The sequence below is a fragment of the Loxodonta africana genome, chromosome 6, assembly GCF_030014295.1.
Source record: "Loxodonta africana isolate mLoxAfr1 chromosome 6, mLoxAfr1.hap2, whole genome shotgun sequence".
In the NCBI taxonomy this organism is placed as follows: domain Eukaryota; kingdom Metazoa; phylum Chordata; class Mammalia; order Proboscidea; family Elephantidae; genus Loxodonta; species Loxodonta africana.
The window spans coordinates 30234603-30306691 of NC_087347.1; the positions used below are offsets into that span (position 1 = coordinate 30234603).

A 72089-nucleotide genomic window follows, 5' to 3' on the forward strand; every position below is an offset into this window, starting at 1 on the left:
GTCTGTTTCTTTATGTGACTTGATATTGACTGATGTCTCTGAGCCATCTGTAAGTTATTGTATTAGTTTATGCTTGCTTACTGTGTTGTAGCTTCTTGCTTTGTTTTGTTTTGATATGCCCAAATAGGTTGCTTGAGTGAGATAGCTTATTTTCACCTTTGGAGCTCTGATATCCTGTCCCCAGATGGCTAGAGCTGTTATTAGGTATATCAGTCCAGGAGTCCATTCACTTTTCTTGTATGAATTCAGCTCAGGTGTGAGGTAGCTGATCATCAAGTGTGTAGTACAGGCTCTGTCCTACAGTCTGAGAGGGGCAGGGGTGATTGGTGTATACACCGGTATCTGATTGCAGCAAGGAGTCACGCTCTGAACAAGGCAGGGGGCTGAGAACTGATCCCCGAGTGTCTCTGAGGAAAGCGTGTCTCTGTTCCCTACAGCGCGCAGGTGGGTGGGTTCTGCAGATGGACCATGGGCACCTAATGTTTTTGGTTGTTAGGACTGGGAGGTAACAGTTATCCTTGGACCCCTTTCACAGGTGGCTGGGTGACCTGAGTCGAGCTACCAGTCCTTAGGCCCCTGATGTGGGTTGGTGAGGACCCTGTTTAATAGGCAATGTCAACATCAAACACCCACCTGTCCACCGCACAGGTGAAACGGTTGGAGTCTGCCAACAAGAGCCTATTCTCCTGAAATAGGCCCACACAGGTCCATGCAGAAGGAAGAGGTGCTCAAAGTCTACGGAGCATTTATGCCTGGACAGGAGCTGCTTCTCTCCTGAGCTCCCCCAGTTAGTGTAGCTGGCAAATTATCTTTTCCCCCAAATGCAAATTTTTTCCTTCTCCAAGGCCGGGAGGATGGCTCTAGGTGCTTAACAGGGCCTATCTCAGGCTCAGGGAATTCAGTTGTTGAAGGTGGCTTCCGGGTGGGGGTTAGGGGGCCTGGTAAAATATACGCAAGTACTTAGCTTTTGCCAAGAGCGCCATTCTTCTCTGGTTCGGGAGGTGTGAGTAGGCTGGGTGGCTAGCTGCTGCTCTGAGGAAACTGCGGCCGAACACTAGTACCAGCCCATCGCCACCACTCCAGGAATGGTGCCTGGGGGCTCCTCATTATTCAGGTCCGGTAACTCCTCTCTGCTTCTGAATGGTCTCTTCCTGCCCCTGCTCCTCAGTTCGGTTTCTAAGCTTGCCTTTGATGCTCAGGGGTCCTAGCTTGTCTTAAATATACTTGTTTCATTTGTATTTTCGGGTCTTTGTTGTCAAGAGGGCTCGCTGGAAGCATCCGTCTATTCCGCCACCTTGGCTCCACCTCGATCATGATATTTTTGACCTCCTTGTCCAAAGGGCAGGACCCATTGCCCAGCTATGGTGCAGCAGGGTAGGTTGAGCTGAAGGGGAGGGAGTGGCACATAGTAGGGCTGACAGGGCAAGCCAGGAATCAATGCTGGCCAGGTTCTGGTAGGCTGTGCCTGTGCTGCATGGGGGTGTGATGTTCAATGGATGGTGCAGGTAGGCAGGAAGCGGGGGGAGGTTGTGATGTGTGGAGCTAATACGGGTATGGGAAAGAGGAGAGAGAGGAGAGACAGGTGCCAAAAACAAACAAAAAGAGTGTTAAGGAGCTTGCCACTGAAGTGGAGAGATGAGAAACTAAGAAATGGATTAAAAAGGAAAAGGAAAAAGAAAAGAAAAAGAGATACAGAAAAAAATAACTAGGTAAAAATTTGGAAAAAAAGAGAAAGAAAAGAAAAGCCCCCAGGGTTTCTACCACGCAACTGTGAAGACCAGGAAAGTAGCTCCCAAGCTGTGGAGGATAGCCTGGCTAGAGCGGGTATAGATGTCACACAGCACCAGGTTTTCAGGAGACAGGAAAAGAAGGTAAGTATAGAGAGATGAGAACTGAGAAATGAAGAAACACGGAAAGGAAAAAACAGAGAAAAAAGGAAAAAGAAATGTCCCCAGGGATCCAACTGATGCGGCTGTGCACATTGGGGAAATGGTTCCTAATCCATGCAGTGCAGCCCGGCTAGAAAAGCTCCCAAGCATCAAAAGAAAAAGAAAACAAACAAACCAAACAAAACAGAAGAAAGCAAAACAAAGCAAAAAAAAAAAAGAAAGAAAGAAAAAAGCCCTGAGGATCCCACCAGCTTGGTGTCACAGGCTGGGGGAGTGGTTCACCAGTTGAGCGGTACTTCACAGCCTTACAAGCAGCAGCAAAGATGGCACATGGAGCCAGGTGTTTGAGAGAAAGTAGGGGGCGGTGGTGGGAGTCATGGAAGAAAGAAATGGAAAAAAGCAACATGAGCAACAGACAAATGGCATTCAGGGAGCTGGCCTGTGGGGTGGGTGAATCCAAGTGGCCCAGAACCACAGCAATTGGCTCCCAGGCAAGACACTTCAGCTGGTGGGAATTTGAGGAGGCCAACGGTGGGGGGAAGAAGGGTGGGAGTTAGGAAAGGGTATTTATTTTATTTTATATATATATATATAGCTGGTTACTGGGTGCTCTGCCTCCTGCTGGGAACTTCATGAAGCTGCTTTCCTGTACTCTCTGTCTGCCAATTTCCAGTGTGGGTGGGGTGAATCCAAGCAGCAGGGATGCTGAACTTCCCGGCCAGCTGAGCCACCGCTGCCAGCCAGGAAGCGTGGAGGTAGAACAGCAGGTAGAGGATGGGGGCTGGGAAAGTGTGAATCGCTGGTTACCAGGTGCTCTGTCTCCTGATGGGAGCTCCATGAAGCTGCTTTCTTGTGTTCCCTTCCGCCAATCTCTGACAGGAGTCCAAGATGGCAAATCCATGCTGTATTAGCTGATAGGTGACCTCCTCACGTATCTTTCCTCACTCTCTGTTCTCTGTCAGTTTCTTATTCTATTTGGTGCTTGGCTGAGTTCTTTAACTCTTCATATGACACTTTTGGCTCCAGGGTTGATTTTTGTCTCTGTTTTACTTAGTTTTTTGGGTCTTTGCTGTGGAGTGACAGTGTGGTGCTTCTGTCTATGGTAACACATTGGCCAGAAGCTCACAGATGTAAAATTTTGCTGAAGATACTTCGAAAATGGTTGTATCAGTACATGAACTGGGAACTGCCAGAAATTCAAGCCAGGTTCAGAAGATGTGGAATGAGGGATATTACTGCTGTTGTCAGATGGATGTTGGCTAAAAGCAGAGAATACCAGAAAGATGTTTACCTATGTAAAAGCATTTGGCTGTGTGGATCATAACAAATTATGCGAAACATTGTGAAGAATGGAGATTCCAGAACACTTAAAATGCTCTTGAGGAACCTGTACTTAGACCAAGAGGCAGTTGTTCAAACAGAACAAGGGGGTACTGGGTGATTTAAAATCAGGAAATGTGTGTGTTAGGGTTGTATCCTTTCACCATACTCATTCAATCTGTATGGTGAGCAAATAATCCAAGAAGATGGACTTTGAAGAAGAATGTGGCACCAGGATTGGTGGAAGACTCAACAACCAGATATGCAGATAACACAACCTTGATTGCTGAAAGTGAAGAGGACTTGAAGCACTTATTGATGAAGATCAAAGACCACATTAGCAAATGAAGGCCCTGAAAACTTGACTCCATCCACATCATAACGTTCAACTCTACTTTGAAGATGCAACTCTTCCCAGTCGTATTTTGCGAGGCTCATCTTGCAGGACTATATCAGACAATGTTCTGCTGCTATTCATAAGGGTTTCACTAGCCAATTTTTTCAGAAGTAGACTGCCAGGTCCTTCTTCCTAGTCGGTCTTAGTCTGGAAACTCAGCTGAAACCTGTCCATCAAGGGTGACCCTGCTGGTATTTGAAATTCTGGTGGCAAAACTGCCAGTATCACAGCAACACACAAACACCACAGTATGACAAACTGACAGACACATGGTGGGCAAAGGTTTGGTTTTTGGTTTTCTAAGGACCAGAGTTTCAGAGCTGGGAGAAGGTAAGTCTTCTTGGATGAACCCATCTCTTGTATCCCTGATCCTAATCAGTTTCTAAGTTCCGTCAACCACTCCTATGAAATCTGTTCATTTTTCTACTTCCACCACATACTAGAATACAGCGCTCACTGCAGTTGCCTCCAAGCTGGCTTCTCTATTTCAAAATTCTTCCTATACCATTTTAAATGCTGATTAAAAATAAGAGCACCATTTTCACTACTACTTTTACTTCCAGTAGCCATCACTATCTTGCCATTTCTAACTAGCCTGGAGTTTGAAGGTTTTCCATATTCACACCCCCTTCTAGGGCTCAGTAATATTTTTTCCCCTTGCCTTTCCCCCAACCACACTAGTCAATGCATCTACTTATGTTGGTTCCTGTCTTAGTCATCTGGTGCTGCCATAACAAAAATACCACAAGTGGATGGCTTTAACAAAGAAAAATTTACGTTTTCACAGTCTAGTAGGTTATGAGTCCAAATTCAGGGGGTTGGTTCCAGGGGACAGCTTTCTCTCTCTATCAGCTCTGCAGGAAGGTCCTTGTCCTCGATCTTCCCCTGGCCGAGGACTTCTCAGGTACAGGTACCCCGTGTCCAAAGGACATGCTCTGCTCCCGGTGCTGCTTTCTCAGTGCTATGAGGTCCCCAACTCTCTGCTTGCTTCCCTTTCCTTTTATCTCTTGAGAGTTAAAAGGTGGTGCAGGCCACACCCCAAGGAAACTCCCTTTACCTTGGCTTAGGGAGGTGACCTGAGTAAAGGTGGTGTTACAATCCCACCCTAATCCTCTCAACATAAAAGTACAATCACAAAATGGAGGACAACCACACAATACATACAACTTAACTGAGTTGATACAAACATTTTTGGGGGCACATAATTCAATCCACGACAGTTCCTTCACTGTTAAGGACTGAATTATGTCAGCCAAAATTTTGTGTTGGAATCCTGTCCCCACCACCTGTGGATGTAATCCCATTTGAGAATAGGGTTTTCTTTGTTATGTTAATGAGGTCATACAAATGTAGGGTGTGTCTAAACCAAGGAACCCTGTGGTGCAGTGGTTAAGTGCTTGGCTGCTAACCAAAAGGTCAGTGGTTTGAACCCACCAGTTGCTCTGCAGGAGAAAGATTTGGCAGACTGCTTCCCTAAATATTACAGCCTTGGAAACCCTATGGGCAGTTCTACTCTGTTCTGTAGGGTCACTATGAGTCACAATCAACCCAATGGCAACAGGTTTATGAGTGTCTAAACCTGCTACTCACATTTGAGGTGTAAAAACAACAGATTAGGCACAGAAAAGCAAGTACGAATGGGGAAAAGACAGATGCCACAGGGAGGTCTCCAAAAAACGTTGAGATGAGTGTTAGAGAAGCTGAGACAAGGATTTCCCCCCAGAGCAGACTCAGAGAGCCTTTTCCTAGGGCAAGAATCCTGAATTCGAACTTCTAGCTTTCTAAACTGTGAAAAAAATAAATTTCTGTTCATTAAAGCCACCTACTGTTACAGCAGTACTAGGAAACTAAGACATTCATCTTCTTCACTCTCCTTCACCTCTTTCAAGTCTGGCTCCAGACTGAGTCACTCACCCACGTCCCCTTCTGTGATTACCCCAGCCCACACATGACTCTTCTCTAACCCCAACCTTGTTGCAGGAGTGTGGTGAGATTTAAATAAGTTTGCAAGTGTAAAATGCCTAGTACGTGAGTGACACTTCATAAAAACTAGTTTCCGTAGCATTTGTCCCATACTCTCTTTGTGTTTAGCTCTGTAGCATTTCATTTCATCTTATTTTGATCATAGATGGTTTCATAAGCATTCATGCATTGCCCCAGGTAGATTAGAAACTGTTTGGGATCAGGAACTGTCTTACACACTTAGCTTGCTAAGGGGAGGAGTCCAGGGCTAGTCATGTAGCAGATACTCAGTACATACTTGTGAAGCAAATAACAGAGGAGAAGGAAAATACTATTTAGAAATTTGATATGAACAACTGGTAAAAGGGGAAGGCTTGATTCTCTTCCCCACGTTTTATACACTTTATTGTGTTGTTCTATTTGATCTGAGAAGCAGGTTCTGAATATCTCATCTTCCTTTTAGATTTAACAAGAGCAAAGGTAAAATATATTACTTTATTAACAGAATTAAGCAAAGAGGAAAAACTTTGTACTTTTCTCTAAAGTTAAGCTTTGTCCTCCCTCTGACTTTACCCCATACCAAAGATTATTGACAAATGTGAAACTGCAAAGCAATAACCTCGATTAATAATTAGCTCTAGGTTTTTTGGTCATCCTGGAAAAACAGGACACTCAGACTCCAGAGCTCAGAGACAACAGTCAATATCAAGTCACATAAAGAAACAGGCCATGATCACCTCAACAGGCTCTCAAAACAAAGAATCCAGGGGTTTTTTAGATGAAAGTGCATTCCTGGAATTACCAGAGGCAGAATACAAAAGTTTAATACACAGAACCCTTCAAGACATCAGGAAGGAAATGAGGCAATACACAGAACAAGCCAAGGAACACACAGATAAAGCAACTGAACAAATCAGAAAGATTATTCAGGAACATAATGAAAAGTTTAATAAGCTGGAAAAATCCATAGACAGACAGCAATCAGACTCCGGAGTTCATGTTTAGAAAAACTGGTTTTAAGGTTTGAAGGGAACACTCCAAATGATTCTTAAATTCATCCATTGCCTTTTCCCATCTCCACTGCTACTACTTCAGTCTAAGAGGCCATCACCTTGTATGTGTGGTTCTAAAAAACGCACCCGATCCTCTGGCTTCTGCTCTTGCTGCCTTTCAATCTATTCTCTGCTCAGCTGCCAGAAAGACCTTTTAAACACTCAAGTAAAATCATGCCATTCTCTGCTTAAAACCCTCCGGTGGCTCCCCATTGGTAAAACATGAAACGTGAACTTTTCACGTGGTCTAAGGACCTGCATAAGGAGCCCTGGTGGTGCAGTAGTGTCTTAGCTATCTAGTGCTGCTATAACAGAAATACGACAAGTGGATGGCTTTAACAAACAGATATTTTCTCACAGTTTAGGAGTCTAGAAGCCTGAATTCAGGGTACCAGCTCCAGGGGAAGGCTTTCTTTTTCTGTCAGCTCTGGGGGAAGATCCTTGTCATCAATTTTCCCCTGGTCTAGGAATTTCTCAGCACAGGGACCCCAGGTCCAAGGGACAAGCTCTGCTTCTGGCTCTGTTTCTTGGTAGTAGGAGGTCCCTCTCCTCTCTGCTTCTCTCTTTTACATCTCAAAAGAGATTGACTCAAGATGTAACCTAATCCTATAGATTGAATTCTGACTCCTTAACATAACTGCCTCTACCCCTGACTCATTAACATCATAGTGGTTAGGATTTACAACATACTGGATAAATACATCAGATCACAAAGTGGAGGACAGCTACACAACACTGGGAATCATGGCCTAGCCAAGTTGACATACATTTTTGGGGGACACAATTTAATCGATAACAAGTGGTTAAAGTGCTCAGCTGCTAACCAAAAGGTCGGTGTTTTCCACCCACCACGCGCTCCTCGGGAGAAAGATGTGGCAGTCTGCTTCCATAAAGATTATGGCCTTGGAAACCCTAAGGGGCAGTTCTGCGCTGTCCTATATGTTCATTATGAGTTAGAATCGATTCAATGGCAATGGGAAAGGACCTGCATGATCAGCCCCTTCCCACCTGTCCATACCCATGAGGCAGCACCACCTCCCTTGTGCCTGTATGCCTGTCATGCTGGCTGCCTGGGCATTCCTGAGAGCACCAATACTTTCCCGTTTGAGGCCTTTCTAAATGCTGTCTACCTTGGGTGGCTCCACTCCCACCCCTTCACGTGGCTCCCTCTTTCATACCCACCAGGTCTCAGGTCCAGTGTCACCTCCTCCTAGGTCTTCCTTCCCAACCTAAAGAAGTCTCCGTGCTTGCCTCTCATTCTTCTTTATCACAACAGCCTGTTTCCTATAAAAGGCTTACCAACATTTTTAATTATTTGTTCTTTTACTTATTTACTTTCTTTCACCTCTACTAGACTATAAGTTCTGAGTTAGCAGGGTATCTAAGGGTCATAGTCTTGGGGCTTCCTCCTATCTCTGTCATACCAGTGACCTCTGGTCTTTTTTTTTTTATGAATTTAAATTTTGTTCTACATTTTTTTCCTGCTCTGTCTGGGACCCTCTATTATGATCCCTGTCAGAGCTGTTGGTGGTAGCTGGGCGCCATCTAGTTCTTCTGGGCTCAGGTGGAAGTTGTGGTTCATGTGGTCCATTAGTCCTCTGGACTAATATTTTCCTTGTGTCTTTGGTTTTCTTCATTCTCCTTTGCTCTGGATGGGATGGGACCAATGGATGTATCTTAGATGGCCTCATGCAAGTCTTTAAGACTCCAGATGCTACTCACCAAAGTAGGATGTAGAAAATTTCCTTTATGAACTATGTTATGCCAATTGACCTAGATGTCCCCTACAAATATGGTCCCCAGCCCTTAGCCCCAGTAACTCACTCAGTCCTTCAAGGTACTGCCAACCTTTTGACTAGTAGCAGAGCACTTAACCATCTGTGTCACCCAGGGACTCTGTCATGGTAATACACAGATGCATTATTATTAACTCCAGACTATTTGAAACCCTAACCTCTAGACATTTGTCAGTTCAGCTTACTGAACTGGGAAGGTTTGTGAATAGGAGCTTAAACACCGATCTCTATCTCCATGTGTCCCCACTTCTTCACCTGCTCCCAGGTGGCCACTGGTATAAACCTGATTCTGTGCTTTGTCTAATCCCATCCAGATACTCATAGAACTTAACGGACTTGGTGGGTGGAAGAGTCAGGAAACTTTGAAGCCTCTGCCCTTATGTTCATTGCAAGGAAACGAGTATCATAAATGGATGAAGTATGGCTGGAATAAGCTCATAAATGGCAATGACACCAAGCCCCAGCATCTGGACACAACGAGGAGTTGTAAGGGCTATGGTAAACAAAGAGCTCAGATCTCCTTGAAACAGGCAGTTACTGTTCCCACCAAGCCCACTGTTCAGCTAACTGCTTTCATAGAGAAATGCAGGCCCTTTTAGTATGGGTTGTCTAAAATGTCATGTGAAATTTCCTGATTTTTAATTGCTGCAATTAGTACAAATTTAAATAGATTACCATGTGGACTATTTTCCACCTCTGTCTTTCAAAGCTTCCAGATTAGGGTTCCCTACTCCGGTGGGTTAAGAACAATCAGGGATTGGCTTTTTGCACTTTTACCCACATTGACACAACTCTCTCTGAACTACTGGGGCTGGGAGGATGAAGTATCATAATTTACAATTTAGTTTATTCCTATAAAGTTAATTTCAAATTCACTACAAGTGAACTATGCCTTGCCTCAGTCCTGCTGTGCTTTCAGCTCTTCTCTAATTTGTGTATCTGTCTCACCAGGCCCATACCTGACTCTCCCAATTGTTATGCCATCATTACATGCATGCGGCCAACTAGGAAATAAAATGTTGACCATTTTACCACTGAGAGTTACCATTAGCCCTCTCAGAGAGACAGTCTCACCACTGTAAAGATCGAAAAGAATCTGGTTAAGATGGGTGTCAAGTGATTGGAACCATGATGGAGCACCTTAAAACTCCCAGGCTCCAGCAGTTGCTGTGAACTCACTCCGAGCAAGGTCAGGCTGCAGCCTCTTCCTTCGTGGTCTCGTGAGCTTGAGCAGCATGTCTCTTGTCATTGCCTAACCTACCTGGTCCTGAAAGGCTCTCACACTGAGGCAGGTGAGCGCCTGTTGGTCAACTCTCCCGTGAGCAGAATAAGAGGAAATTCGGGAGCAGGTGACTATCTACAGAGGAAATACTTCCTGATGGTGTGGGAAACTGGTTACAAGGAGCTTGAGCTCCTCCTTATTGTGAGCACTGTAAGAGCTGATCGTCACTATCTGACGTGTTGTTTATTGTCCTACCCTCTCTCGTTCTCCTTTCCCACTCCCACTAAATAAAAATTCATTGCCCTGCAGTCAATTCCGATTCATAGCAACCCTACAGGACAGAGTACAACCGCCCCACAGGGTTTCCGAGGCTGTAACCTTTATGAGGCAGGCTGCCACATCTTTCTCCTGCAGAGCAACTGGTGGGTTTGAACCACTGACATTTTGGTTAGCAGTCGAGCATTTAACCTCTGTGCCATTAGAACAGTACCTGACACATGGCAGTTACTCAGTAATTATTGGCTAAATGTTGTAAACTGCTAAGAGTCTTATCAACATGAGCTGCCTCAGGAGCGACCTTACTTTAAGGTAAAGCAGGACCAAGATGCCTCACTGACATTCCTTTAGTGCTGGAGTCTGTGAGTTTAGACTCTGAGAATCCAACAGGATCCTGTCAGCCTGAGAAAGCAGCTGCTTTGTTAGAGGGCGTGTGTGGTGAGGATAAAGTTACCAGGCAGATGGGGTGGAGGATGGGTGCGAAGCTGAGTGAGCAGCAAGAGGATCTCAAAAGACGAAGGAAGTCCCTGCTGATGGCTGTGACTAAGGGAGAATGTGGAAGGATCATCGCGGTGACTTTTTCCCTCCCCCCGCCCCCGGACAAAGGGGGCAGTGATGCAGAGCACCAGGAAGAGCAATTCAGCCAAAGGGGTGGCCAGTGCAGCACAGGTGGTTCCCCTGAGGAGAGACTGGACAACCAGAAGCAGAGCTAAAACTGGGAGACAAAGCACCTCCGAGCAGCAGAGCTAGTGCTGTGCCTCTGGCCTTCTGGGATTAGAAGCCTTTCAAACCCTTACTCTCCTTATTTTTAAACAAAGATCTCCAGAAGAGACCCCGTATTTCTCCTAATCACAGGCTCCACGTGAATTGTGAAGAAGAGCTTTCTGACTGTGAACCGTGACCCTGTATCTTGCAATTTCCTTGGAGCTGGAGAATGGCTCCATGTCATCTCTTCAGGAGACAGAACTGGCTCACAGCCCACAGTCACTTCACTGGATGATGTTTGAATCCCTTTCTCAGATCACTCAGCAGCCACAGAGGCTGTGGTATTGCCAGGCCCACACTGGGTGACATCCAGCAGACCTCAGAATCCATAGGTCCAGAGCAGGTCACAAATCACATTAAATTATATCTTCGATAAAGTCATCTTTGAAAGGAGTTTAAAGTCCCCCCCCCCGCCATCCAAGAAAAAAAGCTTGGAATTTTCTGGAATAAGATACCCCTCAGAACTTTTCCTCCTAAAAACTACTTTGTCTTTAGGATCAAAGCACCAGAAATTACACTTTTTTGCAACAATACTTTGAATTTTCCTATTTAAATTCGTTTTTTTTTTTTAGGAGGTGATGGTGTTATAATTTTTTCATTTGGCTGTAACTACACTGCTGGTCTAGGCAGCAGAGGTAAGTGGATCCTTTAAATCTATCTAGCAAATGAAAAGTGGAAGAGATGTCTTCTCTTCTTTAACGAGTGTAAACTGGAATCTCACTTTATTTTGCTTACCTTTGCGTGTTATCAGGAGGGACCAATCTCTGGAGAATGACATCATGCTTGGTAAAGTAGAGGGTCAGTAAAAAAGAGGAAGACCCTCAAAGAGATGGATTGACATTGCAGCTGTAACAATGGGCTCAAACATACCTGTTATTGTGAGGATGGTGCAGAATGGGGCAACATTCTGTTATGTTATACGTAAACTCGACTGCAACTAATAACAAGCTAGAATCTATCAGCAAGAAAGAGAGAAGGGGAAGAGTTTCTAAAAAGAGGTCACACAGGGACAAGGGGATGAAGGGAGAAGGAAGAAGTATAGCTTGTGAGGAAGAACTGCACCCTTGTTGGGGGTTGGGACTGAGTGGAGGAAGTGGTCTCTGATCCCACACTAAACAGCCTGATTTCCAATTCCCTTTGTGAATCTTAGGCAGTGAGCCCAACAAAAGAATGGTGGTATTTGTTTTGAAATTATTTTAATACTTGACAGAGAAGATGCAGCACTCAGTTTAGCAACCGACTTAGAGACAGCATCCTGCCTGGACTGTTAAGAACACTGCACCTGTCACAGCCCCTGGATCCACCAAGTTTTTAGGTGAAGACTCACCGAGCCAGTCCAGGTGCAATTTTACTCAGGTGGGTTGAGCAAGATGAACAATAGGGATGAGAATCTGAATAATAAATGACTGTTATTTGGCACCAAAACCGGAGAGAAATTTCACCCATCCACCGCAGGCTCCTACAGAAGGAATGAACTGGGCCCCGAACCCACATCTACAGATGCATTCTTGCGGGAAGCATGCACCCTTCAAGGAAAGATCGTCTTTGGACTCATCAATTGTTATCGGCCCAGGTAAAGATTCCGACTGATAAAGGTCGCTTCTTCCCTTCATTCCTGGGTGGGGAGAGGGAGATGAAGTGGAGGTCGGCATGAGTTTATTTTACAAATCGTTTATTATCTTAGCTCTGTGGACAACCGCAATCGCAGCCCCCACTCCCATCCCCGGGCTCACACCGACAGGATGAATGCGTCTGGAAGTCGGATTTCTTCCCCCTCAGCTAAGCCTGCCCGTCTTCTCCTTCCCCGCCAGATGCACACAGCAGCTGGGCCCCTGCAGCGCCCGATGTCCGCAGCGCGGGCGCAGCAAGGCCTCCAGAACCGCAGCTTCTCTTTTCCTAGACGCACTGGGGATTGAAATTTAATAACCGCGAGAGCCACAGCAACGAGGATTGAATTTTCTAAACAGCACGCCCCCACTTTTTTTGTTTTCATCCACCCCGCCCCGCCCAGTGGCGTTGAAATTAAACAAAAACGAACCAGAAGCCTCACCCACACGTGCCCGGGGACCGCAGCTGACGCACCTCGCAAAGCGGTCAGGGAGCGGCTGTCGGGAAGCAATGCGGTCCTGAGAAGATCCCGTGCCGCGGCCGCGGAGGGCGGGGCGGGGCCTCGGCGGGGCGGGGCCTCGGCGGGGCGGGGCCTCGGCGGGGCGGGGCCTCGGCGGGGCGGGGCCTCGGCGGTCCCGTGGGCGCGGATCCTGAGTCCTTTCCGCTGAGACCTATGGACCCTCGTGACTGCTCCGGCTTTGCTCCAGCATCTCAGACGCTCCGCAGCAATGGCCTCTGTGACCAAACTCAAGAGCTGCTTGGCTGACGGCATACTGCGTGACCAAGTGGCCATCGTCAGCGGCGGCGGCACGGGCATCGGAAAAGCCATAGCGGCCGAGCTGCTGCATCTGGGTGAGCAGGCCCCCACCCCCCGCCCCCCGCCCCCCCCCGCCCCCCCCGCGAATCCACCCGGCGCTCCTTGGAAACCCTATGGGGCAGTTCTACTCTGTCCTGTACGGTAGCTATGAGTCAGAATCGACTTGACGGCAACGGGTTTGGCTTTTTCGGTTTTGGTATATTTAAAATTAATCCATCATTCTACATATCCCCTAACTTAAGTGATTAGGAAACGTGGAAAGAGGTCAGTTAACAGGCTCTAATCATATAATCTTCTCACATCTTGTATCATAACCAAAAAACTAAAACAAAAACCTGTTTCGGTCCAGTCAATTCCAACTCATAGCGACCCTACAGGGCAGAGTAGAACTGCCCCATAGGGTTTCCAGGGAGTGGCTTGTGGATTCGAACTATGGACCTTTTGGTTGGCAGCCAAATGCTTAACCACTGCCCACCAGGGCCCCCTTACATGTATTGATTTTTTGCCTTAACTTGAGTGAGAGGAGGACTTTTTAAGCACATAAACAAGGAAAGAAACCGCAAAGGGGAAAATAGATAAATTTACCTACATGGAGATGTAAATCCTCAATGAATTAAAAATAAATATTAAAGTTTAAAGGCAGATGAAAAAAATATTTACAACATATAAAAGTCTTATTATATAAAAAGCTGTCCCAAATAAATAAAGACCCAACATCCAGATAGAAAATAGGCTAATGATATGAACAATTCGTTCAAAAGAACTACAAACAGGCAGTAAATATGTGAGAAAATAATTTTATTGATAGTAAAATGCAAAATGAAACAATAATAAGATACCTTTTTTTAAACAAAATTTTAAAATGGAAAAATGAAAGTGCCACTATGGGGTCGCTATGAGCTGGAATCGACTCGATGGCACTGGGGTTTTTTTGGGGGGGAGGGGGTTCACTTTGCAGGATCCTTGATGGGTTTTCATGTATTTGGACTGTCTTGTTTGGTAAATTTGCATCAACATTAGGGCACAGCAGCAGTTTTTTGTTTTGTTTTGTTTTGTTTTTGGCATTAGCAAAGGCTGAAGCATTAAGACAGTGGTCTTGTAATTTTCTGGAAGCCAGGGATCCAAGATTTTGATGAAAGCAATGGAGCTTCCCAGAGAAATATTACATATACACTTTCTTTAAAAAAAAACATACTTAATTTTGTTGTGTTGGAAATAGACTTCTTTCAGTGAGAGATTTTTTACTTTGACTTATTCACATGCTCTGATCAGTACTCAGCTGAAATTTGGGGATACCCTCTGCAGATCTCTGTAGTTCTCTCCTTGCTATGTACTGCGTAATCTAGCTGTCTCAACCTCTGTAGACTCCCAACTTTGTCTCTTCCACCCAGGGACACTGCTGGGCCCTAACTGGGTTTCCCCTCCATGTGCTGTAGCCTATATACTCTCTCTAGGCAGTAAGCTGGGACAGTCACAGAACTCACATTGTTTCTACTCTCTCAGGAATCACCATCCTGTGCTACCTGATGTCCAGTGCCTGAAAACTGTTGCTTCGTGGATTTTGTTCAGTCTCTTAGTTGTTTTGGACTGGAGGGTAAATCCAGTTCCTGTTATTCCATCTTGTCCAGCAACAGAAACCCTAATCCATCTTTTTTATAGGAACACATGAAATATTTTCTAAACATGACTGTTCTTGGAAAACAGATAACTAATGAAAGCATATTTATTGTTTTCCCCTCAGGGTGTAATGTGGTCATTGCATCTCGTAAATTTCATGTATTAAAATCTGCTGCAGAAGAACTGAAGGCCAGCCTGCCTCCTACCAGCCAGAATCAAGTTACTCCCATACAGTGCAACATCCGTAAAGAAGAGGAGGTAGTGCAAATATGTCTATACATTTATTCATCCATTTTAATGTACAGGAGTGGTTCCCAAACCTGACTGTGGTTCAGATTCTCTCATGGTAGATGTCTAAGATGAGGTTCACTAGAAGCAGAGCCTGTAAAAGATGTTTTTTTTTTTTCTTTCTTTTTTTAATTTTATGGTGCTTTAGGTGGAAGTTTACAGCTCAAGTTATTTTCTCATTCAAAAATTTATACACCTATTGTTTTGTGATGTTGGTTGCAATCCCCACAATGTGTCATCACTCTCCCCATTTCCCTTTTCACCCTGGGTTTGTTCCTGGAATTGAGTAAGGTTCTTGCTTCTCACAGGTCAAGAATGAGCAGGTAAGGCATGAAGAGTTTTCCACACGAGCAAAACTTTATTGAAGAGGCTTGCATGTGGAGACGAGGAGGGCCTAAGCAATGCATACCCCTGTCTCACAGAACAAAGGACTTTCATGGGCTTTTAAAAATTCTTGAGCAGGGAAAAAGATTCATGTTTATTCAGTGGCAAAGGCGGGGTTTTCAGGCAAGTAGCCTGTTTTGGGCGGGGATAGGTTAACTAAGGTGTGCGTGCAGCTACTCTCTAAGATGGCTCCTGTCCTGGAGGCCTCTGGGTTTCACAGCAGGACTTATTATGGGTGTCGTGACTGCGCAGTCTCTTGCTCCCTGAGTTTGATTCCCCGGCTGCAGTGCAGCCCCTCACTATCCCTGGTGGAAGGTCACACCGTGGTCACAGGTGGATGTTCTGTGCATATCCCTGGCGCTGGTTTTATCTAGCTGCTTCTGAAAGACAACTTGAAAGAAGTTTGTGGGTTGTTTTCTGATACTCTGCCCCATTGTTCTGGAGAATGGCTTTGTTTTTGCACCCTGGCCGATTTACTATTACTTTGTTTGCAGATTTGGGGGCTCCTCTGTTCCCTGTTTTAGGTTCCCTGTGTGCATTCATCCAGTTTTCCTGTTCCTTCCTGCCTTCTTGTCTTTGCTTTTGGGCAGGTGTTGCCCATTTAGTCTCATATACTTGTTTGACCTAGGAAGCAAATTCTTCATGTGTATTATTGTTTGTTTTATAGACTGTCTAATCTTTGGCTGAAAAATGGGCTTTGGGAGTGGCTTCAGTTCTGAGTTAGCAGGGTGTTCAGGGCCACAGTCTTGAGGGTTCCTCTAGTCTCTGTCAGAGCAGTAAGTCTGGTCTTTTTTTGTGAATTTCAATTTTGTTTTACACTTTTCTCCTGGTCTGTCCGGAATCCTCAATTATGATCCCTGTCAGAGCTGTTGGTGGTGGTAGCTGGGCACCATCTAGTTCTTCTGGGCTCAGGCTGGTGGAATCTGTGGTTCATTAGTACTTTGGACTAATAGTTTTCTTGTGTCTTTGGTTTTCTTCATTCTCCTTTACATCAGATGGGGTAGGATCAATATATGTCTTAGATGGTCTCCTGAAAGCATTTAAGACCCGAGATGCCACTTACCAAACTAGGATGTAGAACATTTGCTTTATGAGCTATGTTATGGCAATTGACCTAGATGTCCCTTGCAACTATGGTCCCCAGCCCACAGCCCCAGTAACTCAGTCCCTCAAGGTGTTTGGATGCATCTAGGAAACTTTTATGACTTTGCCTTGGTCAAACTGTGCTAACTTCCTCTGTATCATATGTAGTCTTTCCCGTCAACAAAGTTGATACTTGTCTCCTGTTCACTAGTAGTAGTAACTACTATCTAGTTAGTAATTTCCTCTCCCTGACCATATTGGAAACCATCAAAGAATGTTTTTTTCAGTGTGCAAACCTTTCTTGAGTTTTTATAATAGTGGTCTCATACAATATTTGTCCTTTCGTGTTTGACTGACTTCACTCAGCATTATGCCCTCCAGATTCATACCTGTTGTGACATGTTTTGCAGATTCATCATTGTTCTTTATTGTTGCTAGTATTCTATTCTGTGTATGACCCATAATTTATCCATTCATTCGTTGATGGGCACTTATGTTGTCTCTATCTTTTTGCTATTGTGAATAATGCTGTAGTGAACGTGGGTGTGCACATGTCTATTTGTGTGACAGCTCTTATTTCTCTAGGATATATTCTCAGAAGTGGGGTTGCTGAATCATATGGTATTTCCATTTGTAGCTCTTTAAGGAGGCAACATATTGTTTTCCATTAGTGGTTGTACCATTTTACATTCCCACAGCAGTGTATAAGAGTTCCAGTCTCCCTGCAATTTCTCCAACATTTATTATTTTCTGGTTTTTTGATTAGTGCCAGCATTGTTGGGGTGAGATGGTATTTCACTGTAGTTTTGATTTGCATTTATATAATGTCTAATGATTGCAAGCATTTCCTCATGTGTCTGTTAGCTGACTGAATGCCTTGTTTGGTGAAGTGTCTGTTCATATCCTTAGCTCATTTTTTAATTGAGTTATTGGTCTTTTTGTTGTTGAGGTGTTGAAGTATTTTGTAGATTTTAAAGATTAGGCCCTTGTTGGCTATATCATAGGCAAAAAATTTTTTCCAGTCTGTGGGTTCTCTTTTTACTCTTTCGGTGAAATCTTTTGATAAACATAACTGTTTAATTTTTAGGAGCTCCCAGTTATCCTGTTTCTCTTCTGGTGTTTGTGCATTGTTAGTTATGGTTTATATCTACTTATGCCATGCATTAGGGCCCCTAGCATTGTCCCTGTTTTTTCTTTCATGATCTTCATTATTTTATGTTTAAATTTAGGGCTTTGATTTATTTTGAGTTTTTGTTTATGTATAGTGTGAGGTATGGATCCTGTGTCATTTTTTTACAGATGGACAGCCAGTTATGCCAGCACAGTTTGTGAGACTGTCTTTTCCCCATTTAATGGACTTTGGCCCTTTGTAAAATATTAGCTGCCTGTAGATGGATTCTGGGTTCTCAATTCTCTTCCATTGGTCTATGTGTCTGTTGTACCAGTATCAGACTGTTTTGACTACTGTGAAGGAAGTTCTTGTACAAATGATTTAATGTGATTGAATTACCCCTGGAGAAGGGGCAGGAGGGAAGCAGGATAGGGAAGCTAAGCAAGAATGCTCACCTAGACACTAACTTTTTTCACCTTAAGTCATTTGTTTTTGCTGTATATATTTTTTAAGTTTTTGTAGTTTATTAATCCTCTGATGAAAAATCCACACGATCATTGCAGGTCAAGTCACTGCAGAATCTTTACTCCTTCTTTTTTGCTAGTGTCAGCATTGGCCTTTGCAGTTCCCCTTACTTTCTTCATTCTGTTCTTGCATTCCATACGCTGTTTTCTTGAGGTCTTTTTCTTCTCATGCAAACTGTGTCTTGCAAATCTGTGTTCGGCTTCATTTTTCTTTGCATAATCCAAGTAACCGTAAATCATGCCGAAGCCAGTAGTCTTGCCACCACCAAAATGGGTTCTGAATACAAACACAAAGCTTACATCTGATGTGGTCTTGTGCATTTTGGCTAGTTGTTCCCAAATTTCTGTTTTAGGTACTGTTACCTTCCCAGGGTGAAGGACTTCACTGACCATTTGATTTCTGCTGGAGTGTTCAGTTGGTCATGAAGTTCCTGATTCAGATAGTTACTTTGTCATTCATGATGGTGGTCACTCCTCAGCCAGCCAGGGAGGAGTAGAGCTGTATGTTTTTTAATACTACTGTTTTTAGTTTCTGTCGAGTTGATTCCAACTCATGGAAACCCCGTGTGTCCGGAGTAAAACTACTTCATAGGGTTTTCAAGGCTCTGACCTTTTGGAAGCATATCACCTGCCTGTCTTGCGAGGTGCCTGTGTGTGGGTTTGAACTGCCAACCTTTCAACTAGTAGTCAAGCTCTTAACTGTTTGTGCCATCCAAGGATTTCCCTTTAAGTCATTTCTTAATGTTCATTTTAACCTGATTTCATCACTGTACATTATCCGGAGCTGGTAGCTCACAAATTGATACAACTGATGCTTGTCCCACTTACGGGTGGATCCAGGCCCTTGGATAGATCTTGTCCTCAAAATTGCAAATTTAGCTTTCTGATCTCTGTGTATTGCATCAAAAAAAACTCATTACTGTTGAGAGGCAATTCCAACTCCTAGTGACCCCATAGGACAAAGTAGAACTGCCCCGTAGGGTTACCAAGGAGCAGCAAGTGAATTTGAACTGCTGACCTTTTGGTTAGCAGCTGTAGCGCTTAAGCATTGTGCCACCGTAAATTATTCATTGATGTAGAATTTTCTAGGTTTATTCATTGCTGAATTCATGTCCATTTGTTGTGGTCCTTGGAATTGCTACTCACACTGAGAGATTGCAAGCTTTGTTACTCCCCTAGAGCAAGTAATCAGTCCAAGTAGGAGGTTAGGTTATTGAGCAACTTACTTTTAATGTTTTTCTTTAGGTGAATAATTTGATCAAATCAACCTTAGATCTTCATGGTAAGATCAATTTCTTGGTAAACAATGGAGGAGGCCAGTTCCTGTCTTTTGCTGAACACATCAGTGCAAAAGGGTGGCATGCTGTGATTGAAACCAACTTGACGGGCACCTTCTATATGTGCAAAGCAGGTAAGTATGATCTACAACCTGGAAAATCAAGGTGACTTTATTTAGAGATCTCAGAGTACCCTGAAAGAGAAATCGTTAGGGACCCAGAATCCCCCCAGCATTAATATTTACTGCCCTGAGTTTCTCACATGTATAGGAATGTAAGTTGGCACAATGTTTTGGCAATATTTGGCAAACTATTGGTATCCTCTGATCTTATCATCTTATTTTTAGGAATTTATCGTAAGACAATTATTAAGGATTTGTATAGGCAGTCCCTGGGTTACAAACGGAAATCCCGGTGGTGTAGTGGTTAAGAGCTACGGCTGCTAACCAAGAGGTCGGCAGTTCAGATCCACCACGCGCGGCTTGGAAACTCTATGGGGCAGTTCTACCCTGTCCTACAGGGTCACTATGAGTCGGAATCGATTCAACGGCAACGGGTTTGGTTTGGTATGGGTTACAAACAAGATCTGTTCCGTGTGCTTACAAATTTGTAGGTAAGTCAGAATGGGTGCGTACAGTTCTTATTTAGCTTTGCTTTAGTGCAAGAAAAGGCTCAAAGCCTTTTCAATGATTTCAAAGCTGCGTGTGCAGCAGGCGAAGCTGATTGCGATGAAGAATTCATTGCCAGTTGGAGTTGGTTCAGTTGTTTGAAAATGAGGGCAAATTTAGGTAACATTAAAGGGCAAGTAGGAGTTGTGTACAAAGATCTAGCTACAAAGTTTTTATAAAATTAGAGAAAACTTCCCCACTGATTTTGTTTTTAAGAAGTGAATCTATTCATCTATTGTAAGGACCAATTTATTAATTTAATCAGACTTTCAGGGAGAATGCCAGAGACAGAGTCCCCACACTTTCTAACAACTTTTAGCTTGTATGCATGGCCTTTGGATTCAAGGTTATGTTTCAAAGGCAGTAATGTTAAACTCCTGAAGCTGGGTTTCAAGGATTCCCTTATAAACTATCTAAGACATTTTTAGGGTGGCAAGATGTAAAACAAGTATAACTCTGTCCCAAAGAGTCTAACCCTAACTCTAACACATATTAGGCTTATAGTCTTCATACCTTTAAATCAAAGGTCTTGCTAACATTCCTAGCCTTCGTCTTCATCTAACTAGCAGTATAAAGCTCTGTGTTAGTTGTGATACAGGATCGGCTACTCCGTAAAAAAAGTGTGCTTAAATAAGACCAAACTTTATTTCTCTCTTGCATAAAAAGTTCTGGTAGGTAGTCTAGGGAAAGTACATAGATCGGTCAATCGATAGATAGATAGATACAGATATAAAACCAAACCCAGTGACCGTCGAGTTGGTTCTGGTTCGTGGCGACTCCATGTGTGTGAGAGTAGAACCTTGTTTTCAACGGCTGATTTTTCAGAAGCAGGTCACCAGCCCTTTCTTCTAAGTACCTTTGGGTAGACTCAAACCACCACCTTTTCAGTTGGCAGCCAAGGGCTTAACCATTTGTACCACCCAGAGACTTGCACTTAGGGATTGTATAGCAGTTCCATGATCATTAGGGACAGAGGATCATTCTTATGGCCCTACTGTTCTTGACATGTGGAATGGTTGACCCTCACACACATTATGCTAAGTGAAAGAAGCTAGACAAAAAAGACCACGTACTGTATGATTCCATGTATGAAATGTTCAGAAAAGACAAATCCATACAAATAAAAAGTAGATGAATGTTTGCCTGAGGTTGGAGTGGTCTGCAGAAGGGCAAGTGGAAACTTTTTGGGGTGATGGAAATGTTCAAAAACAGGATTGTGGTAATGGTTGCACAACATTGTATATTTATTAAAAATAATTAAATTGTACACTTAAAAAGGTTAAATTTTATGGTGTGTAAGTTATACCTCGATAAGGCTTTTTATAAAAAAGAAACAAAATAAAATTTAAAACATATCAAGTAGGCGTCATGCTGGGATGGGATTAGAGGGGGTCAGAACACTACGTAATAGAACTGCCATTGCATCCTACAGCTTATAACTTCTGGATGAAAAAGCATGGAGGATCTATTGTCAATATCATTGTCCTTACTAAATGTGGATTTCCAAAAGCTGCGTAAGTATTTTTAGATATTTCTTCCTCTCTTTGGGGGTTTTGCCCTGTGAATGTAGGGAAGTGGGGTAGGGAAGACTCCTTGAATCAAGATCATTGATACCTTCAGTGAGTTGTGATCTCAGTGCATCACGTCTTCCTGTGTTTGAACTTTAAAAACATACTTCTAAAACATACCCATTCAGATTAGGGTTGCCAGATTTACCAAGAAAAGAAAAACAGGATGTCCTGTTAAATAATTTTTTAGCGTAAGTATGTCCCAGACATCGCATGGGATATACTTAGGCTAAATGATCCTGAAATGCAAATTTTTGTTTGTTTATCTGAAATTCCAATTTAACTGGGTGTGTTGTATTTTATCAGGTAGTCCTAATCCAAATGTTAACTAAATTAGGCATTAGTGTTTGGAAACAGCCTTTTCATTAAGGTGTAGAAATGAAACTAATCTGTGTGTTAATTTATATTTGATTATCATGAATATAACTATTCAGTTTTAGACTGGACTGCTAAATTGTTACTCCTAGTAAATAATCCAGAGATTTTTTCCAAAAATTTCTAAGGTTTTGTACTTCTAATTAATCATACTGTAAGCAGAGAGTCCTTCGCAACAGATTTACCCAGTGCTGTTCAACAGCCGTGGAAGCAGCAGTCAGGAAATCAAAAGACACACTGCATTGGGTGAATCTGCTGCCAAGGGCCTCTTTAAAGTGTTGAAGAGCAAAGATGTCACCTTGGAGACTAAGGTGTGCCTGACCCAAGCCATGGTATTTTCAGTCGCATCATATGCATGTGAAAGCTGGACAATGAATAAGGAAGACCGAAGAAGAGTTGACACCTTTGAATTGTGGTGTTGGTGAAGAATATTGAATATACCATGGACTGCCAAAAGAAGGAACAAATCTGTCTTGGAAGAAGTACAGCCAGAATGCTCCTTAGAAGCAAGGACGGTGAGACTGCGTCTTACACACTTTGGACATGTTGTCAGGAGGGTTCGGTCCCTGGAGAAGGACATCATGCTTGGCAGAGTACAGGGTCAGCGGAAAAAAGGAAGACCCTTAACGAGGTGGACTGACACAGTGGCTGCAACAGTGAGCTCAAGCATAACAACGATTGTAAGGATGGCGCAGGACCGGGCAGTGTTCCGTTCTGTTGTGGATAGGGTCGCTGTGAGTCAGAACTGACTCGACAGCACCTAACAGCAACAACAACAACAAGCAGAGAGTGTGCTTTTGCTAAGCAAATTCCATCACCCTATCCACTTCCTGTGTTTTTGAGTACTCTTTCAGTTGTATTGGATAGAAATAAAATTTGAATAGGCTTAAGCAAAAATCTAGGACCCAAAACCCACTGCCATCAAGTAGATTCCAGTGACCCTATAGGACAGAGTAGAACTGCTCCATAGGGTTTCCAAGGCTGTAATTCTTTATAGGAGCAAACTGCCACATCTTTCTTCTGCAGAGCAGCTGGTGGGGTTGCACCACTGACCTTTTGGTTAGTAGCCAAGCGCTTTAGCTACTGTGTCACCAGGGCTCCTTAAGACATGGGTTCTCACGCTGTGGTTTCTGGATCAGCAGCATTAGCATCACCTGGGAACCTGTTAGGAACATAAGTTCTCCAACCCGACCCGACTGACTGCATCAGAAACTCTGGGGATAGGACCCAGCGGTCTGGGCTTGCACGCCCTCCAGGTGATTCTGATGCACGTGGAACCACTACACAGGGGACCTGTTAGGTTCAGGCATAATTTTGTCAGGGATCTGTCTCGCCTATTGGTTTGGCTTGCCTGGATCCACCTTCATTTTCAGGTGGCTCTCCACATGTGGCAAAGAGAGAACTAGCAGTAGCTAGATATCAACACTAGTCGACGGCAGAGTGCTTCTCAAATAGTGCCAAGAAAAAAAAAAGTACCAGTAAAACCCATAGAGAGAATTCTCATTGTCTCACCCTACTCAGGCCATGTGCCCAGCCATCAGCCAAATACTGTGAGAATGGGATTGTTTTGCTATGCATGCTCAGCCAAGGACTGATGGAGTGAGGTCAAACCCACTTGGACATGGACTGAGACTTACTCAAATGGAAATCAAGATACTGTGACCCAAAACAGGGAGAGGATACAAGGCAGGCAAAATGATATCACTGTACTTCCTTTTGCTGCCTGTTACTCTTACTTACTTACCTTTCTTAGGATCTCGGGAGAAATAAAGTCAGTTGAGATTATAGGTTCTTTCAGGCATTTGCTGCTCTCACAGGCAGCCGTTGTTAATTAGTTTTTCAGTATTATGTATTCTACTTTTCTACAAAAGGGTAGCATACTATAAACACTGCTCTATATCTTCCTGTTCTCAAAAGGACAATATATACAGGAGATATTTTCTTAACAGTATCTAAAGCATGTTCTTGTTATTTTTTTGTGGCTACATAGTATGCCGTTGCATAAAGCATAAACAAACTGTATCTTATTCAACTCTTTTCCAATCGATAATCATTTAGGTTGTTTACAACCTTTTGTTATTAGTAAAATTAATAACTAAGGGAGCCCTGGTAGTGCAGTGGTTAAGAGCTTGGCTGCTAACCAAAAGGCTGGCAGTTCAAATCTACCAGCTGCTCCTTGGAAACCCTGTGGGGCAGTTCTACTCCATCCTGTAGGGCCGCCATGAGTCGGAATTGACTTGATGGCAACTAAACACTGTTCTATATCTTACTGTTCTCAAAAGAACAATATATCCTAGAGATATTTTCTTAACAGTGTCTAAAGGGCTTTCTTGTTATTTTTTATGGCTACATAGTATATCATTGCATAAACTATAAATAAACTATATCTTATTCAACCATTTTCTAATAGATAACCATCTAGGTTGTCTACAACCTTTTGTTATTACCAGAATAAATGAATAAGTAATACAGAAGAAACAAAAATGAAAACAACTGAAAAACTTGCAATAATTAACATATATACAGCATATGGCATGTGAGCTAAATTGCAAGAAGTGTAATTGCGGGGTCAAAATGTAATGTAATTTTGATAGATATTGTCAAATTCTGCCCTTCGTAGAGGGTGTGTAGTTCCCTTATTTTGAGCTAAGTGAAGTATAACATCCTCTTGTATATGTATATGTAATATCGTTTGTATTCTCCCATTTCTTAGGAAGCCAGGAATTGGAATTTTAAGAGGCAATAGGGAAGACTTTATTTCTGCACTATCAGATATCAGGCGCTAAAAAAATTATAGAAATAATATATACTCATTTGAGAAAAGGTAGAAAATATTGGTAATTTTTAAAACTTAAAAATCTCCTAAAATGTCACCCAGAGATAAATTGCTAAGCAGATAGTTAAAGAGTGTTTAGCCTAATGGTGTTTTTGTTTATTTGTTTATTCATTTCGCTTTGTTTTCCCCAAAGGAAGTACAGATACACAAAAAGTCTCTTGTCCTTGCCCATCCCAATCCACTCTCTTGAGTTTAAAATTTCTAGTTAGTTGGACAACTTGAAAAAATGATATAATTACATATGTGTGTGAGTATGTTTATATGCTTAGTAAAAAACAGAAATAGAATTATATTTCGAATACTCATTTTCAAGTTGCTTTTTTAACTTAATATTCATTTTTTATCGAACCAAAATGTACCAAGACTTTGGCTTCAGGTCAAGATGGAGTAACAGGGACAGGTTTTAACTTCCTTTATGAAACAACTAAAAAAGGGACAAAATATATGAAACAATGACACTCCGAGACATTGGACATCAGGCAGTGAAGGACAGTAATTTCTGAAGAACAGGAAACAAGTGAGGTGAGCCCTTAGAGTACTCCAGTTTATTGCCTGGAGAAAGTTTCCCAGTTGTGACTCAGGTAGGGGAACTGAGTCAGAGACTGACTATTTCTCTTAGTTGAGAAAAAGAACTGGGAGACCAGAGAAGTCAAGGCAGCTTGAGATTGCAGGACAGAATACTGGAAAAGAGAGAGCTGCAGTGATAGAGAACTTGACCTGGAAATCTGCGCAGGCTCTCTTTCTGGTGTTGAGCTGAGTACTGATCATTGCCTGCATGTGGGAAAACTACCTGAGACTGGGAAAAGAACCACCTGAAAGGATTAGAAGGAACAGTGCTGGGAGCTCACAAAGGGCCTGGAATAGTGCCTGTTCCCAACATCCAGTCTATAAAACTTTATAACTGAACAACAGCTAGACTGGAAAACCTTAGTCTTGCTCCAATAGTAGAGGAATATATCCCTAGACTAAAAGCAGCTCTGGTCCCACTAAACAGTGCTTAAAGGCAAGGCATGAAAGGATCAGACTTTTTCCAAGTAGGTTAATAGCATCCCAAAACAAAGCTGAAGAATATTTATAGGAATATACTAAAACTTATAGACTACTTCAACATCTCAACAACAAAAAGACCAATAATCCAATTGAAAAATGGGCAAAGGACATGAACAGACACTTCACCGAAGAAGACATTCAGGCAGCTAACAGACACATTGAGGAAATGCTTGCAATTATTAGCCATAAGAAATGCACATCAGAACTACAGTGAGATACCGTCTTACTCTGACATAACTGGCACGAATCAAGAAACAGAAAATAACAAATGTTGGAGAGATTGTGGGGAGATTGGAACTCTTATGCACTGCTAGTGGGAATGTAAAATGGTACAACCACTATGGAAAATGATACGGCGCCTCGTTAAAAAAACTAGAAATAGAAATACCATATGATCCAGCAATCCCACTCCTAGGAATATATCCTAGAGAAATAAGAGCCGTCACATGAATAGACATAGCACATCCATGTTCACTGCAGCATTATCCACAATAGCAAAAAGATGGAAACAGCCTCAGTGCCCATCCACAGATGAATGGATAAACAAGCTGTGGTACATACATATAATGGAATACTACACAACAGTAAAGAACAATGATGAATCCATGAAACATCTCACAGCATGGATGAATCTGGAGGGTGTTATGTTGAGTAAAATAAGTCAATCACAAAAGAACAAATATTGTATGAGAGCACTATTATAAAAACCCAAGGAAAGGTTTATACACAGAAAAAAACAATCTTTAGGGTTACGAGGAGGGGGCAGAGGAAATCACTAACTAGATAGTAGACAAGTATTAACTTTAGTGAGGGGAAAGACAGCACACAATATAGGGAATTTGGCACACCTTGACCAAGACAAAGTTATAGAAGCTTCCTAGATATAACCAAACACCTTGAGGAACTGAGTTACTGGGGATGAGGGCTGGGGACCATGGTCTCAGGGGATATCTAGGGCAATTGGCACAACATAGCTCATAAAGAAAATGTTCAACATCCTACTTTGGTGAGTAGCATCTCTGGTCTTAAAAGCTTGTGAATGGCCATCTTAGATACATCTATTGGTCCCATCCTGTTCGGAGCAAAGGAGAATGAAGAAAACTAAAGACACAAGGAAAATATTAGCCCAGAGGACTAAAGGACCACATGAACCACAGCCTCCACCAGCCTGAGCCCAGAAGAGCTAGATGGTGCCTCGCTACCACCACTGACTGCTGTGACAGGGATCACAATAGAGGGTCCCAGAGAAAGGGGAGAAAAATGTAGAACAAGATTAAAATTCACAAAAAAAGATCATACTTACTGGTCTGAACTGGAAGAACCCACAAGACTTTTGCCTCCAGACACCGTGCTAACTCAGAACTGAGGCTACTCCCAAAGGCTACATTTCAGCCAAAGATTAGATAGGCATATAAAACTAATGATAACATACATGAAGAACGTGCTTCTTAGTTCAATTAAGTATACTATACCAAATGGGCAACACCTGTCCAAAAGCAAAGATGAGAAGGCAGGAAGGGACAGGGAAACTGGACCAATGGACATGGGGAACTTGGGGTATAAAGGGAAAGTAGGGTGCTGACGTATGGTGGAGATTGCAACCACTGTCATGAAATGATTTGTATATAAATTTTTGAATGAGAAACTAATTTGCATTGTAAACTTTAACCTAAAGCACAATAAAGTTAAAAAATATTTCTATTTTTAGGAATATAAAAATATCCAGCACTCAACAAGGTGAAAAATCACAATGTCTAGCATCCAATAAAAAACTACCAGGTGTGCAAACCCAAAGCCCCATTACTGTTGAGTTGATTCCGACTCATAGCAACCCCACAGGGTTTCTGAGGCTGAAAATCTCTACAGAAGCAGACTGCCACATTTTTCTTCTGTGAAGCCCCTGGTGTTTTCGAACTGCTGACCTTTCAGTTAGCAGTCAGTCACTTTAACTACTGCATCACCAGAGCTCCTAGGTATACAAAGAAGCAGGAAAATACACCCATAATGAAGAGAAAAATTGATCAATCATAACTGACAATGCTAGTTAGAAGATGATGTTGTTGTTAGGTGCCATGGAGTCAGTTACAGCCCATACCAACCCTATACAACAAAATGAAACACTGCCCGGTCCTGCGCCAGCCTCACAGTTGTTGCTATGTTTGAGCCCATTGTTGCAGCCCCTGTGTCAGTCCATCTCCTTGAGGGTCTTTCTCTTTTTCACTGATTCTTTACCAAGCATGATATCCTTTTCCAAGAGTTGGTCCCACCTGATAACATGTCCAAAGTACAGGAGATGAAGTCTCGTCATTCTTGCTTCTAAGCAGCATTGTGACAGTGCTTCTTCCAAGACAGATTTGTTTGTTCTTTAATATAGAGCTTCTCTATCCTCTCTTTCCACAGATGTAGTTGATTCGATTCCACGTATTCAATCTGGCGAGGTGCACGTGTATAATTGCCATTATATGTTGTTGAAAAAAGGTATTTCCAATGAAGAAGTTGGTGTTACAAAATTCTGTCAGGTGACCTCTGGTGTCATTTCTGTCACCAAAGCCATATTTTCCAACTACTGATCCTTCTTCTTTGTTTCCAGCTTTCACATTTCAAACACCAGTAATTATCAATGCATCTTGACTGTATGTTTGATAATTCTAAATGCAGAAGTTGGTAAAATCTCCAGTTTCTTCATCTTTGGCCTTAGTGGTTGGTGCATAAATTTGAATAATAGTCATACTAACTAGTCTTCCATGTAGGCATATGGATATTATTCTGTCACTGACAGTGTTGGACTTCAGGATAGATTTCCAAAATGTTCTTTTTGACGATGAACGCAACACCATTCCTCTTCAATATGTCATTCCTGGCATAGAAGAGCATATGATTTTCTAATTCAAAATGGCCTATACCAGTCCCTTTCAGCTCACTAATGCCTAGGAAATTGATCTTTGTGCATTCTATTTCATTTTTGATGACTTCCAGCTTTCTTAGATTGATTCTTCATACTTTCCATTTTCTGATTATTAACGGATGTTTTCAGCTGTTTCTTATTTTGAGTCGTGCCACATCAGCAAATGAAGGTTCCAAAAGCTTGACTCCATCCATGCCATTAAGGTCAACTATACTTTGAGGAGGCAGCTCTTCTCCAGTTGCATTTTGAATGCCTTCCAACCTGACCTGAGGAGCACACCTTCTGGCACTACATCATACAATGTTCCACTGTTATTCATAAGGTTTTCACTGGCCAAATTTTTTTAGAAGTAGATCACTAGGTTCTTCTTCCTATTCTGTCTTAGTCTGGAAGCTCTGCTGAAATCTGTGCACCCGGGTGACCCTGCTCATATTCGAAATACTGGTGGCATAGCTTCCAGCATTACAGCAACACGCAAGCCACCGCTTTATGACAAACTGACAGAAGAGTGGTAGAATTAGAAGATAATAGAGTAATATTTTTAAAGTTTTTATTTTTAGGTGCCGTCAAGTCAATTTTTAGGTGCCATCAACCCTGTGTACAACAGAACAAAACACTGCCTGGTCCTGTGCCATCCTCACAATCATTATTATGCATTGGGTCCATTGTTGCAGCCACTGTGTCAGCTCATCTCGTTGATGGTCTTCCTCTTTTTCACTGACCCTCTGTCAAGCATGGTGTCCTTCTCCAGGTACTGATTCCTCCTGATAACATGTCCAAAGTATATGAGATGAAGTCTCACCGTCCTCTCTTTTAAGGAGCATTCTGGTTGTTCTTTGGGCAGTCCGTGGTATATATTCGATATTCTTCACCAACACCGTAATTCAAAGGCATCAATTCTTTGGTCTTCCTTATTCATTGCCCAGCTTTTGCATGCATATGAGGCAATTGAAAACACCATGGCTTCGGTCAGGCTTGTTGTCTTAGTCATCTAGTGCTGCCATAACAGAAATACCACAACTGGATAGCTTTAACAAAGAGAAATTTATTCTCTCACGGTACTAGGGTGTCGGCTCCTGGGGAAGGCTTTCTCTTGCAGCTCTGGAGGAAGGTCCTCATCTTCAATCTTCCGCCAGTTGAGGAGCTTCTCAGGCACAAGGACCCCATGTGCAAAGGACATGCTCTGCTCCTGGTGCTGCTTTCTTAGTGGTATAAGGTCCCCAACTCTCTGCTTCCCTTTTGTTTTATCTCTTGAGAGAGAAAAGGTGATGCAGACCACACCCCAGGGAAACTCCCTTTACCTTGGATCAGGGAGGTGACCTAAGTAAGGGTGGTGTTACAATCCCACCCTAATCCTCTCAACATAAAATTACAGTCACAAAATGGAGGACAACTACACTATACTGGGAATCATGGCCTGACCAAGTTGATACACACATTTTTGGAGGGACGTAATTCAATGCATGATACTCACCTTAGTCTTCAAGGTGATATATTTGCTTTTCAACACTCTAAGGAGATCTTTTGCAGCAGATTTGCCTAGTGCGATGTGCCTTTTGATTTCTTGACTCCTGCTTCTATGGGTGTTGATTGTGGATCCAAGTAAAATGAAATCCTTGACAACTTCAGTCTTTTCCCTGCTTATCATCATATTGCCTATTGGTCTAATTATGAGGATTTTTGTTTCTTTATGTTGAGGTGTAATCCAGACTGAAGGCTGTGGTCTTTGATCTTCATCAGTAAGTGCTTCAAGTCCTCTTCACTTTCAGCAAGCAAGGTTGTGTCATCTGCATATCATAAGTTGTTAATGAGTCTTCCCCGAGTCCTGATGCCTTGTTCTTCATATAGTTTAGCTTCTTGTATTATTTGCTTAGCATACAGACTGAATAAGTATGGTGAAAGGGTACAACCCTGATACACAACTTTCCTTACTTTAAACCACCCAGTACTCCCTTGTTCTGTTTGAACAACTGCCTCTTGATCTATGTACAGGTTCCACACGAGCACAGAGTAAGTGTTCTGGAATTCCCATTCTTTTCAATGTTGTCCATAATTTGTTATGATCCACACAGTCGAATGCGTTTGCACAGTCAATAAAACACAGGTAAACACCTTTCTGGTATTCTCTGCTTTCAACCAGGATCCATCTGAAATCAGCAGCGTTATCCCTCGTTCCACATCCTCTTCTGAATCCGGCTTGAATCTCCGGCAGTTCCCTGCTGATGTACTGCTGCAACCACTTTTGAATAGCCTTCAGCAAAATTTTACTTATGTATAATATTAATGATATTGTTTGATAATTCCCACATTCAGTTGGATCACCTTCCTTTGAAATAGACATAAATATGGATCTCTTCTAGCCGGTTGACCAAGTAGCTGCCTTCCAAATTTCTCAGTATAGATGAGTGAGTACCTCCTGAGCTACATCCGTTTATTGAGACATCTCAGTTGGTATTCCATCTATTTCTGGAGCCTTGTTTTTCACCAGTGTCTTCAGTGCAGCTTGGACTTCTTCCTTCAGTACCGTCAATGATCGTATGTTACCTCCTGAAATGGTCGAATGTTGACCAGCTCTTTTTAGTACAATGTATTCCTTCCACCTTCTTTTGATGCTTCCTGCATCGTTCAGTATTTCGCCCATAGAATCCTTCACTGTTGCAACTCAAGACTTGTATTTTTTCTTCAGATCTTTGAGTTTGAGAACTGCTGAGCGTGTACTTCCCTTTTGGTTTTCTAGCTCCAGGTCTTTGCACATGTCAATATTATACTTTTAAAGTACTGACAGAAAAAAATGATGATGCAGAATTTTTACCCAGTGAAATACCTTTAAGAAAGAAAGGTGAAATAAAGACTTTCTGAATGTACAAAATCTGAAAAAATTCATTACCAGCTGTCCTGCACTAAAAGAAATGTTAAAGGAAGTCCAACAGCATTTGCTAAATTATATCTTTTACTCATTGATTTCAAATGTCTTTGTATATACATTTGAAAGAAAAATTTTCCTGATTAGTTTTATAAGTTAATTTTTCCACAATAAATAATCATATACTTGGTTCCGAGGATTTTGTAATCAGAATTTTCTAAGCTGTAATAGCTGTGCTTTCTGTAAGAAACCCTATACTGATGCAGGCGTGATACTTTGAACCTTTTATCTGAAAATGTAGATTTATTTAAATTTTGATATTTCTAGAAATTCTATTGGTATTTCTAGCCTAATATATGAATTTCATATCCCTTATTATTTAAAATTGATTTTAAAAATATCCATACCCTTGTAACCCTCAAAATAACCAATTTATTTGTTTTCCTGTCTTAGATGCATTTCTCTTATGCAAATGGTAATTTGGGAGACCTCAATGGGCCTAAGCAATGTGAGATTTGTTTGACTATCTGATAGCTTGGTTTGGCTTTAATATTGAAGGACCCAGTTCTGTTCTCATTGTTTAGACAAAGACTCAACAAGATACAGATTTATAAGCAGAATGCCATTGTAGGGCTATGTTCAGTCATTGGCACACTTGTCAGCTTAGGTAGTGGAGAGAAATAAATATTCAGTGAAATCTGATTGCAATGTTTATGTTCATGTTTTTAAAAGGCATAGTGGAGCTGCGAGAGAAGGTGTTTACAACCTCACCAAAACCTTATCTTTGGAATGGGCCAGCAGTGGAGTACGGATCAATTGTGTTGCACCTGTAGGTAAACTGTGTGTGTGAAAGCTGTTGACAAATTGTACTTTTCTAAATTCATTTGTGTTATTAATACAGGTATTTGTTATATGAATACCTAGTATGGAAGATGTACTTTATAAAATAGATAAAATCAGAAAGTCTTCATTTGTATTACAGAAGTAGTCCTTGATTAACAACCAGATTGTCAAGAACGTTAAATTAAGCCAGTGATTCTCTGGTTGTATATTGGAATTATCTGGTAAGTGTTTTAAAAATAGTGATGCATGAACTTTACCCCAGACGATGGGGTCCAGGCATCTGTATTTGTAAGAGCTCCCTTGGAAATTCAAATGCACAGTGAAGGTTGAGAACTGCTGTTTGAAGGACTGAATTTTTCCGACTTACTTTGGTATTTCTTTGTAAATCATTAATCCTTTGACAAGAAAGAGAGAAACTTAAAGTCAGAGTTTTAGAGAGGAACTCCTACTTAAAGACCAACTAGAAGTCAAGATACAATTTTTCTGAGATACTAAATAAATGATAGAAGAAAAAAACCTCACAATATAGTCAACTTCAAAAACTATCATTTTTATGAAACAAGCTTAAGCTTCTTTGGAAATTACATGCTGGTGATGTACGTCAAAAGAGACATTAACCTAAGTATCTCACTCATCTTGTAATACTCAGCTTAAATTCCCCTTCCTATTTGATATTTCCTATTCATTGCTATGATAGTAATCATCCCTCCATGTGAAACTGTCTAGTATCTATGGATATTATCTGTAGTGCTACTTATATAGTACGTATAGATACTATATCCATGCCACTCAGTGGGAGCTAAGCATGAACTGAATTGTTGAAGTCAGCAGAGAAATCTGATCTCTAACAAAATTGCAGAGTCCTGGAAGCCAAGGACTTCATATCCCTTCAATCCTCCATAGCTTACATTACCTTGCCCATATTCCACTCAGATATTTACAGGACAAATTAAATATTATTCCATTCTTAAATGTCAATACCTGGGAATTCTGGCTTTCTTGAAAACCTTAAATGGTGTTTACTATTATTAGTACAAATTTTGACTCATGTTTGTCCTCTAGAGATTTTTCAGGTTTAATGTCTAAACCTTGATATTACTAGAAGATTTCACCCTCTTTAAATGAAAGGTTACAGATAGTTTGATTGGAAGCCAGTGTATCATCCAGATATCATTTGGAGTAATTAGTACATCCAAATATTTCTCATCTTTAATTTCTCCCCTCTTCTTCCCTCCTCCCCATAACCTCTACGTAGCTGTGAGGCAATAACAAATAGCTTAATTTTCCTGTAGTATACAGCTTTTGAGTCATTTTTCCTGGCTTTATGAGCTCTTAAAAGCTAATGAAAAACAAGTAAAAGAATTGTTTTTTTTTTAATTTTTATTGTGCTTTAAGTGAAAGTTTACAAATCAAGTCAGTCTCTCACGCACAAACTTACATACATTTTGCTACATACTCCCAGCTGCTCTCCTCCTAATGAGACAACCCGCTCCCTCCCCCCACACTCTCTTTTCCTCTCCATTTTGCTAGCTTCTAACCCCCTCTACCTTCTCATCTCCCCTCCAGGGAGGAGACGCCCATGTAGTCTCAAGTGTCCACCTGATCCGAGAAGCTCACTCCTTACCAGCATCCCTCTCCAACCCATTGTCCAGTCCAATCCCTGTCTGAAGGGTTGAGTTTGGAAATGGTTCCTGTCCTGGGCCAACAGAAGGTCTGGGGGCCATGACCTCCAGGGTCCTTCTAATCTCAGTCAGACTATTAACTCTGGATTTTTTAATGAGAATTTGGGGTCTGCATTCCACTGCTCTCCCGCTCCCTCAGGGGTTCTCTGTTGCGTTCCCTGTCAGGGCAGTCATCGGTTGTAGCCTGGCACCATCCAGCTCTTCTGGTCTCAGGCTGATGTAGTCTCTGGTTTATGTGGCCCTTTCTGTCTCTTGGGCTCATAATTACCTTGTGTCCTTGGTGTTCTTCATTCTCCTTTGATCCAGGTGGGTTGAGACCAATTGATGCATCTTAGATGGCTGGTTGCTAGCGTTTAATACCCCAGATGCCTATCTCCAAGGTGGGATGCAGAATGTTTTCTTAATAGATTTTATTATCCCAGTTGACTTAGATGTCACCTGAAACCATGGTCCCTGAACCCCTGCCCCTGCTACGCTGGTTTTTTTTTCAGTTTATTTCAGAAACTTCTTTGCTTTTCGTTTAGTCAAGTTGCGCTGACCTCGCCTGTATTGTGTGTTGTCTTTCTCGTCACCTAAAGTAGTACTTATCTACTATCTGATTAGTGAATACACCTCTCCCCTCTCGTAACCATCAAAGAATATTTTCTTCTCTGTTTAAACTATTCCTTGAGTTCTTATAATAGTGGTCTTATACAATATTTGTCCTTTTGCAACTGACTAATTTCACTCAGCATAATGCCTTCCAGATCCCTCCATGTTATGAAATGTTTCGCAGATTCATCACTGTTCTTTATGGATGCATAGTATTCCATTGTGTGAATATACCATGATTTATTTATCCATTCATCTGTTGATGGGCACCTTAGTTGCTTCTATGTTTTTGCTATTCTCAGCAGTGCTGCAGTGAACATGGGTGTGCATATATCTGTTCGTGTCAAGGCTCTTATTTCTCTAGGATATATTCCAAGGAGTGGGATTGCTGGATCATATGGTAGTTCTATTTCTAGCTTTTTAAGGAAGCGCCACATTGATTTCCAAAGTGGTTGTACCATTTTACATTCCCACCAGCGGTGTATAAGTGTTCCAGTCTCTCCACAACCTCTCCAGCATTTATTGTTTTTTGTTTTTTGGATTATTGTCAGCCTTGTTGGAGTGAGATGGAATCTCATTGTAGTTTTGATCTGCGTTTCTCTAATGGCTAATGATTGTGAGCATTTCCTCATGTATCTGTTAGCTACCTGAATGTCTTCTTTAGTGAAGTGTCTGTTCATATCTTTTGTCCATTTTTTAATTGGATTATTTGTCTTTTTGCAGTTGAGTTTTTGCAGTATCATGTAGATTTTAGAGATCAGGTGCTGATCGGAAATGTCGTAGCTAAAAACTTTTTCCCAGTCTGTAGGTAATCTTTTTACTCTTTTGGTAAAGTCTTTGCATGAGCATAGGTGTTTGATTTTTAGGAGCTCCCAGTTATCTAGTTTTTCTTCTGCATTGTTAGTAATGTTTTGTATACTGTTTATGCCATGTATTAGGGCTCCTAATGTTGCCCCTATTTTTTCTTCCATGATCTTTATCGTTTTAGATTTTATATTTAGGTATTGGATGCATTTTGAGCTTGTCTTTGTGCATGGAGTGAGGTATGGGTCTTGTTTCATTTTTTTGCAGATGGATATCCAGTTATGCCAGCACCATTTGTTAAAAAGACTGTCTTTTCCCGTTTAACTGTTTTGGGGTCTTTGTCAAATATCAACTGCTCATATGTGGATGGATTTATGTCTGGATTCTCCATTCTGTTCCATTGGTCTATGTATCTGTTGTTGTACCAGTACCAGGCTGTTTTGACTACTGTGGCGGTATAATAGGTTCTAAAATCAGATAGAGTAAGGCCTCCCACTTTGTTCTTCCTTTTCAGTAATGCTTTACTTATCCAGGGCCTCTTTCCCTTCCATATGAAGTTGGGGATTTGTTCATCTCATTAAAGAATGTCGTTGGAATTTGGATCGGAATTGCATTAAAAGTATAGATCGCTTTTGGTAGAATAGACATTTTTATAATGTTAAGTCTTCCTATCCATGAGCAAGGTATGTTTTTCCACTTATGTAGATCTCTTTTGTTTTCTTGCAGGAGCGTATTGTAGTTTTCTTTGTATAAGTTTTTACATCTCTGGTAAGATTTATTCCTAAGTATTTTTATCTTCTTGGGGGCTGCTGTAAATGGTATTGATTTGGTGATTTCCTCTTTGATGTTCTTTTTGTTGGTGGAGAGGAATCCAACTGATTTTTGTATGTTTATCTTGTATCCTGATACTCTGCTGAACTCTTCTATTAGTTTCAGTAGTTTTCTTGAGGATTCCTTAGGGTTTTCTGTGTATAATATCATGTCTTCTGCAAATTGAGGTAATTTTACTTCTTCCTTGCCAACCTGGATGCCCTTTATGTCTTTGTCTAGCCTAATTGCTCTGGCTAGGACCTCCTGCACAAAGTTGAATAAGAGCAGTGATAAAGGGCATCCTTATCTGGTTCCCATTCTCAAGGGGAATGCTTTCAGGCTCTCTCCATTTAGGATGATGTTGGCCATTGGCTAAGTATAAAGACAGTGCCGTTGAGTTGATTCCAACTCATAGCTACCCTATACGACAGAATAGAACTGCCCCACAGAGTTTCTAAGGAGCACCTGGTGGATTCGAACTGCTGACCCTTTGGTTAGCAGCCATAGCATGTAACCACTATGCCACCAGGGTTTCCTGGCTATGTATAAATGCCCTTTATTATGTTGAGGAATTTTCCTTCTATTCCTATTTTACTGAGAGTTTTTATCATGAACGAGTGTTGAATTTTGTCAAATGCCTTTTCTGCATCAATTGATAAAATCGTGATTCTTGTCTTTTGTTTTATTTATGTGATGGATTACATTAATTATTTTTCTAATGTTGAACCATCCCTGCATATCTGGTATGGATCTAACTTGGTCCTGGTGAATTATTTTTTTGATATGTTGTTGAATTCTATTGGCTAGAAATTTTGTTGATGATTTTTGCATCTAAGTTCATGAGGGATATAGGTCTATAATTTTCTTTTTTTGTGGTGTCTTTACCTGGTTTCGGTATCAGGGATATGCTGGCTTCATAGAATGAGTTTGAGAGTGTTCCGTTCTTTTGTATGCTCTGACATACCTTTAGTAGTAGTGGTGTTAACTCTTCTCTGAAAGTTTGGTAGAACTCTGCAGTGAAACCATCTGGACCAGGGCTTTTTTTTGTTGGGAGAATTTTTTGATTACCTTTCCAATCTCTTCTTTTGTTATGGGTCTATTTAGTTGTTCTACCTCTGTTTGTGTTAGTTTAGGTAGGTAGTGTGTTTCTAGGAAATCATCCATTTCTTCTAGGTTTTCAAATTTGTTAGAGTACAATTTTTCATAGTAATCTGATATGATTCTTTTCATTTCAGTTGGGCCTGTTGTAATATCGCCCATCTCATTTCTTATTTAGGTTATTTGCTTCTTCTGTTTTTCTTTTGTGAGTTTGGCCAATGGTTTATCAATTTTGTTGGTTTTTTTCAAAAAACCATATTTTGGTCTTTTTAATTCTTTCAGTTGTTTTTCTGTTTTCTATTTCATTTAGTTCTGCTCTAATTTTTATTATTTGTTTTCTTCTGGTGACTGAAGGTTTCTTTTGTTGCTCTCTTTCTATTTGTTCAAGTTGTAGGGATAATTCTTTGATTTTGGCTCTTTGTTCTTTCTGCATGAGTGCATTTATTGATATAAATTGACTTCTGAGCACTGCTTTCACCGTGACCCAAAGGTTCTGATAGGAAGTGTTTTCATTCTCATCGGATTCTATGAATTTCTTTATTCCATCCTTAATGTCTTCTATAATCCAGTCTTTTTTGAGCAAGGTGCTGTTCAGTTTCCAAGTGTTTGATTTCTTTTCCCTGCTTTTTCTGTTATTGATTTCCACTTTTATGGCATTATAGTCAGAGAAGATGCTTTGTAATATTTCACTGTTTTGAATTCTGCTAAGGCTTGCTTTATGACCTAATGTGTGGTCTATTCTAGAGAATGTTCCATGTGCATTAGAAAAGAAAGTATACTTGGTTGCTGTTGGATGGAGTGTTCTGTATATGTTTATGAGGTCAAGTTGGTTGATTGTGGCATTTAGATCTTCCGTGCCTTTATTGAGCTTCTTTCTGGATGTCCTATCCTTCACCGAAAATGGTGTGTTGAGGTCTTCTACTATTATTGTGGAGCTGTCCATCTCACTTTTCAATGCTGTTAGAGTTTGTTTTTTGTATCTTGCAGCCCTGTCATTGGGTGCATAAATATTTAATATGGTTATATCTTCTTGGTATATTGTCCCTTTAATCATTACATAGTGTCCGTTCTTATCCTTTATGATGGATTTAACTTTAAAGTCTACTTTGTCAGAAATTAATATTGCCACTCCTGTACTTTTTTGATTGTTTTTTGCTTGATATGTGTCTTTTCCATCCTTTGAGTTTTAGTTTGTTTGTGTCTCTAAGTCTAAGGTGTGTCTCTTGTGGGCAGCATACAGATGGATCGTGTTTTTTAATCCATTTTGACACACTTTGTCTCTTTATTGGTGCATTTAGGCCATTTACATTCAGCGTAATTATAGATAGGTAAGAATTTAATGCCATCGTTTTGATGTCTTTTTTTGTGTGTTGTTGACAGTTTCTTTTTCCCACTTAATTTTATGTGCCGAGTAGATTATATATTGTCCTTTCCTTACATTCATTGTTGTTGATTTTGTTTCTGCTGAGTCTCTATTTTTTTCTTGTATTTTATTGTAATGAGTAGGACAGTTTGTCTCCTTTGTGGTTACCTTATTATTTACCCCTATTTTTCTAAACTTAAGCGTAACTTCTGTTTCTTTGTGTAGCCGTATATTCCTCTTCATATGGAATGTCTTTGATTACATTTCTTAGTCCCTCTTTATTGTTTTAATGTTGTCTTTTATATAATAACATTGTTGTTACCCTGTTTTGAGCTTTTTTTTTTTTTAAATCTTGCTTTGTCTGGGCTGATTTCTCATTGCTCTGCCCAGTGTTCTAGTCTCGGGTTGATACCTGATATTATTGATTTTCTAACCAAAGAACTCCCTTTAGTATTTCTTGTAGTTTTCGATTGGTTTTTACGAATTCTCTAATCTTCTGTTTATCTGGAAATGTCCTAATTTCACCTTTATATTTAAGAGGCAGTTTTGCTGGATACATGATTCTTGGCTGGCAATTTTTTTCCTTCAATTGTCTAAGTAAGTCATCGCATTGCCTTCTTGCCTGCATGGTTTCTGAATCCGAGCTTATTCTTATTGGCTCTCCTTTGTAGGTGACTTTTTGTTTATCCCTAGCTGCTCTTAAAATTCTCTCTTTATCTTTGGTTTTGGCAAGTTTGATTATAATATGTCTTGGTGACTTTCTTTTAACATCTACCTTATGTCGAGTTCGATGAGCATCTTGGATAGACATCTTCTCATCTTTCACAATATCAGGGAAGTTTTCTGCCAAGAAATCTTCAACAGTTCTCTCTGTATTTTCTGTTATCTCTCCCTGTTCTGGTACTCCAATCACTCGTAGGTTATTTCTCTTGATAGAGTCCCACATGATTCTTAAGGTTTCTTCATCTTTTTAAATTCTTTTTATCTGATTTTTCTTCAAATATATTAGTGTCAAGTGATTTATCTTCAAGTTCAGAAATTCTGGCTTCTACTTGCTCAATTCTGCTCCTCTAACTTTCTGTTGAGTTGTCTACTTCTGTAATTTTATTTTTAGTCTTCTGGGTTTCTGACTGCTGTCTGTCTATGGATTTTTCCAGCTTATTAAATTTTTCATTATGTTCCTGAATAATCTTTCTGATTTATTCAGTTGCTTTATCTGTGTGTTCCTTGGCTTGTTCTGCATACTGCCTCATTTCCTTCCTGATGTCTTGAGGGGTTCTGTATACTAAACTTTTGTATTCTGCCTCTGGTAATTCCAGGAATGCACTTTCATCTAGAAGACCCCTGGATTCTTTGTTTTGAGAGCTTGTTGAGGTGATCATGGTCTGTTTCTTTATGTGAGTTGATATTGACTGTTGTCTCTGAGCCATCTGTAAGTTATTGTATTAGTTTATGCTTGCTTACTGTGTCGTAGCTGCTTGCTTTGTTTTGTTTTAATATGTCCAAATGGGTTGCTTGAGTGAGCTAGCTTGATTATTTTCACCTTTGGAGCTCTGGTGTCCTGTCCCCAGCTGTCTAGAGCTGTTATCCGGTGTATTAGTCTAGGAGTCCATTCACTTTTCTAGTATGAATTCAGCTCAGGTGTCCAGGTAGCTGATCATCAAGTATGTGTTACAGGCTTTGTCCTATAGTCTTAGAGGGATAAGGTGATTGGTGTAGGTACCGGTATCTGGTTGCAGCGGGGGTCACACTCTGAACAAGGCAGGGGGTTGAGAACCGACCCCTGAGTGTCTCTAAGGAAAGTACGTCCCTGTTCCCTATAGCATGCAGGTCGTGGGCTCTGCAGACGGACCATGGGCACCCAGTGTTTTTGGTTGTAAGGACTGGGAGCTACCAATTATCCTTGGACCCCTGTTGCGGGTGGCTGGGTGACCTGAGTGGAGCTACCAGTCCTTAGGCCCCTGATGTGGGTAGGTGAGGACCCTGTTTAATAGGCAAAGGTATGTCAGACATCAAACACCCCCCTCTCCACTGCACAGCTGAACCGGTTGAAGTCTGCCAACAAGGGCCCATTCTCCTGAAATAGGCCCACATAGGTCCATGCAGAGGGGAAAGGTGCTGAAAGTCCACAGACCGTTTATGCCTGGACAGAAGGCGCTTCTCTCCTGAGCTCCCCCGGTTAGACAAAAAAAAAAGTGGAGCTGGCAAATTATCTTTTCCCCCAAATGCAAATTTTCTCCTTCTCCAAGGCCAGGAAGATGGCTCTAGGCACTCAACAGGGCCTGTCTCAGGCCCAGGGAATTCAGCCGCTCCAGCCGGCTTGGGGGTAGGGGGGCACAGTAAAATATACACAAGTATTTAGCTTTTGTCGTGAACGCTGTTGTTCGGTTCTGGAGGTGTGAGTAGGCTGTGTGGCTGGCTGCTGCTCCCTGAGGAAACTGCGGCTGAACGATAGTACCAGCCTGCCGCCGCGCTCTGGGAATGGTGCCTGAGGGCTCCATGTGATTCAGGTCTGATAACTCCTCTCCATTTCTGAACCGTCTATTCCTCCCCCGCCCCTCTGTTCATTTTCTAAGCTTGCATTTGATGCTCAGGGCTCCTAGGTTGTCATAAATATACTCGTTTCACTTGTTTTTTTCGGTCTTTGTTGTAAAGAGGGCTCGCCGGAAGTGTCTGTCTATTCCACCATCTTGGCTCTGGCCAATAAAACAATTCTTAATTAAAATGTTAGGTAGGTAGATTAGATAAAAGAGCCCTGGTGACACATTGGTTAAAGCACTTGGCTGCTAACTAAAAGGTCAGAGGTTTGAACCCACCAGCCACTCTAATGGAGAAAGATGTGGCAGTTTGCTTCCATAAAGATTACAGCCTTGGAAACCCTATGGGGCAGTTCTTCTCTGTCCTATAGAATCACTGTGAGGTGGAATCAACTCGACAGCAATGGGTTTAATTTTCTGGTATTAGTTGTCCATCAGTAGAGTCAATGATTAGACTGTCTTTATAGTTAATATTTAACCTTATATATTTTGTTTCTGTTTTCTTTTTAATCATAGGGAGTAATTTTTTCTGACACTGCTTTTGGAAACTATGGTGTTTTGGAAAATGAATTAACTGGGTCTGTTCAACATATCCCAGCTAAAAGATTTGGAGTTCCTGAGGAGGTAATATATATTTCTAGCTTTGATTAAATTTACTTTGTTTTATACTTTGGAAATTTGTAACATTTGGGGCCCTTTTTATGTGCTCTCATTGACTGATAGAGATTACTTTTTCCACTACCTCTAAACCGTTTCCTCAATGCTTTCTGGCTTTCGAAAATGTCCTGGTTAGTTTTGAACTAGCAACAGTCTTTACTCAGGAGTGAATGCAATGTGAAATAAGAACAGCATGGTTTATTATTTCATCACACTTTTCAGCTGTATTATCTTATTATTGATATACTGTATTAAAATTAAAACTGAAAAACTTTTTTAAATTTATTATTTCATTTAAAACAAAATAACTTGTCCTAAAGAACAGAAGAAAAGACCAAAGTAAATACAGAGACACGTCATATTTCTATATGGGGAGAATCACTTTTATTAAAAATTTATCAATTTTTATTTAAAATTATTAAAAGTCCTTTATAATCAGAATATTATAAAACTATATAAGGAAACTACACATAAAACTATAGTCGTTTAAGAAGTCTGGGCAGTTATACTGTAATCAAATAAAATTAGTGGAACAAAAGGGATGCTTGATTTAGACCATTTTTTTTTTTACACATGGAAGTTTAGTATAGGATAAAAGTAGAATTTCAGATCTACGAGGAAAGGATGAGTCACTCAGCAAAAGCTTTGGGGCAATTTGCTGTCCGTTTAGAAATAATTAGATTAGACTCCCTACCTCATATCACATAGAAAATACTTTTGGATACATTAAAATGCTAAATATTAAAAAAAAAAAAAAAAAACTATTAGAAGAAATATTATACCAATTCATAGAACTAGCTTTCATTGTCAGTTTGATGTATGTCTTCCAGAAATTTACTGTGCATGAACAAAAAGTGATATATGTATGTTTACATTTTTACAAAATGGGATTCTACTTTATGTTCTTTTTTGCAACTTTTTGTGGATAGAAGATATTAGATTTAATAGACCTTATTGTTGGATATTTTAAATGGATTATTTCTATTTTTGTTACGATAATAATGCAGTGAACATCCTTGAGCATAGCCATGCACTCCTGTGTGAAGGGGTAAATTTCTAGAAGTGAAACTCCTAAATGAATACATATTTGCATTTTAAATTTCAGAAGATAGTGTTAAATTATTTGGTGAGCCGTGTTCAGCAAGGCGCTTGGACTTTTATTCTGAAAGCTAAGAGGAGTTTTTGAATATTTTTAATCAAGGGAATGATATGATTAAATTTTCATTTTGAACAGAACACTATTTATGTGTTCTCTATTATTGATTTACTGTATTAAGATTAAAACTGAAATTTAAAAAATATTAATTCATTTAAAAGTAACAGTAATAGAGGAAGCAGGGCAGAGATGGCGGAAGGCGGAATAGTCGGATGCTTCCTATTGTCCCTCTTACAACAAAGACCTGAAAAAACAAATGAATAGATTATATATAACAATCTAGGAGCACTGATCATCAACAACAAAGCTGACGAGTCCGACCGAACAACAGGGGGAAGGAGAAACAATTCAAATCCAGCGAAGAAGTACCAGTCGCAAGGTTACTGGCACCCTGCTGGCTGGGCTGGATGTTGCATGAGCTGAGCGGTAGCATTTGGGACATGTCTTACCATGTTGGGTGAGGCTGGGCAGCGAGTCTGCACACATATCTGGAGCTAGGTGGGAGAGGCATTGGACCTGCAAAAGTTAAGTGCAAGTGTCTAATGTACCACGTGGGGGCAAAATAACCCCTCCCCTCCAGAGTTTCACAGCGGAGAAGCGCTTCCTTCCTCTTATCTACCACCACCTCACTCCACTCTGACTCCAGCCTGGCAGTACTCAACAACTACCATGTCCCCTAAGCCCAAACCAGTCTTGCGGCTTTAAAAAATGCCATGCCCCCTAAGCCAGGAACTCACGGCAGGTCAGGAGGCCCTGCACATTTGCCTAGGCACTGGCATAAGAGGTCCATGGACTTGCAGCACCCTTCACCCCTGCCTAGACCTGTGTGGCCCGATTCAATACTGCATGCCCTAATTAGCATAAAACAGCAGGGCATGCACTGGAAGCCCATTTTCAATTTCAGCAGCCAAGGGGGAGCTACAGATTCGCAAGACTTAACGCTTCCAGCCCCTTAAGCAGGGGCCTCACCCACCCACACCAGGGGCCTTGAGGATGGCAGTAATACCCACTCCATCTAGCTCCCCATGACTGGGGTCTGAGAATAAATGGTGCCTCCCAGTCCTTCCAGTCAACAGCACCAGGCACGCAAGGACCAGCTTCAATACACCCCCACTACGCGCTCTAGGATACAGGGACATACCCTCTACCCAGGCACCTGGGGCAGCAGTCACCTGCCTGCCGTGCTCTGCACATAGCCTCCTACTGCAGCCAGATACGTGTGCCTGCTCCAAATACCCCATGCAGCCCTGCCTGTCTAGGACTATAGGTGGGAGTCTGCACGACACACTCAGTGACCAACGACCTGGACACCTATGCCGCACCCGTACAAGAAAAGTGAACAGACTCCTGGTATCACACACCTAGTAGCTACTCTAGTCACCTGGAGACAGGACATGAGAGCTTCAAAGATACCAGTAACCAAAGTAGGTCACACACCCAGCCTACTTGGGCATATCAAAACAAAAAGCTAAGACACAGTAAATGAACATCCAATAAAAAATATAATAACTTATTGAAGCTTTGGAGACAATAGTCAATATCAAATCACATAAGGAAGCAGGTCAAGATGGCTCTAGCAGGCGACCAAAATAAAGAACCAGGAAACCTTCCAGAGGAAGTTAAGGTAAGAATTCAAAAGACTGAGATAGAATTCAAAAGACTAATATACAGAGTTCTCCAAGAGATCAGGAAGGAGATCAGGCAAAACTCAGACCAAGCCAAGGAACACATAGACAAAGCAATAGAGGAATTCAGGAAAACAATACAAGAACAAAATGACAAATTTAAGAGGCTGTTAGAAACAATAGACAACTAGAAGTCCAAAAGATTAACAGTAAAATTTCAGAATTAGACAACTCAATAGAAGGTCATTTGAGCAGAATTGAGGCAATGGAAGTCAGAATTAGATTGCAGATAAATTCCTTGACACCAATTTATTTCAGGAAAAATCAGCAAAAATATTTAAAAAATGAAGAAAGCCTAAGGATTATGTGGGACATCATCAAGAGGAAAAACCTACAAGTGATCAGAGTACCAGAATGGGGGGTGGGGTGGGGAGGGAGATAACAGAAAACACAGAGAGTGTTGTTGAAGATTTGCTGACAGAAAACTTCCTAGGTATCATGAAAGATGATATCTATCCAAGAAGCTCAATGAACCTTATTCAGGGTAGATTCCAAAAGAAAATCACCAAGACATATCATAATCAAACTTGCCAAACCAAAGACAAAGATAGAACCTTGAAGGTGGCAAGGGATAAACAAAAAGTCATTTACGAAGGAGAACCGGTAAGACTAAGCTCTGACTGCTCAGCAGAAACTATGCAGGCTAGAAGGCAATAGGATGGCATATATAAAGCCTTGAAGAAAAAAAATTGCTAACAAAGAATTATATATCCAGCAAAACTGTCTGTCAAATACAGTGGTGAAATTAGATCATTTCCAGATAAACAGAAGTTAAGGGAATTTGTAACAACCAAACCAAAATTACAAGAATATTTAAAGGGACTCCTCTGGGTAGAGAACCAACAATATCAGATAACAACCCAAGACAAGAACACAGGACAGATCAACCACTTATCAACCCAAATAGGGAAATCACAAAAACAAGTCAAACCTAAAAGACTGAAAATAGGAAACCAGAGATGTCAATACGTAAATAATGACAATGTCAAAACAAAAAAGAGGGAATAAACAGTGTAGTCATAGAAATTTCACATGGAGAGGAAGTTAAAGCGATATCAAAAAATAAAAGATTGGTGTAAACTTGGAAAAATAAAGATAAATTTTAACATAACCACAAAGGAAGCTAACAAAGCAAAATTCACTACAAAGGATAAGGAAGGACACTATATAATGATTAAAGGGTCAATATACCAGGAGGACGTAACCATAATAAATATATACGCACCTAGTGACAGACTCCAAAATACATAAAACAAACTCTTAACAGCACTGAAAATAGAAATAGACAATTCAACAATAATAGAACACTTCAATACACCACTTTCAGTGAAGGACAGAACATCTAGAAAAACACTCAGTAAAGATACAGAAGATCTAATCATCACAGTCAACTTTATCTCACAGACATATACAGAACACTCCACCCAACAGCAGCCAAGTATACATTCTTTTCCAACACACTTGGAACATTCTCTAGAATAGACTACATTTTATGCTTCAAAGCAAGCCTTAACAGAATCCAAAACATCAAAATATTACAAAGCATCTTTTCTGACCATAATGCCATAAAGGTAGAAATCAACAACAGAAACAGCAAGGGGAAAAAAATCAAATAAGTGGAAACTGAATAACGCCTTGCTCAAAAACTACTGGGTTATAGAAGAAATCAAGGATAGAATAAAGAAATTGATAGAATCAAATGACAATGAAAACACATCTTACCAGAGCCTTTGGGACACAGCAAAAGCAGTGCTTAGAGGTCAATTTATAGCAATAAATGCACACATCCGAAAACAAGAAAGGGCCAAAATCGAAACATTAACCCTACAACTTGAACAAATAGAAAGCAGCAAAAGAAGCCCTCTGGCACCAGAAGAAAGGAAATAATAAAGATTAGAGCAGAAATAAATGAAATAGAGAATAGAAAAACATTTGAAAGAGCCAACAAGACCAAAAGTTGGTTCTTTGAAAAGATAAACAAAATAGACATTGGCCAAACTGACAAATGAAAAACAGGAGAGGAAGCAAATAACCCAAATAAGAACTGAGATGAATGATAGACCCAACTGAAATTAAAAGGATCATAACAATGCTATGAAAAATCATACTCCAACAAATTTGAAAACCTAGAGAAAATGGACACATTTCTAGAAACACACTACCTGCCTAAACTAACACAAACCAAGGTAGAGAAACTAAGAGATTGAAGGAGGTAATAATAATAATAAAAAAAAAAAAACTCCCAACAACAACAACAAAAAGTCCTGGCCTGGACAGCTTCACTGGAGAATCCTACCAAACTTTGAGAGAAGAGTTAACACCAGTACTGCTAAAGGTATTTTGGAGTATAGAAAAGGAAGGAATACTCCTGAACTCATTCTATGAAGCCAACATATCATGGATACCAAAGCCAGGTAAAGATAGCACAAAAGAGAAAATTACAGACCAATATCCCTCATGAACGGATATGCAAAAATCCTCAACAAAATTCTAGCCAGTAGAATTCAACAGCATATCAAAAAAATTATTCATCATGACCAAGTGGGATTCATACCAGGTTTGCAGGGATAGTTCAACATTAGAAAACCAATCAATGTAATCTATCACATAAGTAAAACAAAAGATAAGAACCACATGATCTTATCAATTGATGCAGAAAAGGCATTTGACAAAGTCCAACACTCATCCCTGATAAAAAACTCTCAGAAAAATCGGAATGGAAGGGAAATCCCTTGAAGTAATAAAAGGCATTTATACAAAGCCAACAGCCAACGTCATTCTAAGTGGAGAGACTGAAAGCATTCCCTTTGAGAATGGGAACCAGACAAGGATGCCCTTTATCACCACTCTTATTCAACATTGTTTTGGAGGTCCTTAACCAGAGCAGTAAAGCAAGAAAAAGAAATAAAGGGCATCCAGATTCACAAAGAAGAAGTAAAAGTATCCCTATTCGAAGATGATATGATCTTATACACAGAAAACCCCAAAGAATCCACAAGAAAACTACTGGAACTAATAGAAAGTTTCAGCAAAGTATTAGGATACAAGATAAACATACAAAAATCAGCCGTATTCTTCTACACCAACAAAGAGAACTTCGAAAAGGAAATCACCAAATAAATACCATTTACAATAGCCCCCAAGAAGATAAAGTAAAAAAGTACTTAGGAATAAATCTAACCAGACATGTGAAACACCTATACAAAGAAAGCTACAAAACACTACTGCAAAGAACCAAAAGAGACTTATGTAAATGGAAAAACATACCATGCTCATGGATAGGAAGACTCAACATTCTGAAAACGTCATTTCTACCCAAAATGATCTACAGATACAATGCAATCCCAATCCAAATCCCAACCTCATCTTTTAATGAGATGGAGGAATAAATCACCAACTTCACAAAAAAAAGGAAAAAAAAATTTTTTTTCCTTTTTTTCCACACAGAAAGGGAAGAGGCCCCAGATAAGTAAAGCATTTTTGAAGAAGAACAAAGTGGGAGGCTTCATACTACCTGATTTTAGAACTTTTATACCACCACCATGGGAGTCAAAACAGCCTGGTACTGGTATAACAACAGACAGATAGACCGATGGAACAGAATTGAGAATCCAGACGTAACTCCATCCACCTATGAGGAGCTGATACTTGACAAAGGCCCAAAGTCCATTAAATGCAGAAAAGACAGTCTCTTTAACAAATGGTGCTGGCATAACTGGATATCCATATGTAAAAAAATGAAACAGGACCCATACCTCATACGATGCACAAAAACTAACTCAAAATGGATCAAAGACCTACATATAAAATCTAAAATGATAAAGATCATGGGAGAAAAAATAGGGACAATGCTAGGAGCCCTAATATATGGCATAAATAGTATACAAACCACAACTAACAATGCAGAAACACCAGAAGAGAAACTAGATAACTGGGAGCTCCTAGAAATCAAACACTTATGCTCGTCAAAATACTTCACCAAAGAGTAAGAAGACAACCTACAGACCGAGAAAAAAAATTTTGGCGACGACATACTGATAAGGGTCTAATCGCTAAAATCTACAAGATACTGCAACACCTTAACAACAAAAGGATAAATAATCCAATTAAAAAATGAGCAAAGGATATGGACAGACACGTCACCATAGAAGGTATTCAGGCAGCCAACAGTCATATGAGGAAATGCTCATGATCATTAGCCATTAGAAAAATGCAGATCAGAACTGCAATGAGATACCATCTCATCCCAACAAAGCTGGCACTAATCCAAAAAACACAAAATAATAGATGTTGGAGAGGTTGTAAAGAGATTGTAACTCTCAGAGTCTCAGACAGGAAGCCACAGGGAGCATGTAGGAAGTAGACAGAAGGAAGCATTTCCCCCTTCCTTCTCCAGCCTTGCTGTCTCTTTCAAGCACCCCCATTGGCAAAGCCTAAGAGAACGCATTTGACAAATGTAGCTTGCAGAGTCCCAGTCCCAGTATCACAAAGCCAGTGTAGAAGGGGACTAGCCATTTTGCAAGTCTTTACTAGTCACATGTGGCTAGTAGCCTCTGTTGGGCAGTGCAGTTCTCCACTAGCCACTGGATGTATAAGGATGGTGAGAAGGCTATGCCCCCAGAGTCTCAGCATCTCAAAGAGGCATAGCCATGTAAGTGAATACTTAATGGCTATAGTGCTATGCACAGGGCCAGTACTGGGGTGGGGCAAGCAAGGAGTGGGCACAAAATTTAAGGAGGCACTCACACTCAGGGGTGATTGACTCTGTGCTTGCACAACCCTGAGAGTGAGGACATCCTTAAATGCTGTACCCTAGGCACCTCGTTTGGGAACTTGTTAAATTGCAGGTTCTGGGCCTCCACCCCAGGGCTTACAATTCAGATGTCAAGTAGCTCTAGGAATCTAGTTTCAATTAGCATCCTTGTTGTTAGTTACTGTTGAGTCAATTCTAACTCATGGTGACCCCATCTATGCAGAGAAGAACTGCTCTGTAGGGTTTTCAAGGTGGTGACCTTTCTGAAGAAGGTCACCAGGCCTTTCTTTCAAGGTGCCTGTGGGTGGGTTTGAACTGCCAACCTTTTGGCTAGTAGTCAAATGTTTAACTGTTTGCATCTCTAGGGATTCTAAAACAGCTTTTGTCAGCAGGCTACTCTGAGAGTTCTTTACATTCAGTGAAATGCTTTTTCTTTCTCTGTTTTTGCGAGTAGATGTTGCTGAACTCGTCAATTCACTATCTGAATTTTTAGGTGAGGCAGTGGGCCTCTGAAGTCTGTCTTGCAGAAAGCTCCTATAGTCTGTGTTGCTGGACTTTGGCCTGACAGCACCATGGTCAGAACAATCCAGAATGCCAATTTATTGATATACACTCACACTGACTAGCACATAAACCAAAATAAAAAGGCATGCGCTAGTGATGAAAAGTGGGGTCGTGGTGGGCAGCGAAAGGCGTGGAAGGGATGGATGTGTTCGCTCTCGGCGTCTTCACATCTGGTAGCTCGTTTCTTGCCACCCTTACCCCCCAGTCACATAACTGATTTTAATGATGCTCAAATAGAAAAAGGCAGTTGTCTGTGTACTGTCATATTCAGGCACACACACACACTGTAGGCTTCTTGTTGCAGTCATGTGCTTTGAGATGCATTTATTCAGGAATGCAAAACCGTGAAACCTGGGGAGTATATGCCTGTGTGTGTTTCTGTTTTCAGGTCTCCTCCCTGGTATGCTTCTTGCTGTCTCCTGCAGCTTCCTTCATTACCGGACAGCTGGTGAATGTGGATGGGGGCCAGTCTCTGTATTCTCATTTATACACCATACCAGGTGAGTAGGTTAGAAGAGAGTGGTCGCCAGCTTTGTGACTTTTCATCTTCAGGTTTTCAAAATTTGTTAAGTAGTTACTTGAGGGGTAAGGCTTTTTTCTTACAGAATATCAAAGTGTGCAAACTGTTTATATTCATGATATGGCTTTTTAAAGAAAATGTCCCTAGTTGTAGAAAATATCTAAATATATTTATTATACAACTTAGCTTTACATATTAAAATTTTGTGTGTGTGTGCACGCGCACGCGTAGGTTGGTGAAATTTGAACCCTGAAAAATATTCTCAATATGAATATATATGTGTATGTGTCTGTGTGTGTGTAACCATATATATAATCTTAAATATGCGTTGGTTGGCTAACAAGTGACATACAATTTTCAATTTACTTAACAGATCATGACAACTGGCCTGAAGGACTAGGGGACCTTTCCGCTGTCAAAAGGTTGAAGGAGTCTTTTAAGGCTAAGCTCTGAGCTAACAAGGAGTCCTTTGTCCCCAAGTGCCTTAACATCCTGAGAGTGCACTTCTATACTTCTTAAGAGTTTATAATTTGTATTGAAAAATCACTTTCTACTTTTTAAAAATGTTATGAATTATATCGATGCAGAAACTATTCCTGAAATAAATGCATTTTAACCTGTGATTTTAAAAAAAATTTTTAGGCGTAGAAATTACCATGGTTTATGATTATACTTTTTATTTCCTAAGAAAGGTGTGTGAAAAATGAAATCATTTAAATTAATAATAATTACAGTGTCATGAACCCCCAGAATGTTTTATTATTTAATTGCAAAGGTAGACAATAAATGTAAATTGCAGCATAATTATTATAAGTAGAGGTATATAGTAACTCGTTTTCAGTGGCAAATTCTTTTGGATCAGTAAAGCTTTATGGTAATTATCAATGTATAGTGTGTTCTGTTCATGAAGACAGATTTGTGTAAACCTTAATTAAAAGAAAAATCAATTTATATGTAATTTTTGGGGGGGATAGTACTTGATTTGTCTTTATTTCTTATCCCAAGTATACTCTTTTCTCATTGTTTACATTTTGTACAAATTTATTAGGATTTACGATTCTATCTTCCATGGATCCTTTCTGGCAATTACCCTTGTTTATGAAGTACCATTAGCAGATTACATATATCCATTCTTTGTCTTAATTAAACTTCTTTCAATTGACTTATTCTTTCCTGTTGTGATGAAGTAGATATTTCCCTTTATCAGTAATGCCTGCTCATTTCAAAGTATGCAATTTACCAAACATAAAAAAATCTCTGGACAGAGGGGGCCAAGATGGCTGACTAGGTGGATGCTACCTCCGATCCATCTTGCAACAAAGACTCGGAAAAACAAGTGAATCGATCACATACATGACAATCTACGAACCCTGAACAACAAACACAGATTCAAAGAGTTGACCTGAGTGACAGAGACAGAGAACGAACAACTACGGGGAAGCAGCGACTGTTTTTGGAGCCTGGAGCCAGCGTCCCAGTCAGGTAACCTTGGCGCCGGGCTTAGGACTGGGCGCAGGGAAGCTGAACACAACATCTTGTGACGGTGCAAACACGGGGCGCAGCCCTACCCTCCTGAACTGACCCCGGGAGGGGGCCCAGCCGGTCCGTGCGGGTGGCGTGGCAACGCGGCTGGTAGAAGAAGAAGTCCCCGGGAGGCAGTGACTGGTTTTGGACCCGGGAGTGCAGCATCCCAGCTGGGGAACCTTGGCGCCGGGTTTCGATTGGGCGCAGGGGAGCTGAACACAACATCTTGTGACGGCGCAAACATGGGGCGCAGCCCTACTCCCCTGAACTAACCCCGGGAGGGGGCCCAGCCAGTCCGCGGAGGTGGTACAGCGACGCGGCTGGCGGTACAAGAAGTCCCTGGGAGGCAGCGACTGGTTTTGGAGCCGGGAGTGCAGCGTCCCAGCAGGGGAACCTTGACGCTGGTCTTTGGACTGGCAGCGGAGGATCTGACTGCGGCGTCAGCGGGCCAGACCCTTGGGGACAATCTCCACACAGCCAGCACACATAGGCGACATGCCCCTCGGGAATCTCAGATAAAATAGTCATCCCAAGCAAGATAAGCAACTTTGGCTTTATTCCGGGGTGTACTCTCTCCTGTTTTTCTGAACCCTCCCCTCCCCTTCCGAGGCAGCTTCATTAACATTGGAATTTCCTGAGCCAGAGGGAGAACGGCTCCGTGGCTTTGCTTTTCCCTTTTTGTTTTTTTTTGGTCTTTTCCTAACCCATTCTTCCGGCCTGAGAGAAGCAACCACAAAAAACTCAGGCACCAAAAATCCTTCCCTAATTGGACTGAAAACACAGAACCAGCTCCAGCCAAGCATATATGATCCAAATCTCGGGCTTTCATCCTTACAGGGAACAAGGTGGCTATAATAATGCAAAGGCAGTTCTGATAGGGATCTGACAGCATTTTTTTTAGCGGATTTACTGGAAAGACAAGTTTCCCAGGTCTGATATCTCTGCTTATTCAACAGAGCCCTAACTGACCCACAACAAGGAACTGAGGGCTGAAGCTCCCCCCAGACCACCTAGCTTCTTGCCTTAGGGGTCTAAGGAGGGTGACACTTACCAATCAGTAGAGGTACTTGCATTGGGGGCCTAAGGTACAGCTGCAGAGCCCTCCCACCAAGGTGCTATAGAGACACACCTACCTCACTGACACTTGGGGGAAGCCTGTCAGCATCCTGCCCCCCCTGGAGCATGAACCCCAGCTGCTAATAGAATCTGGTGCACACAACTATCACCACTACTTCGCGAGGTGGATAGGTGACAGGATACAGCACACACTTGATGACCCAAAATCAGATTCTACTCAAGAATAGTGAATAGACTCAGGCATATATATCTGGTAACAGCCCAAACCAGCTGGTAATAGGTCATAAGTAAGTCAAGGGCTACAACAAACAAGACAGCACAATCTGGTAGCCCATCCACGTATATTGAAAGAAAACAAAACAAGATAAGACTCAGTGAGCAAATATAGAATAAATCACTACTATATAAAAAAAAAAAAATTTTTTTTTTTATATCTTACTAATGGCTCAGAGACAGCAGTCGATATCAAACCACATAAAGAAGCAGACCATGACAGCTTTTACAACCCCCCAAACAAAAGAATCAAAATCTTTCCCAAATGAAGATACAATCCTGGAATTATCAGATACAGAATATAAAAAACTAATTTACAGAATGCTTCAAGACATCAGGGATGACCTCAGAAATGAAATAAGGCAAACTGCAGAAAAAGCCAAGGAACACACTGATAAAACAGTTGAAGAACTCAAAAAGATTATTCAAGAACATAGTGGAAAAATTAACAAGTTGCAAGAATCCATAGAGAGACAGCATGCAGAAATCCAAAAGATTAACAATAAAATTACAGAAGTAGACAACGTAATAGGAAGTCAGAGGAGCAGACTCGAGCAATTAGAATGCAGAGTGGGAAATCTGGAGGACCAGGGAATTAACACCAACATAGCTGAAAAAAAATCAGATAAAAGAATTTAAAAAAATGAAGAAACCCTAAGAATCATGTGGGACTCTATCAAGAAGGATAATTTGTGTGTGATTGGAGTCCCAGAACAGGGAGGGAGGACAGAAAACACAGAGAAGATAGTTGAAGATCTGCTGACAGAAAACTTCCTTGACATCATGAAAGACGAAAGGATATCTATCCAAGATGCTCATCGAACCCCGTTTAAGATTGATCCAAAAAGAAAAACACCAAGACATATTATCATCAAACTTGCCAAAACCAAAGATAAAGAGAAAATTTTAAAAGCAGCCAGGGATAAAAGAAAGGTTTCCTTCAAGGGAGAATCAATAAGAATAAGTTCAGACTACTCAGCAGAAACCATGCAGGCAAGAAGGCAATGGGATGACATATACAGAGCACTGAAGGAGAAAAACTGCCAGCCAAGGATCATATATCCAGCAAAACTCTCTCTGAAATATGAAGGCGAAATTAAGTTATTTACAGATAAACACAAGCTTAGAGAATTTGCAAAAACCAAACCAAAGCTACAAGAAATAGTAAAGGAAATTGGTCAGAAAACCAATAATATCAGATACCAGCACAACACAAGGTCACAGAACAGAACATCCTGATATCAACTCAAATAGGGAAATCACAAAAACAAATTAAGATTAATTAAAAAAAAAATGCTCAAAACAGGGAATCATTGAAGTCAATATGTAAAAGATCACAATAATCAAAAAGAGGGACTAAATACAGGTGGCATAGAACTGCCATATGGAGAGGGACACAAGGCGATATAGGACAATACAAGTTAGGTTTTTACTTAGAAAAATAGGGGTAAATATTAAGGTAACCACAAAGAGGTATAACAACTCCATAACTCAAAATAAAAGCCGAGAAAAACGTAACGACTCAACAAACATACAGTCAAATACTAGGAAAATGAGGATCTCACAATTTACAAAGAAAAACGTCTCAGCACAAAAAAGTAAGTGGAAAAATGAAATTGTCAACAACACACATAAAAAGGCATCAAAATGACAACACTAAACACTTACTTATCTATAATTACGCTGAATGTAAACGGACTAAATGCACCAATAAAGAGACAGACAGGCTCGGACTGGATAAAGAAACACGATCCATCTATATGCTGCCTACAAGAGACAAACCTTAGACTTAGAGAGACACAAACAAACTAAAACTCAAAGGATGGAAAAAAATATATCAAGCAAACAACAAGCAAAAAAGAAGAGGAGTACCAATATTAATTTCTGACAAAATAGACTTTAAACTTAAATCCACCACAAAGGATAAAGAAGGACACTACATAATGATAAAAGGGACAATTGATCAGGAAGATATAACCATATTAAATATTTATGTACCCAATGACAGGGCTGCAAAATACATAAATCAAATTTTAACAGAACTGAAAAGTGAGATAGACACCTCCACAATTATAGTAGGAGACTTCAACACACCACTTTCGGAGAAGGACAGGACATCCAGTAAGAAGCTCAATAGAGACACGGAAGACCTAATTACAACAATCAACCAACTTGACCTCATTGACTTATACAGAACTCTCCACCCAACTGCTGCAAAGTATACTTGTTTTTCTAGCACACATGGAACATTCTCTAGATTAGACCACATATTAGGTCATAAAACAAACCTTTCCAGAATCCAAAACATCGAAATATTACAAAGCATCTTCTCAGACCACAAGGCAATAAAACTAGAAATCAATAACAGAAAAACTAGGGAAAAGAAATCAAATACTTGGAAACTGAACAATACCCTCCTGAAAAAAGACTGGGTTATAGAAGACATCAAGGAGGGAATAAGGAAATTCATAGAATGCAACGAGAATGAAAATACTTCCTATCAAAACCTCTGGGACACAGCAAAAGCAGTGCTCAGAGGCCAATTTATATCGATAAATGCACACATACAAAAAGAAGAAAGAGCCAAAATCAGAGAACTATCCCTACAACTTCAAAAAATAGAAAGTGAGCAACAAAAGAAACCATGAAGCACCAGAAGAAAACAAATAATAAAAATTAGAGCTGAACTAAATGAATTAGAGAACAGAAAAACAATTGAAAGAATTAACAAAGCCAAAAGCTGGTTCTTTGAAAAAATTAACAAAATTGATAAACCATTGGCTAGACTGACTAAAGAAATACAGGAAAGGAAACAAATAACCCGAATAAGAAACGAGAAGGGCCACATCACAACAGACCCAACTGAAATTAAAAGAATCATATCAGATTATTACAAAAAATTGTACTCTAACAAATTTGCAAACCTAGAAGAAATGGATGAATTCCTGGAAAAACACTACCTACCTAAACTAACGCATTCAGAAGTAGAACAACTAAATAGACCCATAACAAAAAAAGAGATTGAAACGGTAATCAAAAAACTCCCAAAAAAAAAAGCCCTGGCCCAGGCGGCTTCACTGCAGAGTTCTACCAAACTTTCAGAAAAGAGTTAACACCACTACTACTAAAGGTATTTCAAAGCATAGAAAATGACGGAATACTACCCAGCTCATTCTATGAAGCCACCATCTCCCTGATACCAAAACCAGGTAAAGACATCACAAAAAAAGAAAATTACAGACCTATATCCCTCATGAACATAGATGCAAAAATCCTCAACAAAATTCTAGCCAATAGAATTCAACAACATATCAAAAAAATAATTCACCACGATCAAGTGGGATTTATACCAGGTATTTTTTTTTATGCAAGGCTGGTTTAATATCAGAAAAACCATTAATATAATCCACCACATAAATAAAACAAAAGACAAAAACCACATGATCTTATCAATTGATGCAGAAAAGGCATTTGACAAAGTCCAACACCCATTTATGATGAAAACTCTCACCAAAATAGGAATTGAAGGAAAATTCCTCAACATAATAAAGGGCATCTATGCAAAGCCAACAGCCAACATCACTCTAAATGGAGAGAACCTGAAAGCATTTCCCTTGAGAATGGGAACCAGACAAGGATGCCCTTTATCACCGCTCTTATTCAACATTGTGCTAGAAGTCCTAGCCAGAGCAATTAGGCTAGACAAAGAAATAAAGGGCATCTGGATTGGCAAAGAGGAAGTAAAATTATCTCTATTTGCAGATGACATGATGTTATACACAGAAAACCCTAAGGAATCCTCCAGAAAACTACTGAAACTAATAGAAGAGTTTGGCAGAGTCTCAGGTTATAAGATAAGCATACAAAAATCACTTGGATTCCTCTACATCAACAAAAACAACATCGAAGAGGAAATAACCAAATCAATACCATTCACAGTAGCTCCCAAGAAGATAAAATACTTAGGAATAAATCTTACCAAAGATGTAAAAGACCTATAGAAAGAAAACTACAAAGCTCTACTACAAGAAATTAAAAAGGACATACTTAAGTGGAAAAACATACCTTGCTCATGAATAGGAAGACTTAACATAGTAAAAATGTCTATTCTACCAAAAACCATCTATACATACAATGCACTTCCGATCCAGATTCCAATGTCATTTTTTAAGGTGATAGAGAAACAAATCACCAACTGCATATGGAAGGGAAAGAAGCCTCGGATAAGCAAAGCATTACTGAAAAAGAAGAACAAAGTGGGAGGCCTCACTCTACCTGATTTCAGAACCTATTATACAGCCACAGTAGTCAAAGCAGCCTGGTACTGGTACAACAACAGACACATAGACCAGTGGAACAGAATTGAGAACCCAGAGATATATCCATCCACATATGAGCAGCTGATATTTGAAAAAGGCCCAGTGTCAGTTAATTGGGGAAAAGATAGTCTTTTTAACAAATGGTGCTGGCATAACTGGATATCCATTTGCAAAAAAATGAATCAGGACCCATACCTCACACCATGCACAAAAACTAACTCCAAGTGGATCAAAGACCTAAACATAAAGACTAAAACAATAAAGATCATGGAAGAAAAAATAGGGACAACCTTAGGAGCCCTAATACAAGGAATGAACAGAATACAAATCATTACCAAAAATGACGAAGAGAAACCAGATAACTGGGAGCTCCTAAAAATCAAACACCTATGCTCATCTAAAGACTTCACCAAAAGAGTAAAAAGACCACCTACAGACTGGGAAAGAATTTTCAGCTATGACATCTCCGACCAGCGCCTGATCTCTAAAATCTATATGATTCTGTCAAAACTCAACCACAAAAAGACAAACAACCCAATCAAGAAGTGGGCAAAGGATATGAACACACACTTCACTAAGGAAGATATTCAGGCAGCTAACAGATACATGAGAAAATGCTCTCGATCATTAGTCATTAGAGAAATGCAAATTAAAACTACGATGAGATTCCTTCTCACTCCAATAAGGCTGGCATTAATCCAAAAAACACAAAATAATAAATGTTGGAGAGGCTGCGGAGAGATTGGAACTCTTATACACTGCTGGTGGGAATGTAAAATGGTATGACCACTTTGGAAATCTATCTGGCGTTATCTTAAACAGTTAGAAATAGAACTACCATACAACCCAGAAATCCCATTCCTCGGAATATACCCTAGAGAAACAAGAGCCTTCACACAAACAGATATATGCACACCCATGTTTATTGCAGCTCTGTTTACAATAGCAAAAAGCTGGAAGCAACCAAGGTGTCCATCAACGGATGAATGGGTAAATAAACTGTGGTATATTCACACAATGGAATACTACGCATCAATAAAGAACAGTGACAAATCTGTGAAACATTTCATAACATGGAAGAACCTGGAAGGCATTATGCTGAGCGAAATTAGAGGCAAAAGGACAAATATTGTATAAGACCACTATTATAAGATCTTGAGAAATAGTATAAACTGAGAAGAACACATACTTTTGCGGTTATGAGGCGGGGAGGGAAGGAGGGTGGGAGAGGCTTTTTACTGATTAATTAGTAGATAAGAACTGCTTTAGGTGAAGGGATGGACAATACTCAATACATGGAAGGTCAGCTCAACTGGACTGGACCAAAAGCAAAGAAGTTTCTGGGATAAACTGAAGGCTTCAAAGGTCAGCGGAGCAATGGCGGGGGTTTGGGGACCATGGTTTAAGGGGACTTCTAAGTCAATTGGCAAAATAATTCTATTATGAAAACATTCTGCATCCCACTTTGAAATGTGGCGTCTGGGGTCTTAAATGCTAACAAGCGGCCATCTAAGGTGCATCAATTGGTCTCAACCCACCTGAAGCAGAGGAGAATGAAGAACCCCAAGGTCACATGATAACTAAGAGCCCAAGAGACAGAAAGGGCCACATGAACCAGAGACCTACATCATCCTGAGACCAGAAGAACTAGTTGGTGCCTGGTCACAACCGATGACTGCCCTGACAGGGAGCACAACAGAGAACCCCTGAGGAAGCAGGAGATCAGTGGGATGCAGACCCCAAATTCTCATAAAAAGACCAAACTTAATGGTCTGACTGAGAGTAGAGGAATCCTGGCAGTCATGGTCCCCAAACCTTCTGTTGGCACAGGACAGGAACCATTCCCGAAGACAACTCAGCAGACATGAAAGGGACTGGACAGTGGGTAGGAGAGAGATGCTGATGAAGAATGAGCTAATTATATCAGGTGGACACTTGAGACTGTGTTGGCATCTCCTGTCTGGAGGGGGGATGGGAGGATAGAATGAGTTGGAAGCTGGCAAAATTGTCACGAAAGGAGAGACTGGAAGGGCTGACTCATTAGGGGGAGAGCAAGTGGGAGTACAGAGTAAGGTGTATATAATCTTATATGTGACAGTCTGACTTGATTTGTAAACGTTCTCTTGAAGCCGAATAAAAGTTAATAAAAAAAATCTCTAGTTATAAGAGATCGAAATCCCTTTTTATTATAATAGTCAACAACAATTTTTTACATTCACATATCACTTTGTACCTTTATACATACTTTCAGCAATTATTTCTCTTTGACGAGGACACTGTCTTCCTAATTAAAGCCCCAGCTGACGTCCATTCAGTACCAGAAACACTCAAGGATCACTAATTTTGTAATCTCAAAGAAGTATAACATCATTCACCTTAGTCCACAGATGTACCTTGTAAAGCCCATTTGTTATATGAACACTGATTGATTTGCAAGGGGATGGCTCTTTACTTGATAAGAAATTTACCACCTGATTTCTTTTAAATGGTAAGCCTTCAGGCCATTTAAAATATGACCTCATAGTTTTGTCATGAACACAGCTGTTGTGAAGCACAGCTGTTTTCCTTGACATGCTCTCCAAAAGTTCGGGTTCACATTTCTTTCCAATGCCAGGAAGATTCTACTTTTCATGTGATTTCCTGTCTTGAGATCAGTTTTTCTCAGTGTGTGGTTGTGCCATGGACATGCACATTAGAATTATCTGGGGTAGTTGTTAAAAATACCCACTCCATTCCTAAAGAATTAGAATCTCTAGCGCATGGCCTGTGTGTCTCTATTTTAAACAAAAACCCCCACTAGTTCTTCTGCACACTGACGGTTGGGAAATACTACCTTGGGTGAATATAAAGGAATGTGTAGTCTAGTCACACTGTTCGAATTGTTAGATACCAGCTACTCAATAATGCGCCTAATTATGTTTGCACATCCTCTCATCTCCAAGAAATGCTTACTCAGAATTCTTCTGTCCACATCCCTACACACACAGCCCACTACCATCCATGCCATTTCCTTTTTCTTCCCCAATCTGTCTGATTCCTACCTATCCTTCAAATCCTCACTTAAGCCCTACCTTCTCTGTGAACTCTCCATGAAATTCTGAAATAAGTAGTTTCTTTTCCTTCATTTTAACTCCACTTTTCAGTTCCATAGACAGCCTTCCTTTTGGTGATTCCCCCCAACAAGTTTCCCTGTCTAGCAGTGGTGTGGTGGTAAATGTTTAACAGTTGGTTCTTCAGGGGAAAAAGCCCTAATGTGTAGAGTTTGCCAATTCTTGTAGTGTAAATACTTCCACCATGGCCATTTTCAAACTACTAACAAGCCATCACTGAATGCAGAGATTTGGGAAAAGATGCTCAGATAGTACCATTATATAGTATGTCTACCAAACAGAACAGATGTAAATAACCTGAAGAGCACAGGCAATAGTAAAATGTAATAAAATAATTAGGAATTAATGAGTTTTTAATATTTATTACTTTTGTTTTAATAAGGTTTATATGGTTGTAAGTTTATATTGTTTAATTTTTAATAATAGCTGTGTTTAACCACTGGCTGTAAAAAAAAAAAAAAAAAAAATACTTGAAAAATTTAACAATGAGCTCTTGCAAGCTGGTATGAGCCAGCTCCGGCACAAACCAGCATCACACACCACTGCTGTCTCTGGTCTTTCTATCTTGGCCAAACATTACCTGTCCTGGATCATCTTCATTTTCACTTAACAGTTCTTGGTGGGCCTGGCTAGTAGGAAGCAAAAAACAAAAACAAAACAAAACAAAAACAAACCCATTGCTGTCTAGTTGATCCGCACTTATAGCAACCCTACAGGACAGAGTAGAACTGCCCCAAGGAGTGGCTGGTAGATTCGAACTCCCAACTTTTTTGGTTAGCAGCCAAGCTCTGAAACTCTAAAGAATACGGGAATAACAGATACAACGAGCAACTACTGCCACTAGTTCTGAAACGGAGTGTCCAAAGGCTGACACCCCGACTTGTTGGGTGGGTATGGTGGTGGCTTACTGGGTAGCAGAAATGTCACTACGACACTGTACTGGCAGAACTTGGTGGAAATCTGCCCTCTGGCACTTACATACAACCTGACCTCTAGGGTACTGGGGAAAGCTGTTCATGGAAAGGCACCGCACCAGAGGCTTTGCCAACAAAACTGTCTGGGGCAGGTGCTGGGGTGGTAGGGAGGAAGCTGCTGGCTGCAGGCTGCTAATGGTCATTGTGCACTCCAGGAACCTGGTGCTGGAAAACCTGCTTCACTGTAGGAATCAGGAAGCAAAATCTTTTCCCCCTACAACTACAATGTCTCTCCACTGCCCTCTACTGGCAAGGCTAGTACCTGCTGACAGGAAGAATTTTTTAAAGGGCTCAGATCCATTTTCATAGAACGGAGAACAATACATCTATAAGAAGCACAGTTGTCGACTTGTCAGTTGGTCTCCTGGCAAGTTGGTCTCCCTAGGGGATAGTGCTATATTGGGGCTTCAGCATTGGTCTCTGCTGCATTCAGGTTGGATATTCCGAGGCAGCAATAACTACATTGGCCTTGGCAAGTGGGAATTCAAGCTATTGGGTCCATGTGTAGCTTTCCTCTTTTCGTGTAGCCATCCTACTGGTTCTGGGGTGGCTAACGATGATAAAGGCTAGCCAACATCAGCTCACATCATCTGGCTGAGTCATCTTGTCTACTTGGTTGTTCAATGCCTCTTCTGTGACGGACATTTTCTAAAGGGGGTGTTAATGTGTGAGACAAAAATGAACGCTCTCATATGTTCATCCACATGCTTCTTTCTATCCCAGATTTTCTGATTTTCCATCTTCCAGTCTTTTTCTTCCAGATTCCTGGCCACACAACCAGGCCTCTGGCCCCTGTTCAGGAGTCTGTATATGTTCTCACCTCAGGCCACTTTCCTTCCCTGTGTGGATGCCAGGTATACCCCTTGTGGCTCCACCCATTGGAAAGATTTTTTTCCTCTCCACTTTCTTTTAGGGCCACCCTGAATGTGGTTGTAATGAAGGTTGGACAACTGTGAAAGAGGGAAGGAAACAGGATTGGGTGAAAGAATCTTAGACTGCAGCACTGTCCAAGAAAGGGTTGACCAGGCTGATGGGAAATCCTTGAGCCAAAGCCACCCGTTGGAGCAGCCCCACATCTCACAGGAATATGCCTGAATTAACCACTTGGCAGTGTTCAGTCATTGGCTGTGAACAGCCTGAGGGAAGTGAGGCGTCCATGTGAATGCAATGGTGGATACAGAGGGGCAGCAGCTGGGGCCATCATGTTCTCCATAGCAGGAGATGGGAGCTGCGTATTTTCATGGCTGCTACGTGGCTATATTATGTAATTAAGAGGACTGCTGTTGGCCCCACTTATTTTCAGCACTATCCAAGGACTTGGCTCAATGGCACACCAGACTATGGGCAGTGCCTTCTCCTTGGGACTCCACGACCTAGCAGCAAAGCTTCAACTTCAATTTCTTCTCTTAGTGTTTCTTCTGTACTCCTTGTTTGCAGAAGGTTTTACTTCAGTGAAATAGCAGTTTGGTGAAGTAAGATCAACTAACAGGAAGATTATAAACCGTGTTTAAGGACCAAACCAAAAACCAAACCCGTTACCATCTAGGCAATTCTGACTCATAATGGCCCTATAGGACAGAGTTGAACTGCCTTATAGGGTTTCCAAGGAGCAGCTGGTGTATTTGACCTGTCAACCTTTTGGTTAGCAGCCAAGCCTTTAATCACTGTACCACGAGGGCTCTGTATTTAAGAAAGACATATTAAATCAAAGAAGCCCTGACGGTGCAGTGGTTAAAGTGCACAGCTGCTATCCAGAAGGTCAGTGGTTGGAACCTACCAGCCTCTCCGTGGGAGAAAGATGCGGCAGTCTGCTTCCGTAAAGATTTTCAGCCTTGGAAACTCCATGGGACAGTTCTACTCTGCCTGGGTTGCTATGAGTCAGACTCGACGGCAGTGGTTTTTTGTTTTTTAATATTAAATCAAAGGTTTGTAATTATTCAGCCCTACTTTTAAGACCAAAGGAATGAAACCAAATGGGCAACTTCTGCCTAAAGGCAAGTCAAGGGGACAGGACAGGAAAACTGGATTAATGGATGCAGGGAACTGGAGTGGAAAGGGGGAGAGTGCTGACACATTGTGAGGATTGCAGCCAATGTCACAAAACAATTTGTGTATAAATTTTTGAATGACAAACTAATTTGCGCTGTACACTTTCACCTAAAGTGCGTGCGTGCACACACATGAACAGGTATGGAAAAAAATAAAGATGAAAGGAGTCCCTGAGTGTCGCAAACAGTTAAATGTTTGATTACTAGCCAAAAGTTTGGCAGTTTGAACCCTGCCTCAGAAGACAGGCCTGGCCATCTGCTTCCAAAAACCATGAGTTGGAGTCGACTTGCCAACAGTTTTAAGATAGCCCAACTCTCCAGTTGTCTAAGGGGATATTTTGAGGTTCTAAGTGTTGGGGACCAGGTTATTTATGATTTGTTTGGTAACCAAGGTGCTCTCATGGTTACCTTCAGCTTTTGACAGGCTGTGGCTAAGCCGAGTGGGAGGCAGGTTTGCTCTCTGCCCTGGTAGGCAACAGGTTGTCAGGACCTGCCCACTGTGGGTGTTGTTAGTATCAGCCCTGCATTCCTGGGGTCACCTTGCTCCTCCACTCTAGCTAGGCTTTCCCACGTTTCCATCTGCAGCCTCCAAACTAGCCCTGCTTGAGGTTGTTATTTCCTGTTATGGATTGAATTGTGTCTCCAAAAAAGATATGTTGAAGTCTTAACCCCGTACCTGTGAATATGACCTTGTTTGGGGAAATAGGGTCTTCCTTTGAAGATATTATCAGCTAAGTCATACCTGAGAAGGCTGGGTCCTAATCCTAATCCCTTCTCAGTGGTGTCTTATAAAAGGGAAAATAGACACAGAGAGGCAGGTTCACACAAAGGGGAAAGAGAGACACCAGGTGAAGACAAATCTACAAGCCAGGGAATGCCAAGAAATGCTCAGGGATACTGGAATCCACTCCATAGCAACTAATAACAACCAGAAGCTGGAGGAGACAAGGAAGGATCCTCCCCTAGAGCAGACAGAGAGAGACAATGGCCCTGAATTTGCACTTCTCGCCTCCAGAACTGTGAGGAAATAAATTTCTGTTCTTTAAAGCCACCCACTTTGTGGTATTTTGTAATGGCAGCTCTAGGAAACTAAGATGGCTCCCTAAAAGGGAACATCTTGAAAAACCCTCCTAACTGAAGCCGCCATTTGCTTAGGTTATCAAGAACCTTCTTCTTACTTCTTCCTCACATCCTGTCCCCCTTGGATTATTTTGACACATTTTGTCCACTTCTTCAGAGCTCTTGGTGGACTCTCTGGAGTCACAGATTTTAGAGTCCACTGGAGTCCAGCTGTCGGGGCTCAAATCCCAAATTGTAGGATTTGGATATCAATTGGGTAGTATTAGATTATATTAAGGAATTACTGCTTGTTAGATGTGATAATGATCTAGCAGTTATTTTTTTTTTTTAAATATCCTTACCCATTAGAGTAGAAATGTCGATGTCTGGGATTTGATTTAAAATACTCCTGTGAAATGTGCTTGGCAGCATGTTAGTAATTGTTTAAGCTGGGTGACAGATACATTAAATGTTATATGATAAATTATGTTGTCGTTGTGTGTCTTTGAGTCAATTCTGACTCTTGGTGACCCTCCAGGACAAAGTAGAACTGCCCCATAGGGTTTCCTAGGTGGTAAATCTTTATGGAAGCAGACTGGTACATCTTTCTCCCTTCAAGTGGCTGGCAGGTTCGAACTGCTGACCTTTCGTTAGCAGCCAAGCGCTTATCCACTGCACCACCGGGGAACCAGGGAGCCATGGTTGTGCAATGGCTAAAGCACTTGGCTGCTAACCAAAACGTTGGCAGTTCCAAACCACTAGATGCTCCAGGGGAGAAAAGAGTTGGTGATCTGCTCCCAGAAAGATTATAGCCTTGGAAACCTTGTGGGGGGCAGTTCTAGTCCGTCCTATAGGATTGCTATGAGTCGGAATAGACTTGATGGCACACAACCTGGTTAAATACATTATTCTCTCTATCTTTGTGTAAGCTTGGAAATTTCCAAAATAAAAACTTTTTAAATAAACATAGTCTTATCAATCATTTGAATAAAGAGCAACATGGGGAAGAGTTAGCTGGTTAGATATAAAGGTTATTTGGGGAAAACAAGAGAGAATCTGCACTGGACATTCAGTGGTTTAAAGGGGCACGTGAGGGTGGCAGAAGGAGTGGGGGACCACGTTCCAAATAAATATTAATTTGGTGATACAAAGCTATTTCCTCTAGACCTAGAATCTGTCCTGCCTAACTCATGTGTTCCTAGTAAGCCTCCCACACTGGGTTAGTCAGCATTACTAGTTTATTCAGCTTCAGCCCAAGCCAGTTGGGTAAACAGGTAGGGTTGCCAGAAATAGACAACTATAGTCCAATTCTTCTAGTAAGATTGATATACCTGGGTTCATCTGCCGTGAGTGGGAAAATTATATCCAACCGGTAAATTTGGGAAAAAAATTAAAACAATATTCCTCGTTTCTCATGAGTATTTTAAACAATTCAGCTTTTTTTTCACTTGTCTAGACGGAGGCACAAGTTAGAGTTTGTAGTTCTCAAGTATATCTCAACAGAATCACCCTTTTCAAATGCAAATAATTACCATGGACTTAAATGCCAAAAAAAAAAAAAAAAGTAATTTCTATGGATAATTCAGAATAGACATAAGTCAGAATTTCTTGCCCTGTAATTTTAACCTTCTGAATTAAAAAGCTGTGTACCAGAGTTGATTTTGTTAGATTTCTTTGGCTTGTTTTTAGGTGAACCTGGAAGAGAGAAAGAGTTTATTTCTGGCTTTACTGAAACCTTTTTAAAATCCTTCATGGTTTCAAAAGTACAAAAATTACGAAGATATTCAATTTGAGTTTATAGTTAAAGATGAGGAGAATAGAGCCTTATTGATGGGTGTCTCTAATCCAGAGGAAGGTAGATGAGACTTCCTGGGGTAGAGCCACCTGTGAAGCCTTAAGTCTGGATTTGGGGTTGAAGGGTCTGACTGTGGAGGAGAGGGACTGGGGCCAGCTTTTGTATTTTGTATTGTGTGTTGGTATGGAAATTAGAGGAGTTGGGGAGGGTGGATGCCTTTATCCAATTCGTTCTAATTAGTTGTTACCATTTTAATTGGAGGAATGACATTAAAGACAGAGATTTCAGTGAGACACAGAGCAGAACATCTTCATGAGCAAAGAAAGTGTGTGTGTGTGTAGGAATGGGCCCGTAGTTGACCTGTGAGTACAAAAGGGAGAGCAGAATAAATGCCCACAGAGTTAAATGATAGGATCAATACATGATGGGTAACAATAGCTAACATTTATTGAGTGGTGACTATACAACAAAGAAGCCCTGGTGACACAACAGTTAAGTGCTCTGCTGCTAACTAAAAAGGTTGGCGGGTCGAACCTACCCAGCAGTACCTCAGGAGAAAGAGCTGGCAATCTGCTCCCATAAAAATGACAGCCTAGAAAACTCTATGGGGCAGTTCTACTGTGCCACATGGGCTTCCTATGAATCAAAAACCCACTTGCCAGCACCTAACAATAACAACGCTATAAACCAGGCACTGTGTTAAGCACTTCCCATGCCTCATCTCATTTTCACCTTACAAAAACCTTGTGAAGTGTTTTTTTTTTTAATTGCCAGACGTTTACAATTGAGGAAACTGGCAACACTTGCCCGAGATTTCTCTTAGGTATAGGCAGAAGTGAGATTTGAGCTCAAAGAGCCTAGCTTCGTAGTCTGTGACTATTGCTATCTGCTGAAAGAAATAGACTTGCACCAAGACATCAAGAGGTAATTTTTAAAAACTTAAAAAAAAAAAAAATGATTCGAACACATGAAAAGTATAGAGAATAGTATAATAATACCCATTACCCAGCTTCAATGATTAATTTTTTCCAAATTTGTTTGCCTGTCTCCCCAACTCAACTTGTATTTTAGAGCAAGTTCCAAATATCCTATTTCACAGCAAGAGGTAATTTTAATCTGATTTAAAATATTAACGTAAATGGGGAAAAAATGTGACTCTCAAATCTCACGTTGATTCACCATGGTACCATAAGGGAAGTCCATGTGGCTGTCATTGGCAATGCTCATCTAGCACTGGCCCATAAGAGAAAGGCTTGTCCAAAGGCTACAAACGTTTGGTTTGCTTGGCAGGTATGGATTCATAAGACTGTCAAAGGTTAAATTCGTTCAACCATCTGCTTTTCCTCTGAATCCATGTCTAAAAAGAAATCTAAAAATTTGATTTTCCTTGTAGCTGTGCCCAAAGACAAAGAAATGGCTGGTTGGGCCCATAGGAATTTGCAGCAAGTCTGGACCACGTACTTCCGTTTTTTGGTGAGGCTGTGAGCATGACTCAGCATCTTTGCGTTTGGAGAAACCTGAGGAGAGGGATAACAAGTTTAATTTCTAGACCTGCAAGCTGGAATGCCAGTCTCTAGGCAGTGGGAAGTGCTTACTATTAACACCTGCCTGATCTTTATCATTTTGCCTTTGCTTCCCTAACTAGGCAACCTCAATCTTTTACATCCCCTCCTGAGACGGGACTAGGCTGGAGCAGGGCCGGTTGGGCTCCCGGCGCAGAGGCCGGGAAAAGGCCCAATGGAACAGAGAACAATAAACGACCTGACCTGTTGGCACTTGTGCAACTATGACCCACCTCCTGGAGATTAGAACAGAACGCACAGGCCATGTGCGGCAAAATGTTCCAGCCGTGGGATGAAATGAACTAAAATGTTCTAGAATGTTGCAAATAAACTGTTAACGTAGAGCTTGCAGGTCTCCACAGATGCAGAGCACGTGCAAAAGCAGTAAGAGTGAGCGCTGTTTGACCTTTACTGGCCTGCTCTCGTGGCATAGTGGTTAAGTGCTACGGCTGTTAACCAAAGGGTTGGCAGTTCGAATCCTCCAGGCACTCCTTGGAAACCCTATGGAGTAGTTCTACTCTGCCCTAAATGGTCGCTGTGAGTGGGAATCAACTTGATGACACTGGGTTTGGTTTGATTTTTGGCCCGCCCGAGGGGTGACCAGTGCACCTACGTCACATCCCATAATAAGTCATGTCAAGGGGAACCAAAGGACTTCCATCTTGAAGAAATCCTGCCAGTGCATCTGCATTTACATAGCCCAACCCCTTCTCAGAAATCTCTGCCCTTCCCTCTGAAAACTCATGAATAAACATCAACGCCCCTCCTTGTCAAACCCTTAAATACCTGGCTCTTAGGCACATCAGAGAGACAGTTTCTCTGAAGGTTCTAGCCCTTACTGTCTCCCTTTGCTAGTTGTTGACAAATAAATTTGCTTGCGTGACTCCAGGCTGCCTCAATAATCTTACTGGGCTGTGCGAGTTCAGTTGGGTTCAACTGAGGTAGGGGCCCTTGGTAACACTTCCACCAAGGTAAGTTCATGGGTAGTACAAGTGGTTTGCTTTCAGCTCAGCTACTAACTGAAGGTTGGCAGTTTGAACCCACCCAGCAGCTCTGCAGAAGAAAGGCCTGGCAATCTGCTTCCATAAAGACTAAGCCAAGAAAACCCTATGGGGCAGTTCTACTCTGTAACCCATGTGGTTGCTCTGAGGTGGAGTTGACTCGGAAAAGGGTTTGGTTTGTTTGTTTTTCCTCCACTAGGCTACCTTCGCCCTTTTATTTTAAAAGTACCACGTTTATTAGGAATTTCATAATGATATTTTGATCAAGTGTTTTTATTTTAATTGCTAGTTGTATGTACTATAATCAGAAAGTTGCATAAGTTTTCAGTGATGTGCGCTTGGTTCTATATTCTCATGGGGGAAATTCAGAACCGACTCTCTCTCTCTCCTAGATAGATAGATTGATAGGTAGGCAGAGATTAACCCTTATTTTAATTGTAGACAAACTTGGGGTAAAATTCTAATTCCTTAGATAATTGAAGATAAATTCAAATATGCATTACCTTATGCTACGTTGTTGTTGTTGTGTGCCATCAAGTCAATTCCAACTCATAGTGACCCCCTGTGAGAAGAACTGCTCCATAGGGTTTCCTAGGCTATAAACTTTTCAGGAGTAATTGCCAGTTCTCTTCTTCCACAGGGCAGTGGATTCAAACCAATGACCTTTCGGTTAGCAGCTGAGTGCTTAACCATTGCAGAACCAGGGCTCCTTACCTTATACTATACAAATTAAAGTTTACAAAATTCTAGTATGTTCGAGGAAATCTCAGGAGTATATCAATTGTATACAAAAGACAAATTAATTAAAAAAATAGGAAATATGTTAGGTATCACACCTTTAATTAAAGGATACAAGCATAACGCACACCTTTCCTAACTTTAAACCGCACAGTATCCCCTTGTTCAGTCCAAACGACTGCCTCTTGATCTATGTAAAGGTTCCTCATGAGCACAATTAAGTGTTCTGGAATTCCCATTCTTCCCAATGTTATCCATAATTTGTTATGATCCACACAGTCAAATGACTGTGCATAGTCAATGAAACACAGGTAAACATCTTTCCGCTATTCTCTGCTTTCAGCCAAGATCCATCTGATATCAGCAGGGATATTCCTTGTACCATGTCCTCTTCTGAATCCGGCCTGAATTTCTGGCAGTTCCCTGTGGATATACTGCTGCAGCCACTTTTGAGTGACCCTTAGCAAAATTTTACTTGCGTGTGATATGAATGATATAGTTCGATAATTTCTGCATTCTGTTGGATCACTTTCCTTGGGAATAGGCATAAGTATGGATCTTTTCCAGTTAGTTGACAGGTAGCTGTCTTCCAAATTTCTTGGCATAGATGAGTGAGCACTTCCACTGCTGCATCTGTTTGTTGAAACATCTCAATTTGTATTCTGTCAACTCCTGGAACCTTGTTTTTCACCAGTGCCTTCAGTGCAGCTTGAACTTCTTCCTTCAGTCATGGATTGAGTTATGTCCCCCCAAAAATGTGTTATCAACTTGATTAGGCCATGATTCCCAGTAATCTGTGTTGGTCCTCTATTTTGTGATTGTAATTTTATGTTAAAAGGATTAGGGTGGGATTGTAACACCCTTACCACGTCATATCCCTGATCCAATGCAAGGGGAGTTTCCCTGGGGTGTGGCCTGCCCCACCTTTTATCTCTCAAGTGATAAAAGGAAAGGGGAGCAAACAGAGAGTTGAGGACCTCATACCACCAAGAAAGCAGTGCCAGGAGCAGAGCATGTCCTTTGGACCTGAGGTTCCTGCACTGAGATGTTCCCAGGCCAAGAGAAGATGGATGACAAGAACCTTCCTCCAGAGCTGACAGAGAGAAAAAGCCTTCCTCTGAAGCCGATGCCCTGAATTTGGATTTGTAACTTACTAGACTGTGAGAGAATAAATTTCTCTTTGTTAAAGTGATCCACTTGTGGTATTTCTATTATAACAGCACTAGATGACTAAGACGAGTGCGATTGGTTCCTCTCAAAATGGTTGAACTTCGACCAATTCTTTTTGGTATAATAACTCTGTGTATTCCTTTCATCTTCTTTTGATGCTTCCTGTGTCTTTTAATAGTTTCCCCATAGAATCCTTCACTATTGCATCTCAAAGCTTGAATTTTTTCTTCAGTTCTTTCAGCTTGAGAAATGCCAAGCATGTTCTTCCCTTTTGGTTTTCTATCTCCAGCTCTTTGCACGTGTCATTATAATACTTTACTTTGTCTTCTTAAGCCGCCCTTTGAAATCTTCAGTTCTTTTACTTCATCATTTCTTCCTTTGGCTTTAGCTACTTGACATTCAAGAGCAAGTTTCAAAGTCTCTTCTTTATTTTCCGTCTTTTTAATGACCTCTTGCTTTCTTCATGTATGATGTCCTTGATGTCATTCCACAACTCATCTGGTCTTCAGTCACCAGTGTTCAATGTGTCAAATTCTATTTTGAGATGGTCTCTAATTTCAGGTGGGATATACTAAAAGTCATACTTTGGCTCCCATGGACTTGTTCTACTTTTCTTCAGTTTCAACTTGAACTTCCATATGAGCAGTTGATGGTCTCTTCCACAGCCTGCCTCTGGCCTTGTTCTGACTGATGCTATTGCTACTTCCCAGAGATGTAGTCGAT

At 41.0% G+C, this 72089-nt stretch overlaps 1 protein-coding gene and 1 pseudogene across 1 annotated transcript; one reads left to right on the plus strand and one right to left on the minus strand.

Moving 5' to 3' along the window:
- Positions 1-12914: 12914 nt before the first annotated feature.
- On the plus strand, positions 12915-51878 carry PECR (peroxisomal trans-2-enoyl-CoA reductase). Its single transcript, XM_064286702.1, has 8 exons — positions 12915-13139; positions 14846-14979; positions 19357-19522; positions 21489-21570; positions 32386-32482; positions 41898-42005; positions 50585-50696; positions 51090-51878. The coding sequence occupies exons 1-8, from the start codon at positions 13016-13018 to the stop codon at positions 51167-51169; spliced, it is 903 nt and encodes a 300-aa protein (XP_064142772.1). The 5' UTR covers positions 12915-13015; the 3' UTR covers positions 51170-51878.
- On the minus strand, positions 17891-18697 carry LOC111748864 (small ribosomal subunit protein eS24-like; annotated as a pseudogene).
- Positions 51879-72089: the final 20211 nt, after the last annotated feature.

Coding starts and splice junctions, on each gene's coding strand:
- PECR (XM_064286702.1), top strand. CDS start 13,016: ATGGCCTCTGTGACCAAACTCAAGAGCTGCTTGGCTGACGGCATACTG. Junction 21,571..32,385: donor TGTGGATTTCCAAAAGCTGC/GTAAGTATTTTT, acceptor TGTTTTTAAAAG/GCATAGTGGAGCTGCGAGAG. Junction 32,483..41,897: donor GGATCAATTGTGTTGCACCT/GTAGGTAAACTG, acceptor TTTTAATCATAG/GGAGTAATTTTTTCTGACAC.